Source organism: Dendropsophus ebraccatus, chromosome 14 (assembly GCF_027789765.1).
Source record: "Dendropsophus ebraccatus isolate aDenEbr1 chromosome 14, aDenEbr1.pat, whole genome shotgun sequence".
Classification (NCBI taxonomy): domain Eukaryota; kingdom Metazoa; phylum Chordata; class Amphibia; order Anura; family Hylidae; genus Dendropsophus; species Dendropsophus ebraccatus.
This window is the reverse complement of record NC_091467.1, coordinates 58,438,002-58,510,090: the sequence shown is the minus strand read 5'-3', so window position 1 is coordinate 58,510,090 and position 72,089 is coordinate 58,438,002.

The following is a 72,089-nucleotide window of genomic DNA, read 5'->3' as shown; positions in this document are numbered from 1 at the left end:
TGGCCGCTCCAGAAGAATAATGTCTAAGCGTCATGCAGAATTTGGCTTATAATGTAAAGCAGAGTAAAAAAAATAACATGGAAGGAGAAAACTGGCTATTTATGAGACCTGTTCCATCTGATCTACAGTTCTGGAGAGAGTGCGCTCCATCCAGAATCCCCCGCTCAGTCACTGATTGGCTGATATGGCTGGTGCCTAGCGGATCTGAAGCAGACACTCGCTCCACTGTAATGGTAAAGCCTGTTCAGTCTGACGTCGAAGAGTACAAGTGCATTTACAGATATCACTAATAGCAACCATAGACTATGTGGTCCCCAAGGACCCAGGCCTCACCAGCCAATGAGCTGCTAGAGAGTATTTTGGCAGCACAAACTTCAACTCCCCCTTCCACCACCATTTTTTAAAGGGGCTGTCCTAGGATAGACACTTTTCCCCAGTCCATAGGAAATCGACCGATTACTAGAATGGGGATCCCACTGTGAGAACAAAATCAAGCATACATACTGCTTCCTCCAGTTAGTCTCTAGAGGAGTGATGGGGATAGCTCCACTATGTAGAGTGGAGAGTGCAGCGCTCCACTATGTCCATCCGTTCCATAGGGACTGATCTGAGTGGTGGTAATGTGGAGATAAGTCATGTTCTTTCCAAATGGGGGAAACAACATCCCTGTTCTAAAGATCATGGAGTTCCCAGTGGTGGGACCCCTCCTCTCTTATCCCATAGAAAGGTAATAAGTGTCTATCCTTCAGAAAGAATGTGTGAAGCAAGCCACAAGATGCCTGGTTGATGCCCAAGCTATAGTCTACCATGTCCTTAACCCCCGCTGCATTACTAATATACACCAGAATCTAGTACCAGTTGGTCCATGAATTTTGCTTTATGAAAATGGAGACAGGAGTGGTCATGGTTTAGTGTATATCCCTGATTTACAGACTTGTAATATAACAAATATGTTTGAAAAATGGCATTTTAATCTACAGATCTATTTGGCCTTGTTTAGCCTGTGTGCTGGTTCCTCGCTCAGGTCTTGGTCTCTAATACCCTGATGCAGAATGAGAAATCCCCCGGAAAATTCCTTCTTCTACATGACGCCATGTTCCCTATAGAGATGACACTTATTCCTACTAAAAGGACAGTAAAGCCTTTGTACAGTGAATGGTTCTATATGTTTGGAGTTTTCTCTCCAGTAATATCAAGGCTACTCACTACTCCAGGACTCAGTTATACATCAGGAGACGTCTCTGTTGTATTATATGGACTTTCCTACATTAATAACTAAGTTTATTTTACCTATATGCATCTCTGACCACACCCCCAGGGAATATGGAGGCTGCCCCTTTTTAGTGGCAATAATAGACTGGCGGCCTCAGTATTTAACAGCGGTATGGTATAGGGAGAGAGTGGCAATATCTATATAATAAAAATGAAAGTCTGTCTGTCCGTCTGTCCCAAATAGACTTCCAAACGCCTGAACCGTTTGACCCCAAATTTGGCCCACAGATACATTGGGTGCCCGGGAAGGGACCTCCACCAACTATATACTACAGTTATACAGGACCCCAAACTTTACACTACAGGTATACAGGACCACCAAACTTTACACTACAGGTATACAGGACCCCAAACTTTACACTACAGGTATGCAGCCCCCCAACTACACACTAAAGGTATACAGGACCTCCCCCAACTATACACTATAGGTATACAGCCCCCTCAACTATGAACTACAGATATGCAAGACCCCTAAAAACTATACATTGTTGGTATACAGAACCCCTCCAACTATGCACTACAGGTATACACTAATTCCACTGATTAACTCCAGGACCCCTCAAGAAAGGCTGCAATGTGCGTTAGGGCGGGGGCCAAATCTGGCCTATATACTGCCTATACAGCTACAGGTATACACTATGCACTTACATGCTCTTTATGATATACGTTTCTGTATGTGATGATCATTATGCACTTTGTTATTTATACTGTGAAGCAATCTATTGTATATTATTGCTATGTGTTATGTACCACATGGTAGCAGGGCCGTCTTAACAGCATTATGGGCCCCTGGGCAGAGGTGCGAATTGGGCCCCACCCCCCGCGGCCGCCGTCATCAAAAACCCCCCATCTTTGCAACCCCGCCCCTAGCCAGTACAAATACGTACAATAAAAAATACAAATTATTGTTAACATAAACTTTAATTCACAACACAGTCTCTCAGCAGCGCAAAAACAAAAAATAACCGTGCGTGCCGCACCAGTTCTCTGCAGGGTTTATTGACACACCAGTGCAACATGTCTCATATATACAGAGGGGCAACAACATGACTATTATATATGAGAACCATGTTGTCTCCCTGTACGTATACTGTATAATACAATATACAGGGAAACAACATGGCTTATATATAGAGAAGGGCAAAACAACATGTCTCATATATACAGAGGGGCAACAACATGACTATTATATTATATATGAACCATGTTGTTTCCCTGTATACAGAATACAGGGAAACAACATGGTTCATATATAATATAATAGTCATGTTGTTGCTCCTCTGTCTATATGAGACATGTTGTTTTGCCCTTCTCTATATATATGCCAGATAACAAGCAACAAATATTACCACCGCATACTGACTAACACCACCGCTGCTACTGACTAATCCACTGTACACAAATCACTATCACCTCATCCAGTCATATAGAGGTACCCAGCTCTACACAGGTTCTGTACACCATATACATTACAGTGCAGATACATCAAGTGACTCACATGGGACGTCTTCTCTGATCGGAGTTCTTCCCTTTTCATCTTCTTTTCCATTTGCCCTGTGCCGTTATGAGAGCTTCTCCGAGCCACGAATCCACAGAATCTGTCAGACAGACATATTAGGCTCCACACTCATCTCTCTACACACTGCACATCTGTATTGGCCCCTTATAGATAGCTCCCCCTGTATTACCCCCTTATAGATGGCTCCCCCCTGTATCCCCCCTTATAGATGGCTCCCCCCTGTTTCCCCCCTCTTATAGATGGCTCCCCCTGTATCCCCCCTGTATAGATGGCTCCCCCTGTATTACCCCCTTATAGATGGCTCCCCCTGTATTACCCCCTTATAGATGGCTCCCCCTGTATTATCCTCTTATAGATGGCTCCCCCCTGTATTACCCCCTTGTAGATGGCTCCCCCTGTATTACCCCCTTATAGATGGCTCCCCCCTGTATTACCCCCTTATAGATGGCTCCCACCTGTATCCCCCCGTATAGATGGCTCCCCCCTGTATCCCCCCCGTATAGATGGCTCCCCGTATTCCCCCCTTATAGATGGCTCCCCCCTGTATCCCCCCTATAGATGGCTCCCCCGTATTCCCCCCTTATAGATGGCTCCCCCCTGTATCCCCCCCTCGTATAGATGGCTCCCCCCTGTATCCCCCCTATAGATGGCTCCCCCCTGTATCCCCCCCCTCGTATAGATGGCTCCCCCCTGTATCCCCCCCTATAGATGGCTCCCCCTGTATCCCCCCCATATAGATGGCTCCCACCTTTATTCCCCCCTATAGATGGCTCCCCCCTCGTATAGATGGCTCCCCCCTGTATCCCCCCCTATAGATGGATCCCCCCTGTATCCCCCCCCTCTCGTATAGATGGCTCCCCCCTGTATCCCCCCCTATAGATGGCTCCCCCTGTATCCCCCCCTTGTATAGATGGCTCCCCCCTGTATCCCCCCCTATAGATGGTTCCCCCTGTATCCCCCCCCCATATAGATGGCTCCCACCTTTATCCCCCCCTATAGATGGCTCCCCCCTGTATCTCCCCCCTCGTCTAGATGGCTCCCCCCTGTATCCCCCCCTATAAATGGCTCCCCCCTGTATCCCCCCCTCTCGTAAAGATGGCTCCACCCCTGTATCCCCCCCCTATAGATGGCTCCCCCTGTATCCCCCCCTTGTATAGATGGCTCCCCCCTGTATCCCCCCCTATAGATGGCTCCCCCTGTATCCCCCCCTATAGATGGCTCCCCCTGTATCCCCCCCTATAGATGGCTCCCCTTGTATCCCCCCTATAGATGGCTCCCACCTGTATCCCCCCCTATAGATGGCTCCCCCTGTATCCCCCCTATAGATGGCTCCCCCCTGTATCCCCCCTATAGATGGCTCCCCCTGTATCTCCCCCCTCGTATAGATGGCTCCCCCCTGTATCCCCCCCTATAGATGGCTCCCCCCTGTATCCCCCCCCTCTCGTATAGATGGCTCCCCCCTGTATCCCCCCCCCCTATAGATGGCTCCCCCTGTATCCCCCCCTTGTATAGATGGCTCCCCCCTGTATCCCCCCCTATAGATGGCTCCCCCTGTATCCCCCCCATATAGATGGCTCCCACCTTTATCCCCCCCCTATAGATGGCTCCCCCCTGTATCTCCCCCCTCGTATAGATGGCTCCCCCCTGTATCCCCCCCTATAGATGGCTCCCCCCTGTATCCCCCCCTCTCGTAAAGATGGCTCCCCCTGTATCCCCCCCCTATAGATGGCTCCCCCTGTATCCCCCCCCTTGTATAGATGGCTCCCCCCTGTATCCGCCCCTATAGATGGCTCCCCCTGTATCCCCCCCTATAGATGGCTCCCCCTGTATCCCCCCTATAGATGGCTCCCCCTGTATCCCCCCTATAGATGGCTCCCACCTGTATCCCCCCTATAGATGGCTCCCCCTGTATCCCCCCCTATAGATGGCTCCCCCTGTATCCCCCCCATATAGATGGCTCCCACCTTTATCCCCCCCCTATAGATGGCTCCCCCCTGTATCTCCCCCCTCGTATAGATGGCTCCCCCCTGTATCCCCCCCTATAGATGGCTCCCCCCTGTATCCCCCCCTCTCGTAAAGATCTCTCCCCCCTGTATCCCCCCCCTATATATGGCTCCCCCTGTATCCCCCCCTTGTATAGATGGCTCCCCCCTGTATCCCCCCCTATAGATGGCTCCCCCTGTATCCCCCCCTATAGATGGCTCCCCCTGTATCCCCCCTATAGATGGCTCCCCCTGTATCCCCCCTATAGATGGCTCCCACCTGTATCCCCCCTATAGATGGCTCCCCCTGTATCCCCCCTATAGATGGCTCCCCCCTGTATCCCCCCTATAGATGGCTCCCCCCTGTATCCCCCCTATAGATGGCTCCCCCTGTATCCCCCCTATAGATGGCTCCCCCCTGTATCCCCCCTATAGATGGCTCCCCCCTGTATCCCCCCCCTATAGATGGCTCCCCCCTGTATCCCCCTATAGATGGCTCCCCCTGGATCCCCCCTATAGATGGCTCCCCCCTGTATCCCCCCCTATAGATGGCTCCTCCCTGTATCCCCCCTATAGATGGCTCCCCCCTGTATCCCCCTTATAGAGGGCTCCCCCTGTATCCCCCCTATAGATGGCTCCCCCTGTATCCCCCCTATAGATGGCTCCCCCCTGTATCCCCCCTATAGATGGCTCCCCCCTTATAGATGGCTCCCCCGTATTCCCCCCTTATAGATGGCTCCCCCCTGCACAGCAGATAAAAAAAACAAACACCCAACTCGCCTACCAGCGCTCCCCCGTCGCTGCTTCCTCTCCTCTTCTGCCCCCAGCTGATGCGTCGCTCCCTGGGGGATTATCCGGGAGCGCACACATCCGGAAGCTCAGTGTGCGCCCAGGCCGGGACTTCCAGTACAGGAAGCCCCAGCGACGCGCACTGAGGTTCCTGATGCGTGCGCTCCCGGAGAATCCCCCAGGGAGCGACGCATCAGCTGGGGCCGGATTTCCTCTTGCGACCGCAAGCAAGAAAGTGCTTGTGGTCGCAAGAGAAGGGGAAGGGGGGGCGCGCAGGGCCGTCTTACCAATTGGGCATGGGAGGCGGCTGCCCGGGGACCCTTGCGTCCTAGGGGGCCCCTGCCCGCTGTGACAGCGGGCAGGGGCCCCCTAGGACGCAAGGGCCCCCGGGCAGCCGCCTACCATGCCCAATGGGTAAGACGGCCCTGCATGGTAGTAGCCCCAGATTTCTTAGCCCCCATTGTGGTTTGTTTATAAGTTGTGGATCATGTTTTGGCATTTATTAATGTTGATGTGTTTTATTATGTTTTCATCAATAAAATCCATTTGTGTATAACTTGTTGGTGGTGTGGCGTTTTTCTGATTGGTGGTGTGGAATTATAATGGAGCCTATGGAACTTCTGGTAGATGCAACTGGAAGTTACTTAGACTCCATTAAGCCCTTTAACATTTAGCTTACTATGGGTGGTGTTTGGGGTGTGGCTTATTGTGGATGGGATTTTCCAGAATATTTTTCTGAATATTCCCTGTAAATTGCTCTTACTGTAATTCAGAAATCACATAATGTCCAGCGGTTTTTGTATTGTTCCACAGAACATATTGCTCTTCATGACGGCCACACCCAGGGTGATCATGCCCCAGCGGAGGAACGACATACATTATATAAGATCCTCTCACATCTGACCCTGACCCTGATGTTATGTACTATAATACTGGGGCAGTTATCATGTACCCTTGTAATCCTGGACTATTTTTGATTCAAGGGTGTTATTTTGGGGTATTTTGAGGGCATGACATGAGGGTGTCGTTATAAAAGAGGGCGGAGTGTATGTCTATATATATTTTGGTCTGTCAATAACTTTTGCTTCAATTCTAAAAAAAAAAAAATAAGACCTGGAGCTGAGTTTGGCCACACTGGAGGGATTTTTATTTTTTTTCGAAATAGCGCAGCATATGTGCAGAGTCTGGTATTGCAACTCAGCCTCACTTATTCATACAGGGCTGAGCTGAAATACCAGACTCATCCAATAGACAACTGCAGCCACTTATAGTACAGCTGGTAAATCTACAGTAAGTGAATGTAAACCTGCCTGGGATGAGCATCTTTCTATGCTGAGATAATAATAATAATAATAATAATAATAATAATAATAATAATAATAATAATAATAATAATGCTGACACTCTTCTATGTTTCTATGCTACAATTAGGGATGGTCCGAACCGAGGTCGGTTTGGGTTCGTACGAACCCGAACTCTCGGTAATGATTCCCGCTGTCTACCCGCTCCGTGTATGTCCTCACACAGGTCAAAAGGTATTGATCACGCCGAGTCTTAATACTGAAACCTGCTGCAATACGGCAGTTCCCGTCTCTCCCCAGCTGTCAATCAAATCTGACTATTCTGTCATTACATGTCTGACACATCTGATGACAAAAACATAAAAGTAACAAGGAAGAAAATCCTATCAGGATGAATGTGTTAGCGGCTTATATGTTGCCTTTTGTATAATTGTTCCTGATATGAAGTGAGTTTTAATGTGTGCAAGGCTGCTTCAGTGTGATCAGCCCTGCACACATAAGTGTCCCAGGAGCCGGGGTAGTGACAGGCATATCACACAGCTGCCTAACATTAACCCCTTAAAGGGAACCAATCAGCCCAACTGAGCTGATTTGGTTCCCTGAAGCACAGCATAAAGCTCCTGTGCAGCTGGTGGCATTTACCGGCCGCAGCTGCAGCTTTATACTGGAGAAAATGAAATTTAACCCCCCTGCACGCGGTAGGGAGAGCCGGAAAGGTACAGTAGTCATCAAGGCGGCTTCCCGCCCATATCTAGTCATGAGTAGGAGACTCATAAAGTCTAAAAAAAAAGTGAAAAAAAACAAACAAAAACCTTCCTAATAAAAAAAATAAATAAACATATTATAGAATTATAGATGGGTGAACCTGTAGCATGCTCAGGTTCATCCGAACCCAAACACTCTGCAGTGTTTGGAGGTTAATAAAAATGCTATAGACTTTCATGGGTGTCATAATATGGCTCTCTGTGACTTGTATGGACCATAGTTTGGCCGGGTATATGAGGCCTATTACTATAGATGCCATCTCTTCTATCACAGTTCAGCATCAGCCACCGAGGAGCCAGACACCAAGAAGATGAAGATGGAGGAGGACATCCCACAGCCAGGACAGCGGGCCTGCCCGGGTGATCGCTAGATCGTCCAGGCGGCCCATAGAGGATATTGGCGGTCCTATTCCACGGAATGATTGCTGCTATGAGTTGTTTGTCTTTCAACAAATTTAAAGACAAACAACTGCATCGATCAGCTGACATCATTCATGTCGGCTGATCATTGCCTTCTATTACACGGGACGATTATCGGCCGTAACGGACGATATCGGTCGAACACGGACGATAATCGTTCCATGCAATAAGGCCTTAAGGATGTACTTACCAGTCAGAGCTGCGACCCCTAGCCGTGGCATCCAGGACATGTCATGTAGGTTTCAGGTGCTAGCGATTGCCTGCAGTTTTGCCCCCTGGGTCAGGATGAAAGTGGCGCCCCATAGCAGATGCCTAAAGAATGAGAATAAGGATGAATATCATCATAGCCCACAGAAAGAAGTGATTGTTCTTCAGGAAAGCTACTGTTCCCTCTACAGCACTGCGCTCTCTCCCTGCTCTGCCTGTTACTACACACCTCCATACAACGTAGAGTAGAAAGTATAGTATATCATGTGTCAGTAAACTGTTCTTCTACTAAAGTCAACTGTAAAATGTTTATAAATCTTTGGGAAAGTATTCAGTGAATGGAGTAAAATAATCCTATTTCTGTGACTTTTGTAGATGATGACTACATCCAGCGATTTCTGGCCAGTGACAGCTGCTATAGGATCTCCCACCAGGTAGTATATTGAGGGAAAGAACAGATGCTGGTGTAACCCTATAAATGCTGGGGTAGGATTGTGGACAGACATTAGTAGTCACAGGGATATACTGGACAGATACCTATGTAGAGTATAATGTAATGTAATATAATGTATCACCAGCTTCTAACTCTCCGTCTCATCCCTCTAGTATCTCCTGGCCATGGTCCTCACGTACCTACGAAGAGCAAACCTGCATACTGAGGAATACAGCCAATATATCTTCCCAGCTCTGTGAGTTTCTTTTACTGTTAATGCTCATACATATACACACATGTTGCTGCCAGACACCTTGCTGCATCACAAAACCATGGCTACAATACAAACATGTACCTGAATGCGATGCATAGACTATAATATGTGCATTGGTTCCCACTACACTCACCTGGCTGGGTTCTCTTATCACATCTCCTCTATCTGAGCCTGGAAGTTGTGTGTATGGACATACATACATTTAAAGTTAGTTAAAATTGTACTTTTTTTTTCCTCCAGATTTTTGGCGAACCAGTTTGAAGAGGACGGAGAGATTCACCTGGACATCTTCCCCTGGGCCCTCGAACAGATGTGCGACGTGACAGAGGACGACGTGAAGAACCTGCGCAACCAGTTGCTCCTCCAGATGGGATTTAAGGCTTGGGTGGACCGGACCACCTGTGATCTGGATAGTAACAAAAAAAACAGAGGAACTATAAACTGTGAATAAAAGTCTATGTTGACTATATTAATTTATATGATGTTTGATTTTTAGGTTATGGCACAAGACCCCGAGCACTGGGCATGGAAGAGAGAGCGGAAGGAACATCACAGCTGGGCCATATGCTGGTTCAGGAGGGATGAAGAAAATGACATCCTGGCAGGCCCATTGGACATCCCTCTACCCTGCTCTCTCTGTAACATCATTCGCCTGTGCATGGAGGAAGAGAACATCTAGTGCCAGTTGGAACCCGGAATATCAGATAGATGAAGAGCTGCGGAGATGACGTATACTTTGTAAGTATACACACAAAACATAAACACATCCACAACATACACATTCATTCTCTACAATCACTACATACCCTACAAACCCCCCTTAGTATGCCCAGAGGAAGGGCCATACAGCAGCCATGGATTCCCTACCGGTTTCCTCCACAGGGGTTTTTTCCTGTCCTAAGTGTTGCTGTATATTCTTACTATACATTACACGTTACAATACAATACACATTACAATAAACGTCAGATTATTTTACACACATTTGCCGTGTCTGACTCCTTTATTTTTATGTTAGAAAGAAACACATTATTTCCAAAGTGTGGATGATGTGAGATATGTGTGACTGTGTGAATTCACTGCACGTAGGGTCATTTTCCTTATTGAAGCAAACAAGGAAAAATTGTGGGGGAGGGGGAGGCAGGGGAAGGAGTTAGCATTCACACAAAAACACTGGTGCCTGAAGTGGGCCAAAGATCTCTGTATCTGTATATTCTTATATACAGTAAAAAGGGGATCGGCTGCCTGAATTGATTGCACTGTCCACCAGCCTCTACAGAGGAAATGGTGATTGCTACCACTGCTGACTGTGCTAGAAGCAAAGTAAGTGATAATAGCAATAGCTTACAGGGCGGCTTACATACACTGGTATCACACAGGGCAGCTTACATACACAGTTATCACACAGGGTGACTTACATACACAGGTATCACACAGAGAGGCTTACATACACTAGTATCATACAGGGAGGCTTACATACACTGGTATCACACAGGGAGGCTTACATACACTGGTATCATACAGGGAGGCTTACATACACTGGTATCACACAGGGCGGCTTACATACACTGGTATCACACAGGGCGGCTTACATACACTTGTATTACACAGGGCGGCTTACATACACTGGTATCACACAGGATGGCTTACATACACTTGTATTACACAGGGCGGCTTACATACACTGGTATCACACAGAGCGGCTTACATACCCTGGTATCACACAGAGCGGCTTACATACACTGGTATTACACCAGGGGCTTACATACACTGGTATCACACGGGGCGGCTTACATACACTGGTATAACACAGGGCGGCTTACATACACTGGTATCACACAGGGCGGCTTACATACACTGGTATTACACCAGTGGCTTACATACACTGGTATCACACAGGGCGGCTTACATACACTGGTATCACACAGGGTGGCTTACATACACTGGTATCACGCAGGGCGGCTTACATACACTGGTATCAGACACGGCGGCTTACATACACTAGTATCACACAGGGCGGCTTACATACACTGGTATCACGCAGGGCGGCTTACATACACTGATATCACACAGGGTGGCTTACATACACTGGTATCACACGGGGCGGCTTACATACACTGGTATCACACAGGGCGGCTTACATACACTGGTATCACACAGGGCGGCTTACATACACTGGTATCACACAGGGCGGCTTACATACACTGGTATAACACAGGGCGGCTTACATACACTAGTATCACACAGGGCGGCTTACATACACTGGTATCAGACACGGCGGCTTACATACACTGGTATCACACAGGGCGGCTTACATACACTGGTATCACACAGGGCGGCTTACATACACTGGTATCACACAGAGCGGCTTACATACACTGGTATCACACAGAGCGGCTTACATACACTGGTATCACACAGAGCGGCTTACATACACTAGTATCACACGGGGCGGCTTACATACACTGGTATCACACAGGGCGGCTTACATACACTGGTATCACACAGGGCGGCTTGCATGGGAACAGCGCAGAGGTTGAAAGTAAGAGACATACCATCATCCTCAGGGCCCTTTGCGCAGTAGGTAGCTATCAGCAGGTTAGATGCTGATACTTCCCCTTTAAGACCTTGTCAGCCATTATGTTTACATCTATGTCTCTTTTCATTCGTACAAAATGTGTTACTCTATTACAGAACCTCCTCTCATTTACTTTTGCTTTAACAGCATTAAACAACCTAACGCAATGAACGTCACTGCGAACCACTATGGTATATGTTCTCTACATTGTGTTGTCCCTGTAAAATAAGTACGCCTTATACGACAGAATCAGTTGTTTTTTTTTTTGCTATTTTTCCCCCCAAAAGCCTTCTGCAAACAAAGAAATCTAATATTAAAATGGCTATTTTGCTGCTATAATAAAGCATAACCATATATTTTACTGATTTTCTAAAGAGAAAAATGTCTGACTTCTGAGTAGGTGCCAAGGGTAGTCATGCTAATGACTGAATATGACTGAACGCAATTATTTTTTTGTGATTTACCTCCTTCTACCAGACTTGTCTTTATTATACCTGCTGAATATTCTTTCATCAAAAATGGGTTCCTGTAAAGTTAATAATAGTTATATACCTGATTGCTTTTTATTCTTCCCGTGCAGCGTTGAACAATGCCCTGTGCGGATCTATTCAGATTATTCCGGGGCTCCTGATGGAATCATGATCTGGACTGGATCTCTAGGCAGAAATGTCACTGCCAAAGTGAAGTATTTAGAGGGAAGTTACAAACCGATCTTTAAGGTCTTAACAAGCTGTATATACCGGGCTTGTCAAGGGTCAGGACTCCGGAGCTTCCTTTTAAATCAACTGAGCAGCTGTAAATGCTGCGAAATGAAACTTTGAAGTGAAGGTGTAATAAAGACTTGAATGACTTCTTATAACATGAAATACATTTTAGACTTCGGGAGTTTATTTGAGGTTTAAGGACCTGTAACTGTTCCCGTTTCATCCAATAACTTTCTATATATTTCCTACTGACTTCTTAATTTCATCTAAGAAGGTTGTGATAACTGTGATACTGCGAAATTAATAGAAAATGAAGTTAAAGATTATGTAAGGTGCTATGTATATATTGGGGATGTTGTATTCTAAGTGATTGAAGGGGAAATGATTCCCTGTATAGCAGTACATTAGAGGGGTGTCTGGATACTCGGGGTCATAATTATCACCAGGCACCTGTGGGCTGTTACCCAGCATTGGATAGGGTGTACTAGGAGTATTAGTACAATGCTGGGTAACAGCACACAGGTGCCTAATCAAAATACAATGCAGTAGTATTAGGCTAAGTTCACACAACGTAAATTTTCAATAAATATTTTATTGGAAATTAAAATGACATTCTGTCCTATGGAATCGGCCGCATAGAAAACTGACATGTCAGTTGTGTGTGGCCAATTGATTTAATAGCGGCCACACAAAACTGACAGTGCAGACAATGTAAAGAGTGGCTCCAGCTGTACTTTACATTGTCTGCCTTGGTGATTTGGAATGCGGGCACACCGGAATGCACCTGCGTTCCAAATCAAAAGAAGTACCATATCAGCCACTGTCATACCTTGTGTGAACCTGGCCTTACAGTGTATTGCCCAGGGCAGTAACTATTGGCATGAGAAGGAAAGAGAAGCAGGTAAAGGTGTCAAAATCCTCTGTAGGTGATCTATGTGGATGGTATTTTTAAGAACTTGTGTCTTGTGTGGGATTCCCAGTGGTAGATTTCTTCTAACTTGTATATTTGGTCTACATTTCCTATTCAGTTCCCGACTATTGCAATGTCTTGATCGGGATCAACAATCTCGCTACCGGCTAGCAGGTGTTTTAGTAAAAGAATTTGTGTCACTTGGGTCTTCTTTGGCAAATGAAATAGTAGGATTGATTCTGGTGAAGAGGAAATACAAGTTTGGAATATTTTGTTACAGTATTGTGTGATTGACGACCACCACTTCCTTAGTGTAGGGCAAGACCACCAAACGTAGAATCTCCACAGGTTTATGCACTAACATAATGCAAGTTGACACTTGGTAAGACTCATAACAGTTTTGAATACTTAGTATGCACATAACTGTTTGTACCATTACAGATTGTGGAATTATATTAATTGTTTACAGTCTTGCAAAACCACATTTCAGTTTTTGCTTCAGGTAGTAGAAAAGCTAGAATCAGCCCTGACCATTGGTATCTGTTTTTCTACACCCAGACCCTGCCTATTTACTGTGATAGCCAAACTGCCCTGACCTCAGCCTTCTCAGACCTCAGCTATATCAGCCTTGAGAAGTGTAACAGCATATTTACTCCACTTGCTTCTACTATGGCTAGAGGATAGATATCGATGTCTGTGCAGCCCTTTCCCTACACTGTTATACATTACCTGTCCTGGTTTTCTCCTGCCCTCTGCTTCGTCCCTGGCGCCACGGCTGCAGCTTGACAGCGGCCTGTCTGAACTGACAGGCTGCTCAGCCAATCAATGGCCGCAGCAGTCCTTGCCAGTGATTGGCTGAGTGGCCTGTCTGCTCAGACAGGCTGCTCTGAAGCTTCAGCCGCGGCACTGGGAGTGAAAGCAGAGGGCAGGAGAAAACCGGGAGCGTGGACAGGTAATGTACAATAGTTTATTTAATTGTTAGCCATCAACAGCGCATCGCTATTACACCTAGCAATATGCGGTCAGTGGCCGATCATTTTATGTTCGGCCATAAAGACACAATGTTTGCTTTCATCCGCTGACCATTGTCTCTATTCGTCTGAATCAACCTGATTTGGCTGATAATTGCTTCGTATAATAGGGCCCTTACTTCGACTGTGTTCCCAAAATTAATCTTGACTTGTCAGTTAATTCATAGCCATCTGTATCCCTCCTATATCCAGCTGTGTCTGGGTACCAACATCATGGGTATTCCACACCTGCACCCAGAGTCTTCATATACAGGGGGGTCATAGACTGTTTTTAGAAAAGTGCCCCCCCCCAAAAAAAAAAAAAATCATTACTAGGATCTATCCAATACCTAACATCTGTACCAAGCTGGCCCCACCATAATTTTTGTTGCCCTCCCTTATGGCCACATCAATAGCATGTGATTGAGCCACCAAGCTGAGATGTTTTGCAGCAATACGGAGGTGGATGAACCTAATCAACTGGAACCTGAGTTTACGCTATATATACATAGGAAAATACAGTATGCATACTTAGCAATTCAAGTGGTGAGATAGAAGATACTCGGAAAAAATTAACTAATCAATGCTGACAACTCCGTTGATCTACTGTGGATTCACACTTCAGGATCACTGACTCCGGCTACTGATAAAGACATCAATTTTTCACTAGGAACAATTAGGCTGAATTACAGTACGTTTAATCTCTCCCTCTCAAATGAAGACGTTTTATGTGTTTCGGATTTGTATACATCTTAATTATAGAAGAACATTCACATCTTATTTTGTCTTTCTCATAAACAGCTCCCTAGTTTATGATAGTAGGGAGGATGGATGAAGATCGGAGTAGTTCTTGGCCTTCTTTGTTCCGGGTCATTAAATACAAATAGATGACGTGAATCTCATTTGCATCATATTGGATCTTTTTTTTTTTTATAAGGATACAGCATAGATATGAGTGCCGGATATTCATTTACATTTAGCAGCATTTTTGCACCCTATAAAAAGCAGAGGTATGGAGCTTTGATGTGTTTTTCTCTCACATTTACTATCACTGTAGGTATTATAAGTCAATTATTCTCCAACTTGCTTTTAAAGGCAATGGGGGAGATTTATCAAACATGGTGTAAAGTGAAACTGGCTCAGTTGCCCCTAGCAACCAATCAGATTCCACCTTTCATTCCTCACAGACTCTTTGGAAAATGAAAGGTGGAATCTGATTGGTTGCTAGGGGCAACTGAGCCAACATAAGACACCATTGTCACACTGTAATTGATGCTCAAGGGCACATAAGAAATTATTGAGGTATTCACATTTTATGTTGGGGTATACCCACCACTAGTGTTGACCTTTTTTTAATAAATTGTATGAGATGAGGAAATCACCATTACATGCTTCTACTTAAATGCCATATGATATAATATCCCTGTAGCGTGAACTACACCTTAAGGCTATGTGCACACACTGTAACACAACCTACACTGACTGCAGAACACATCAAATGAAACTCTAATCCAACATTTAAAGGCATATTACAATACAAAACCATATACAGAATGAGACCACCCCAATCAAATCCCCCCCCCTCAAAAAATTAAAGATACCGTATTTTCCAGTGTATAAGGTGACTGGGTGTATAAGACGACCCCTGAAGAAGAGTTCAAGATTTTAAGAAGATTGTCAGGGGTTCGCCTTACACGCCGGAAAATGTTAACCCCTGCCTGACAGCAGGGTTTACTAACTGGAGCCCTGCTGTGGTCAGGCAGGGGTTAACTGCAGTTAAGGAAAAACCAACAAACAGTTAACTCACCTATAACCCGTTCCTGGCAGACACGCGTCTCTAGTCCCATACCCGATGCAGGCAGTGTGACGAACACTGCCTGCGCAAGAGATCCCCGAAGCTCTTCCTGCCAGCCGAGCGTCTCATCGGAGAAGCTCGGAGAGAAAAGACGCTCTTTGTATGACCCTTCAACCATGTTAAAGTAATAGCATGTAAAACAAACCATAAAATAATGGGGGCACTCCTAGGGCAGTAATGTAATAACTGAAATGTTGAGAATTGATAGACTGGATAGTAACCTGTCATTGCTTGGCACATCAGATGAAGCTTACCGCGACTGGAGAATTCCCAGGTATGGAATGCCATCTTGCAAAGAACACTAAAAAAAAAAAAAGAAGAAGCCTGTCTTTCTGCTCTGTGTGACACAGCTGAACTGGAGCGGGTGCAGAGGAGGGCAACAAAGGTCATTAAGGGAATGGGTGGGTTACAGTACCAGGACAGGTTATTAAGCTTGGGGTTACTTACGCTAGAAAAAAGACATCTTAGGGGCGATCTGATCACAATGTACAAATATATGAATGGACAGTACAGAGATCTTTGTAGTGATCTTTTTACTCCTAGGTCTGTAACCATGACAAGGGGGCATCCTCTACGTCTAGAGGAAAGAAGATTTCATCATCAGCATCGACGCGGGTTCTTTACTGTACGGGCGGTAAGACTGTGGAACTCTCTGCCACATGATGTTGTCATGGCCGATTCATTAAATAAGTTCAAGGGAAGCCTGGATGCTTTTCTTGAACAATATAATATTACAAGTTATGAGCATTAGATTTCCGGTGATAGGTTGATCCAGGGATTGTTTTGTTTGCCATTGGAGTCGGGAGGGAGTTTACTCCCTGTGATGGGGCAATTGTCGTCTGCCTCATAGGGGTTTTTTGCCTTCCCTGGATCAACACAGTAGGATTTCCCTAGGTTGAACTATTAACTATGTTACTGGCAGAAAGCGTCCATAGCCTTTTTGGACAAATCCACAGTCAGGGCCTGTTCACACTACGGAATCGGCGTGGGGATTCTGTTAGGAACCACTCTGAATCCTGCCTTCTCTCTTTCAAAGAGAGGCCTTGTGCGCCACCGATCTCCGTGCCTTTCCGCTCAAAGAATTGACATATCAAGTGAATCAAGGCTACCTGTTGTGACACTTTTGATACTTTGGCTTCTGAACCTAGATAAGTTGTCTGGTTAAAACCTTGACTGGTGATGTATGGTTTATCCAAGATTTCTGACTGTGTACTGTTTACTGGTTAACCTTTTCGTTGATCTTCTCATGCTTCTGACTTTGGCAAGTCCACTATTCTTTTTCTCTTTTTGGGTCCTATGGGTTTTTTTATGCCCTTTTTTACTTCACCACCATCTGACACCACTGACGCAACCAGGAGCCCCAGGGGCTCCATCCTGCCTTACAGCGAGCTGTTATCAACACCTAGGAAGTGCTCTGGATTTTGTCAACCAGAGTGGTGTTACTGCTAGTTTATGGGCTAATAATCATTCTGAGACCTTAAAGGGGTTATCCAGTGCTACAAAAACATGGCCACTTTCTTTCAGAGACAACTCGACTCTTGTCTACAGTTCAGGTGTGGTTTGCAATTAAGCTCCATTCACTTCAATAGAACTAAGCAGCAAACTCCGCCCAAGCTGGAGAGAAGAGTGGGGCCATCTCTAGAAGAAAGTGGCCATGTTTTTGTAGTGCTGGATAACCCCTTTAAGGTGTCATTACGTCTTCTCCTTCTCTTGCTTGCAACAATTATCTTTCTTATTTCTTTCTATGTTTTTATTTCCCAGAATTTGCACTTTATGGCAAGGTTCACACAGAAAAATAAAAGCTTAATACGACCATAATCTTTAGTGAAAATAAAAAATGCGGGAAAAAAATTGCCGCATTTTGCAAAAGCAGATAATAAATAATGAGCATGGGCTACGACCACAGAACATTTTATTTGGCCAATAGGCGGCAATTTTTTGAGACATCCATCACTTCATGGCTTAATAACAGTCATTGGTTACCTGAAAATTACATTTGTCCCCAAAAATGACCATCAAACAGCTAAAAAAGATGTTGTGGGCTGTGATGGTTGTACATGTGCACTACCAATTGCCCATTGACTTTAATGGAACTCATTAGTGTGTACTTAGCCTATATTGTACTTTTCTTTTAAATAAAGCGTTTATAAAATTAAATAGATTTTAAAATTAAGCGAGATTTTAGCTCCAAACTTTCAGAATATTAATGGTTATATATAGTTTTTAAGTGTTCAAGTGTTACAAGACATCAGACTAAATAGCACTTCAATCATTTGAAAGTAACAATGTGGAGATCCATGTTTTACTCATTTAGGGAAATCTATATGTATAGCGGTGAAGTTATGTGTGTGATTATTCATAATAACTGCTATAAATTTATCACAGTACTCCAAAGAAATCTTTGCTCCCAAGAGATATTTCTTACGGTAAGCCTCCTGGATTGATGTCAATTACAGACCTGCCAAAAATCTTAGTTTGCTCCCCATTCCCCAACTAAAAATAGCAATATTATATAGTGAAGAGGTAAAGCATGTTTTTTTTTCATAGCATTGTATTTTTACTAAAATAAATAATATAAAAATTTAAAAAAACATAACCTAGATTCAGGCATTAATATCATTAAAAATTTAAATTTATATAAAAATTAAATAAAATTTTCTGTTATTCCTCCTTGAGACTGACAACTCGGTATTGCCATCACCCTTGTCAATGGTGCTATTTAGTTGGTGCACACAGTGTGGGGGGTACTCCCTATTAACAAGGTTAGGTTAATGTTAGGTTAGGTTAAAGGGAACAAATTGGCAAAAATATGCCATACAACCTAACAAACATTACTAATAATTAGAGATGAGCGAACCGGGTTCAGGTTCGAGTCGATCCGAACCCGAACGTTCGGTATTTGATTAGCGGTGGCTGCAGAACTTGGATAAAGCTCTAAGGTTGTCTGGAAAACATGGATACAGCCAATGACTATATCCATGTTTTCCACATAGCCTTAGGGCTTTATCCAAGTTCAGCAGCCACCGCTAATCAAATGCTGAACGTTCAGGTTCGGATCGACTCGAGCATGCTCGAGATTCGCTCATCTCTACTAATAATGCCAATAATGTCCTATCATATATCTATTCCCTTTGAGCATGCCCACTATCATCCACAAATACATTTTTATAAACTGCACAGCACGCTAATGAAGTCTAACAAGACATCGGGACGGTTCTTCTTCTTCACCTAGTCTCGCGTCCTGGGGCCATACTGCACTTCTATTGTCACAGAGAAGCGTCATTACAGCACAGTACAGCCCAGGAGCCCTAACTAGTTGGAGAAGAAGGGTTACCCTGATGCCTAGTAAGATTTCATCAGTGTTAAGGACGGGGGCGCAACCTGCACCTGCACAGGTCCACCTGCACCTTGACCTTCTCTTTCTCGACCACCCCGTTGCTCTCCATTCCCGATGCACCCTAGGAGGCGGGGACACATGTGCCGGCTTAGTGAAATTTAAATAAGCAGCCTGACCCCCCCTGTTGGAGCCTCTTCATGCTTCCCATAGTGTGTGGTCCCAGCTCGACCGTGATTTCTTCCCGAGGCTACTGTCTGTGACTCCTGCTTGTGGTTTCTGTTTCTGACTACTCTCTGGGTTCCAGCCGTGAGTCTTTCTGTGTTCCAGCCTGCCTTCCTGTCTACGTGTCTACAGCTGCACCTTGTCCACCGCTGCTAGCAAACCAAGCCAGGGGTAGCAACCTGGGGGTCACCTGCGGCAGCAAGTCCAACCCACCTTGCAGCGGGAGCTGTTGAATCCCAGCGGCCCCTTGGACTCCGCTTCCTGGTGCGGCTTTGTCATTGCTAGTGGTGGTACAGCGGATCCAAGACTCCTGTCATTGCAATTAGTGTAGTGTAGCGATAGCAGATACAACTCAGAGGCAATACATATTTGATAGGTGTATAATTACCTTTATTTAATTAGCAATATTTGTTAGTTTACATGGCATATTTTTGCTGAGTAGTTCCCTCTAAAACATCCTTTTATTTATCCTTTAGAATTTGTACGTGAATTTGTATTTTTTAACTGATCCTTATTTGTATTACCTTTTTTTATTGATGTTCTTGTCAATTTTTATAAATCTTATTTCTGATTTATGTTTAAAAAAAAGTCTACATTTATTTTTCCCGTTAAAGGTTACCCCCCCCTAAATCACTATCTGACAACAAAAGGCAACCCTGTTGTTTGGATGTTCACTGTCCACGCTAAACAGTGAATGGGATGAGCTGTTGGTTTCTTCACTGTGTAGTGGTTGCAATGTGTAACTGCAGCTCAGCTCCCGTTCAAGTGAATAGCAGCTAACTACTACACAGTGAACAGAGAAAACCACTTCTGGCCCTATTAACTGTGTAGTGCCAGCAGGGCCGCATCCAAGTTTTTGCAGGCTCTCCGGCAACAGAGCCTCAGCAGGCACCTCATGCATCCACTATGCACCCATCGTCCACACACTATGCACAATCACTTGAGACACAACTAACATACACAAACACACATTACTGACACAGACACTGACTGACAATGACTGACTGACACTTATATACAGCACTTACACTACCGTTCAAAAGTTTGGGGTCACATTGAAATGTCCTTATTTTTGAAGGAAAAGCACTGTACTTTTCAATGAAGATAGCTTTAAATTAGTCCTAACTTTAAAGAAATACACTCTATACATTGCTAATGTGGTAAATGACTATTCTAGCTGCAAATGTCTGGTTTTTGGTGCAATATCTACATAGGTGTATAGAGGCCCATTTCCAGCAACTATCACTCCAATGTTCTAATGGTACAATGTGTTTGCTCATTGGATCAGAAGGCTAATTGATGATTAGAAAACCCTTGTGCAATCATGTTCACACATCTGAAAACAGTCTAGCTCGTTACAGAAGCTACAAAACTGACCTTCCTTTGAGCACATTGTGTTTCTGGAGCATCAAATTTGTGGGGTCAATTAAACGCTCAAAATGGCCCGAAAAAGAGAACTTTCATCTGAAACTCGACAGTCTATTCTTGTTCTTAGAAATAAAGGCTATTCCATGCGAGAAATTGATAAGAAATTGAAGATTTCCTACAACGGTGTGTACTACTCCCTTCAGAGGACAGCACAAACAGGCTCTAACCAGAGTAGAAAAAGAAGTGGGAGGCCGCGTTGCACAACTAAGCAAGAAGATAAGCACATTAGAGTCTCTAGTTTGAGAAACAGACGCCTCACAGGTCCCCAACTGGCATCTTCATTAAATAGTACCCGTAAAACACCAGTGTCAACATCTACAGTGAAGAGGCGGCTGCGGGATTTTGGGCTTTAGGGCAGAGTGGCAAAGAAAAAGCCATATCTGAGATTGGCCAATAAAAGAAAAAGATTAAGATGGGCAAAAGAACACAGACATTGGACAGAGGAAGACTGGAAAAAAGTGGACGGATGAATCCAAGTTTGAGGTGTTTGGATCACAAAGAAGAACGTTTGTGAGACGCAGAACAAATGAAAAGATGCCAGAAGAATGCCTGACGCCATCTGTTAAGCATGGTGGAGGTAATGTGATGGTCTGGGGTTGTTTTGGTGCTGGTAAGGTGGGAGATTTGTACAGGGTAAAAGGGATTCTGAATAAGGAAGGCTATCACTCTGCAACGCCATGCCATACCCAGTGGACAGCGCTTGGTTGGAGCCAATTTCATCCTACAACAGGACAATGACGCTAAACACACCTCCAAATTGTGCAAGAAATATTTACAGCAGAAGCAGCAGCTGGTATTCTATCGGTAATGGAGTGGCCAGCGCAGTCACCAGATCTGAACCCCATTGAGCTGTTGTGGGAGCAGCTTGACCGTATGGTACGCCAGAACGCCAATCCAACTTGTGGGAGCTGCTTCTAGAAGCATGGGGTGCAATTTCTCCAGCTTACCTCAACAGATTAATAGCTAGAATGCCAAAGGTGTGCAATGCTGGAATTGCTGCAAAAGGAGGATTCTTTGACAAAAGCAAAGTTTGATGTAAAAACAATGTTATTTCAAATACAAATCATTATTTCTAACCTTGTCAATGTCTTGACTCTATTTTCTATTCATTTCACAACGTATGGTGGTGAAGAAGTGTGACTTTTAATGGAAAACACAAAATTGTTTGGGTGACCCCCAAACTTTTGAACGGTAGTGTACATACAGCTCAGTCTTCTCCCTCTTCCTCTCTGTCGGGCTGATCTCCACACTGTAAGGTTGAGGACCTTTGGGTCATGTGATCAGGTCCTTCACTCTTTTCTCACGAGTGCAGCCCCTGAACACCTGATTGGCAGGGTTGTCAGGTATTGGCACCCCACCGATCAGTGACTGATACTCTATGCTGTAGATAGAGCACCAATCTGTTTTGCCTAAAAAACATCCCTTAAAAAAGAAAACAGATTCTAATAGAGACTTGTAAGACTCGGACACTTTTGACCATGATGGAAAAGAGATCTTATTGAATGGACCAATGGATCTGAATCTGGATTGAAAATATATAGCAGATATTTTAACATGATGTGAACAGAGCCTTACAGAGGAATAGCACAATGCCTAGTACTAAAGAAAGGTGTTTTGGACTCCTTACTTCATGGGGGAATAGAAGTAATTACTAAGACAGAAGAGCTGACAGCTTTTCTCTTACCATAATGAAAGTGAAACAAAGCAAAAAATGAAAAATCTTCTTAGAGCTCCCAGAGCTGCACATCCCTCTGAAGATTTATATACCTGAAGCCTGTGCCGGCTATGACAACATGACAACCGTGCAGCAATGGCATGACATACCAAGCAAGCGGCAGAGCAAGTTCTGCAACAGCGAACCAGTCTGTTCAGGTAAGTAAAAACTTTGGAAATATGTAGTCAGACTTTAATTTTGGCTTATACCTATAGTCCAGGGGTAGGGAACCTTGGCTCTCCAACTGTTGCAAAACTACAACTCCCATCAAGCCTCGACAGAGAAAGCTAGACAGTTAAAGGTAAAACACATGGCTTGTGCTGAAGGCACAGAAAACTGTGTGTGAGCTGTTCACTCTTTCTCCCCCTCCCTTCCGACATGGCTCATGTAAACAGTGTCCCTGGCTGTCTGTCTCTGCACTCTGTAATGCCAGGAAGGTTCATCTGAGGTCAAGTTGCTGCTGACCTCACAGCCAGAGACACTGTATACATGAGCCATGCCGGATGGGAGGGTGGGGAGGGGGGTAGAACAGCGGAGACGGAGTGTACAGCTCACACATAGTTTTCTGTGTCTTCAGACTGAAAATGACAAGTATAGAACAAATTGTTAGGGTCCTACTACACGGATCAATTTTTAACGATTAATGACAAACGATAAACGATCGCAAACGAGATTGTTTATTGTTAACCTGAAATTGTTCACCATATTACACAGAACGATAATCGTTAGATACGATCGTTACTATGATCGTTTATTCCTTCTGATCCCAGCAAAAAAACGATAGTTTTAGTATCAGATCTAAATAAACGATCAAGGACATATGAGCGATTTTTCAATCGTTGCCTGCAATTACACAGAACGATTATCGTTTATATTTGAACGATAAAACTATTTTTCGCACAATAATCGACCCGTGTTATAGGGCCCTTATTCTGCAGGAGGGGGGGTGATCCAGCATGTATTTTACCTGCGGAAAATACCTTTTTAACCATCTTAGTTTAAAGTCCCACTGACCACATATGGCCATGTTTGTATGTGGAACGCCACATATATGACTATATACTATTAGTGCTAAATTACCAGAACAGCCATAGGAGCTGATACCGGACCCGACATTTGAGGGAAATAAGTTTTATGGAATAGTTTATAGTGAAATTCAAAGCAATGAAAGAGAGGAAAAGCCCTTTCAATTTCTTGAATACACTTACAGCCAACAGTGATATGATGCTGAATTTGTGAAATATATTTTAAGAAAAATAAAATCCTATTTAAAATGAGAAAGTACAGATTGGTCAGCAATTTAATTGAACTGCTGTTTATGGCACCCGGAGATATTATGGGATTTTCAATGCTTCCAACAAGATAAATAATGTGTCTGTCTTTAGGTTTAAAGTTTTATAAAGTGGTATAGATTGCAGCTCTCACTAGTTGTCAAAGATTCTTCAGTTACTGTAAGCAGCTGAGGTTAGAAAAGCTCCTTCTATATTCCTGTAAAAGACCATGGACTAGTATAGCCACCAAGCAAACATAGACAGGAGGCCAGAGCAACTTTGGATTTATTTTTTTTTAGCGTACACAAAAACATGGTCAACCACGCTTTTGTGTACGCTAAAAAAAAAAAGTCTTTTGATAATTTTTTTTTAAATAATGGAAGTCAATGTTTAAACGGATGCATTCCTTTTTTCCACAATTTTTCCTATTAAATGGATCTGTTAAACGGATCAGCAGAAACGCAGTGTGAACCCTATTACACAAAGTGAAGGCCCTATTAAACAGAGCGATTGTCAGCCATATTTGGCCAAATTTTGGCCATTGCTGCCGATAACAGCTTTGTGTAATAGAAGGCGACGATGAGCCGATATAAATGATGTTGGCTGATTGTTGTCTGTCATTGTCTTTCAACATGTTGAAAGATAAACAACTAAGATAGCAACGATCTGCTGCCATTGCTCCGTGGAACAGGAGCGGCGGCAGCAGACCACTACTATCTCCTATGGGCTCCACAGACGATGTAAAGATTGTCCAGGGACCCCCACCCCCGTAGCTCTCTTCGCCCCCGCACTAACCGGCTTCACGTATGTAATAGTGCCAACTGCGAGCAGGGAACAAGGAGCGAGTAAACGCTGACCCGACAGGTTGGCGCTCGCTTGCTCCCTGAGATTGCCCTGCATAATAGGAGCTTCTAGTTCTAGTTGGGCAGACATAATGTTACTTTTTTCCAAATTGCACTGATTTTTCAGTGTTGTGTAAACATTTTCTATTGAAGTCAATGGGAAATGGATACTCATGTCAAAACACACTAATTTAGTCAAAACATGATAATTTGGAAATCTAGGCACGGATTCCACATTCAAATTACTGTCAATTTTAGCCACTTGAACATTTCCTTAGTACCTTTAAGCAAAGCATACTGTAACAGAACTGTAACCTTCAAGCTCTTGTGCCTCTTTGTAAGTTCAAGCTCCTGTGCCTCTATGTAATCTCCTGTGCCTCTGTGTAAGCTCCTGGGCCTCTGTAAAAGCTTAAGCTCCTGTGCCTCTGTGTAAGCTCAAGTTCCTGTGCCCCTATGTAATCTTCTGTGCCTCTGTGTAAGTTCATGCTCCTGGGCCTCTATGTGAGCTCCTGGGCCTCTGTGTAAGCTCCTGTGCCTCTGTGTAAGTTCATGCTCCTGGGCCTCTATGTGAGCTCCTGGGTCTCTGTGTAAGTTCATGCTCCTGGGCCTCTATGTAAGCTCCTGGGCCTCTATGTAAGCTCCTGGGCCTCTGTGTAAGTCCATGCTCCTGGGCCTCTATGTAAGCTTTTGTGCCTCTGTGTAAGCTCCTGTGCCTCTGTGTAATCTCCTGGGCCTCTGTGTAAGCTCATGTGCCTCTGTGTAAGCTCCTGTGCCTCTGAGTAAGCTCCTGGGCCTCTGTGTAAGCTCCTGGGCCTCTGTGTAAGTTCATGCTCCTGGGCCTCTATGTAATCTCCTGTGCCTCTGTGTATGCTCCTGTGCCCCTGTGTAAGCTCCTGGTCCTCTGTGTAAGCTCCTCTGCCTCTTTGTAAGCTCCTCTGCCTCTATGTAATCTCCTGTGCCTCTGTGTAAGCTCATGGGCCTCTGTGTAAGTAATGTAAATATTACTTGCTTGCACATAAAATGTCTATGACCAAGGAGGTGCCACCCCTTACAGGCAGGTACACAGTGACAGACACATTTAGGTTATTAGAGACAAAGCAGACAATAAAAATGACAGCTTAAAGTGATGTACAGTATCAGGATATAACATCGGCTCCTCTCCATAGACCAACATTTGTCATATTGAACTGAATCCAAACTTGAAAAAACAAATATGAAAGCGGGGATGCTATTTTATCATTACCAGTGTCTCACTCGCTCATTGGGACCACTTTCTCTATTGTGTTGTTGGGTAACGTTCATTTTCTTAGGCATTGGTGATGACATTTGTGCTCCACTGCCATAAATTGGTGGTGACATTTTCTGTTATAACGTCTTTATATTGCCTTAAGCTGTTGTTGTCAGGCTTGACATTGAGCTTTCAACTAGATCATACATAACATTAAAGAGGACCTGTCAGCTCTCCTGACAACTTTGTGTTAGTAAATTCTCTATAAAATAACAATGAGGGAGAACTCTGGATTGAGCCATTCCCCTATATTTTCTCGTGAAAAGTGGCATATAAATTGACAACTACTGTAGGTGTTCCATTTCTTCAAGCCTATAAGACCCCTACACTGTGTGATACTGTTGTCACTGGCAGGAGGAATGGTAACTCCCGGCAGTCACACAATTCATGGCTCTGAAGCACGCTCAAGCCTGAAGATGGGTGCCGGCAGCTGGGACAGTTTGCAGGATTTGTTCCCTGCAGGGGTGAAGAAGCAGCGGCAGCCCTTGGAAACCACCAGCCAGCGGTTGCAGGATCAACTGTGGGGAGGGTGGCTGGAGGAAGGGTGCTGGCAGCCCTGAGAAGGGTCCACAGAGCTGGGGAAGGTTGGAGGAGCTGTTTCCTGTGGTGGGGTAAAGAATAGAGATATTCGAACATCGGGAATTGTTAGGTTCGATCGAACTCAAAGCTTCTCGAACTGTCGTCATTTGATTCCCGATGCCTTCCCGTTCCGTGGGGGAAGGTAGAGCCAGCCCAAGTACCACCAGGAAAACAGGGATACAGCCTATTACCTAGGCTCTATCCCTGTTTTACAGGTGGTACTCGGGTAGGGCTGGGCGGTATACCGCAAAAATACCGATACCGTCACTGGCGTCGGTTAACCGACCTCAACTCTGCCAGGACGGTATCTGCGGTATTCCCCCCATCCACCCGGCGGCCGCATGCTCTGGTGCAGGGAGAGAGAGGGGTCCCGGGTGGAGAGGTGGAGGCGAGACAGCTGATGCTCCGTTTTACCTCCCGAGCCAGGACGCACATATACTGCTGCAGGGCAGGGGATGGAAGATCCTGCTGTGTGGGCTGGAGAGGAAGGCTGGAGATGTGACAGGCTGCGCACAGGCGGCAGCGTCCCCTCCAGTGTGTGCTCAGCGCTGCTGCTGCCGGGCGGCTCACTTCTCCTAGCTTCTCTGGAAGCTGCACGGTGAGCCCTGACCCCCTCTCCCGCATATATAGTTGGGGTCAGGTATGGGTCGGCACCTCCGTGCTTCACTGGCCACCGCACTCTGTCCTCGCACAGGAATTCTCGGAGCCCCGTTATGTTTTGTCAGTGCTGGAAGCGGCCGTGTGTGACGCTCAGTCTGGGACATAGATATATGTGCTACAGCACCGAGTGACAGGGGCCGAAGATTCCTGTGCGGGAGAGAGAGAGTGGTGCCTGGGGGAGGAAGGAGGTGTCCACCCCATACCTGACCTCTGCAGCCACTGAGTGACTGGGGGTAGATATGAGAGATAGAGAGAGAGAGAGAGAGAGAGAGAGAGAGAGAGATAGAAGATAGATAGATAGATAGATAGATAGGAGATCTTCTATCTATCTCCTATCTATCTCCTATCTATCTTCTTTCTATCTCTCCTATCTATCTATCTATCTATCTATCTATCTATCTATCTATCTCCTATCTATCTATCTCCTATCTATCTATCTCCTATCTATCTCTCTCCTATCTATCTATCTATCTCCTATCTATCTATCTCCTATCTATCTATCTCCTATCTATCTATCTATCTCCTATCTATCTATCTCCTATCTATCTATCTATCTATCTATCTATCTATCTATCTATCTAAATCACGGGAAAATAGTAGCAGCACTTCAAGAGAGGTAGAAGTCAAGACCTGGGACCGTATTTAAATAGTATAGGAAAATCCACAGCACTCCTAATGCAATTCAAGGTGCGATTTATTGAAAAAGCAAGTGCAGCATACAGACGCAACGTTTTAGCAGCTATTCGCCACCATTTTCAAGCTTGAAAATGGCGGCGAATAGCTGCTGAAACGTTGCGTCTGTATGCTGCACTTGCTTTTTCAATAAATCGCACCTTGAATTGCATTAGGAGTGCTGTGGATTTTCCTATACTATCTGTCTCCTATCTGTCTATACATACACACACACACACACACATTAATATATATATATATATATATATATATACATATACACTGTATATATAGATAGATACATAGATAGATAAAGCAAATAATATAGGCAGCACACTAAACGAACTGTGGAGGCCAGCAGTCGAATACCAAGTCAGCTAGTAAAAAATACTCTGCAGCACTCTGATGGTAATACAAACGTGAATTTATTCCATATAACAATATGCAGCAAACTTCACAAGTAATATACGATGTTTCGGCGTCTCCTACACCATTTTCAAGTGGCATTTGAAAATGGTGTAGGAGACGCCAAAACATATATTACTTGTGAAGTTTGCTGCACATTGTTATATGGAATAAATTCACGTTTGTATTACCATCGGAAAATAGGGTTTTCAAAGCGGGTGTGGCTCAATTTATCGTTACCGCGGCTACATGTACGATAAACCGCGATATTGATTTAGGCCATTATCGCCCAGCCCTATACTCGGGCTTGCTCCAATTTCCCCACAGAATGGGAAGACATTGGGAATCAAATAAAGAAGGTTCGAGAAGGTTCGAGTTTGATCGAACCGAAGATTTCCCGATGTTCAATCATCTCTAGTAAAGAAGTGGCGATTTGGAGAAAGCACCAGCCAGTGGCTGCAGGATCACACGCAGTCTAGAAGGGTCAATGGAGCTGGAAAAGGCTGAAGGAGCTGTTCCAGACAGTGGAGACAAGCAAGGACGGGCAAGTTCAAACAGTTTCCCGCTCCTGCTTTCTCTTTCTGCCTCTGCTGCAGGAACACCCGTTTAGAGCAGGGATTCCCTCCATTATGATGGAAATCCCCACTCCTGTAACCTTGATGTTCCTGAATACCTCAATAACTGTCAGCTAAACAATACAGTTATCTCCCCTGATTTTGTTCGGATACTAAACAAAGTTGGAGCACCAGGCAAAGCCGAGGTGTTTGGGAATTAAGGTATTACTGTACAGGCAAAGTCCGACAGCAGCCATGTAAGTTTTCAAGGTTTTATTGACATATTCAGGTACAGATAGTAAGCAATGTTTTCACCGGTCTGGTCAAGTATACTGGTCGGAACATTGCTTGTTACCTGTACCAGGATACCTCAATAAAGCCTTGAAAACTTACTTGGATGCTGTCGGACTTTGCTTGTATATGATGTGACTGTGTCAGCTCCTGGGATTGATGACCTTCTGGAGTGCATCTATTTTTTGGACCTTCTTGATCCAGTGGTGTATGTGGACACTTTTTTCTGTTATGTGACAGAGAAATGTCATGAGTTTTGACTGGTCGAGTCCGAATGTTAGGACTCACAAGAGTCCTAACACGAGATACAGCTTGAAGAAGCACGTAGCAAGTGCTCGCTCCTGCTGCCTTTCCTTTTCACCGTAACCATAGACTTAAAATGAATCCTGTCTCCTGCGGTGAGACAGGAAGCTCAACAAGCTGGGCAGTGAAGTGCTTAGCTGTGCACGTCTTCCATCTCTATTTAGTAATCAATGGGGGTGGGGGTGAAGATTCAGGCTTGACCGGTGAAAACTTTTGACACGTAACAAGTAACACATCTAAAACTGATAAAAGCTGATGGGTTACCTTTATCCTTTAGTGACCAAGATAATTTGGGCCTTAGAGCCCTTTGTGAAAAGAACCCTGCAGTAACAGAGACCCGCAGTAACAGAAACCTGCTGTAGGACCCCGGCCAATGTCAACGGGACACGGGAGTGTTGCTACAGAGGCCCGGGGATGGGTGAGTTCAGTTGTTTGTTATTTTCTTACCAAGCCCCGCCTGTCTGATATGTTTACAGTTCATGGGACTTCTCCTTTAAGACCAAGAATGTACGCGGGGGTAAGGGAAAAACAGTAGTGTAAACAAAAATGTACTTATTTTTTATATTGCATGTGTATTGTATAATAGATCTTTTTTTTCTTCTTTAAATAGCCAACCCCTTTCGAGCTTCCTCAGTATATCTAGTTGATATTAATGGTTTGTTCATCAAGAGGCTACAATACCTTTAAAGAAGCTATAAGGGGGTCTGTTCAGTCAAGCTTTGGAACCCGACAGTATGTAAAAAAAAGAAACCGCGATATACAAAACAAATATTTAAACATGACTTCATGCTAAACACTACAAACCTTGCAAGGTTCGCCTAACAAGATAAACACTAACCAATGAAATGAACCACTGAAACCCATGGGAAATGTTAAAGGAAATGGATTGAGCCGGAGCTTGATAGTTACCGTCAATAGACCTGCGTAAAGGGGGTATAAGGCTGGAGGAAAGCCAATTTCTTCCTAACGAAAAGGACATTGTCTGAATACCTAAATAAATCATGGATCCAACATTAGATGTTACAGCAGAGGATACACCGATAGATAGGTCAAGTAGAAGTGAACCTGAACAGATCACATTACCGCTCGAATGGAAACCGGCGTGAAAACGGGAAGCAGTGGAACAGAAGAATTTATTAAGACGGAATGATTTAAAGGGAGTTTAAAGAGCAAATTTTTTATTTATACTATTAAAATAAGCTATTAAAAAATAATGACAGTAATTGGGGCTGAATATGGCATATCGCCAATCATGTAAATGATTCCTTAATCAGACGCACCCACATAGGGTAATAATAGATGTGTCAGGTGTGAATTCAATTACTGTGACCTTAAATACACTTCACTGGGTAATGATGTATCTGTCTATAACGTTACCTGCTTAGCATCCCTACATATGGCTTGTTGTAAAGTCACACATTCACTCATTGTTAAGTCTTGATAGAAAAGGTCATATTCTGTGGGTAACACATGGGCTTCAGATACTCTACATGCCTGCTTGTACGTGATGTTTTATTCTTGATTTAATTGGCATGTGTGTGAAGTGATTAGAAAGTGTAATGAAATATATTGTCTGAGGTATACGGCTCCATTCACAACATCTCACTAAATCTATGAAAATGTTAAACCGCATTGAAAATACTTCACGTTTTTCTCTGTGTCTTTTGAGTTGTTTTATGTCATTATTGTGTGATATGTTAGCAATGTCATGCGTGTTAAGTTTGAGTTCTGAGGGTTTTACTGTGCACATTTTTAGCTCAGTCCTCCCCCTGTGCTACTGAACTAAACTTGGGGTTCTATTGTGAGTTAAAGGGGTGTTTCAGCATTAAAAAATATTTTAAAAGTTAGGATGTATGAAAAAAGAACAAAAAACATACTCTCCTGTATGAAAAGAAAAAAACATACTCACCTGTCCTGATGCCCCACCGCTGACATTTTAATGGCATTCAGTCCAAACTGTTCTTCGCTGTTTTCTGCTTCTATTGACGGGGCCTGTGACTGTCTGTGTTGGCAGTTCCTTAAGGGTTAAATCCTTTGGAGGAAGCAAGGAACACTGGGGACTGGAGGCTGTTGGAACAGCATTGGAGGGGGATCAGGGCAGGTGAGTATGCTCTAATTTTTATTTTGAATGCATCCCAGGCTCACTTTTGAAAAAAAAAAGAAAAAAAATCAGTATTGGAACATCCCTTTGAGATAAACTGCATTAAGTGTGTGTTATCACTTGTAACACAGATACTACAATATGTGGCTAGAACATGCCACCAGTATCTAATCAGTGTCTGACCACTTTGACCTCCTACTTTGCATTTGTGCTAAAAAAAAGAAATCCTAAGCAATATGCTCCCAATGTCTTTGATAAGGCAACAAAACATCAGTTCTCAGGACACCCTGTGGTATATAAATAATATATAAATGTATCTCTCTTTCTCCTATCTATCTATCTATCTATCTATCTATCTATCTATCTATCTATCTATCTATCTTCTTTAACAATATATGGGCTAGGAGGAATATATATGTCCAGCATGCCGACTCTATCGGGTAAGGTGGATTTTTTGTGTTATTTACTACTTTGGTGCACCCTGGTTGGTAAATCACTGTATATTAGACTAACAGGCTGATGCAATCTGATTGAAACAATTTTTACATTTTCTACTTTGCATTGCATGTACATTGCTGCAAGATCTCTGTGATATTTGTTTGTGTTCTATAACCAGGGCCGCCAATAGGGCAGTACAACTAGTACTGCCGTATGGGGCCCGGACCCTAAGAGACACGGGGGGGGGGCCCGGCGGGCCCGGCGGCCGCCGCCCCCCACCGCTGCGCTAGGGGGGCCCGCACGGCCCCCCTTGCCACCTGTTTCTGAGCATCCTGAGAAGCTGCGGCCGCGCAGCTTCTCGGGATGCACTGATCGCTTTGATGTTCCGCCCGCACAGTGAGCACAGTGAGCGGGCGGAACATTGAAGCGATCAGAATACAGGAGCAGGACCTGTCAGCGTCCTCCTCCTGTATTCTCTCCCATAGGCTGCCGGCACTTCATACCAGCAGCCTATGGGAGGCCGGGACGTGACCTCTCCGGCAGGCGTGATGATGTGACGTCATCACGTCTGCCGGAAGTCCCGTCCCTGCGGCTCGCAAGATGGAGCCCGAAGACGAGGAGGAAGAGCTGCTGCCTGCAGCCACAGCCCGGATTAGGTGAGTATGATGTTTGTTTTTTTAGGGGCACCTCTGGGGGCATTATTAGTATATGGGGGGCACCTCTGGGGGCATTATTAGTGTATGGGGGCATTATTAGTATATGGGGGCACCTCTGGGGGCATTATTAGTATATGGGGGCACCTCTGGGGGCATTATTAGTATATGGGGGCACCTCTGGGGGCATTATTAGTATATGGGGGGCACCTCTGGGGGCATTATTAGTGTATGGGGGCATTATTAGTATATGGGGGCACCTCTGGGGGCATTATTAGTATATGGGGGCACCTCTGGGGGCATTATTAGCTCATGGGCGCACCTCTGGGGGCATTATTAGTTCATGGGGGGCACCTCTGGGGGCATTATTAGTGTATGGGGGCACCTCTGGGGGCATTATTAGTATATGGGGGCACCTCTGGGGGCATTATTAGTATATGGGGGCACCTCTGGGGGCAGTATTAGTATATGGGGGCACCTCTGGGGGCATTATTGGTATATGGGGGCACCTCTGAGGGCATTATTAGTGTATGGGGGCATTATTAGTGTATGGGGGCACCTCTGGGGGCATTATTAGTATATGGGGGCACCTCTGGGGGCATTATTAGTGTATGGGGGGCACCTCCTGGGGGCATTATTAGTGTATGGGGGCACCTCTGGGGGCATTATTAGTATATGGGGCACCTCTGGGGGCATTATTAGTATATGGGGGCACCTCTGGGGGCAGTATTAGTATATGGGGGCACCTCTGGGGGCATTATTAGTGTATAGGGGCACCTCTGGGGGCATTATTAGTGTATGGGGGCACCTCTGGGGGCATTATTAGTGTATGGGGGCACCTCTGGGGGCATTAGTAGTGTATGGGGGCACCTCTGGGGGCATTATTAGCTCATGGGGCACCTCTGGGGGCATTATTAGTATATGGGGGTACCTCTGGGGGCATTATTAGTTCATGGGGGGCACCTCTGGGGGCATTATTAACTCATGGGGGCATCTCTGGGGGCATTATTAGTATATGGGGGCACCTCTGGGGGCATTATTAGTATATGGGGGCACCTCTGGGGGCATTATTAGTATATGGGGGCACCTCTGGGGGCATTATTAGTTCATGGGGGCACCTCTGGGGTCATTATTAACTCATGGGGGCACCTCTGGGGGCATTATTAGTTCATGGGGGCCACCTCTAGGGGCATTATTAGCTCATGGGGCACCTCTAGGGGCATTATTAGTTCATGGGGGTACCTCTAGGGGCATTATTAGCTCATGGGGGCACAGCAGGGAATCCTACATACAGGGGGCATCCCACACAGCGCAGTTACTATGGGAGCCTACAGGGGGGAGAAAGGAAAGGAAGTTGCTAGAAATGTGCGGAGCCTAAATTGTATGTCTCGCAGGTTCTAAGGGGATGAAACGTATCTGGAAGGAATCATCATGGAGGTCTGGGCCGGATGGAGAGGAAAAGGGAAAGTGACGCCTCAGATCAAAGAAGACATCACCGGTGAGTCCCTGTATGACACTTTTCTTATTTTGTAGAACATCATTTAGTAGGGGCGCCCCGAGGTGACAGCTACTACATTATCTGTACTCAGAGATATCACTGTGTTATCTGTGGTGTTACATAGGACTGCAGGTGACAGCTACTACATTATCTGTACTCAGAGATATCACTGTGTTATCTGTGGTGTTACATAGGACTGCAGGTGACTACTACATTATCTGTACTCAGAGATATCACTGTGTTATCTGTGGTGTTACATAGGACTGCAGGTGACTACTACATTATCTGTACTCAGAGATATCACTGTGTTATCTGTGGTGTTACATAGGACTGCAGGTGACTACTACATTATCTGTACTCAGAGATATCACTGTGTTATCTGTGGTGTTACATAGGACTGCAGGTGACATCTACATTATCTGTACTTAGAGGGATATCACTGTGTTATCTGTGCTGTTACATAGGACTGCAGGTGACATCTACTACATGATCTATACTCAGAGATATCACTGTGTTATCTGTGCTGTTACATAGGACTGCAGGTGAAATCTACTACATTATCTGTACTCAGAGATACCACTGTGTTATGTGGTGTTACATAGGACTGCAGGTGATATCAGGTGATTTCTCCAGGTTGCAGAAGTTCAAACTTCATCGTGCCCTGGTGTGCTGGTGTCTGTATGTCTGTATACATGTGTGCTGGTGTCTGTATACATGTGTGCTGGTGTCTGTATACATGTGTGCTGGTGTCTGTGTGTGACATCAATTCTAGAGAACTGGCTCATATATCCCATTTTCCCCAGTGGCTTAAAATGTAACCTCTGTTATACAGTTATAAAATTGTAGAACCTAAATGTGAACAAGGTGCAATTCAAATAGACACTTGCTTGTATAGCTGTCTCTTGTGCTCTGTATGCAGTGCATTATACTCACCCTTGCAACGTACAATTTATAGCGTGTCTAGAAGCCCAGCGGGGCTCATTATGATGGAGACTAAAACTTATACAAGAGTGGGGTAGGGGTTCCCCTGTATTCAGAATGCTGTTGAGTACTAGGCAATGCCCCGTCTGGGATTATTGAATTTCGAGGGTCTATGCAGAGCAGGATAAAGACACCTCTGCTGCACAAACAGGATCTCCTAGAAAGCGTTCTCACCGCCATGTATTCGCTATCACTGGCTTGGTTGAGCTAAACCAGTCTGCCTGGGGGGTGTGTGATTTGTATATGCTCACTAACATGGAACAGCCTCATTATATTAGCCTTATCAACATATTCTATGTTAGTGAGCATACCGGGGGGGGGGGGGGGGGGGGGGGATATTGGTGAACATATACAAATCAAACAGCCCCCCAGACCCTCGAAATTCAATAACCCCAAACGGGGCATTGCCTAGTACTCAACAGCATTCTGAATACAGGGGAACCCCTACCCCACTCTTGTATAAGTTTTAGTCTCCATCATAATGAGCCCCGCTGGGCTTGTAGACACGCTATAAATTGTACGTTGTAGGGGTGAATATAATGCACTGCATAGAGAGCACAAGAGACAGCTATACAAGTAAGTGTCTATTTGAATTGCACCTTGTTCACATTTAATTTCTACAATTTTATAACTGTATAACAGAGGTTACATTTTAAGCCACTGGGGAAAATGGGGTATATGAGCCAGTTCTCTAGAATTGATCTGAACCAAATTATACCTCCCAGCAAGGCGTGGGGCCAACACACTATTTTTTTTTTTTTTTTATTAGTGTGGGGGGGCCAGACACTTTGGTTGTATGGGGCCCCGAAATTTCTGATGGCGGCCCTGTCTATAACATTCTAAGTCCATACATTCATTTTTATGTGTGTAATAAATTTGATGGGTTTTTTTTTTACCAAGACAATGGTAAATGGATGTGATTTATGTACCAGAGGGTGAGTACTGATACTTTGTGTTTTTCTGTCATTTAGCTTTATTGGCCATTGAGGGTGCCGGCTATAATTGTCCTCCATTCCCTGGTTATAATAGGCTCCAGCTCCCCGGTTATAATAGGCTTCAGCTCCCTGGTTATAATAGGCTCCAGCTCCCTGGTGAGCTGCAGATTTGTTCTTTATTCCTTCAACTTTGTAACTGTCATTTGAACTCCCATAATGCACTGTTCGAGAGCCAACTAGCGGAATTTAGAAGACACATTGGAAAACAAATAAATGGTTATTGGAAAATAGTTGTTTTTGCACTGATTTTAATTTAGGTATATCTCTAAAGGTTTAAGGAAATAACATTACTTTGATTCCTTATAGAAACATTTCATTAAAATGATCTTGTCCTATCTGTCAGGAACCGGGCGACACGCTCGGCTCCCCGCACTGCCGGGGTGCGTGTCCGGCTCTCTGACAGCGCCCAGTCGTTCGGCTGAAGTATCTTAAAGGGATACTTTGGCGAAAATCTTTTTTGTTCATATCTACTGGGTTCAGAAAGTTATATAGATTTGTATTTTACTTCTATTTAAAAATCTCAAGTCTTCCATTACTTATCAGCTGCTATATGTCCTGCAGGAAGTTGTGTATTCTTTTCAGTTTGACCCAGTGCTCTCTGCTGCCACCTCTGGCCGAGACAGGAACTGTCCAGACCAGGAGAGGTTTTCTATGGATATTTGCTACTGCTCTGGACAGTTCCTGTCTCGGCCGGAGATGTCAGCACAGAGCACTGTGTCAGACTGGAAAGAATACACCACTTCCTGCAGGGCATACAGCAGCTGATAAGTATGGGAAGACTCGAGATTTTTAAATAGAAGTAAATTACACATTTATACAACTTTCTGAATCCAGTAGATATGAACAAAAAAGATTTTCGCCAAAGTATCCCTTTAAGACAAACTGCAAAATAATAAATCTCATTGACACCTCCTCTTCAGTACATAATACTTTAGATGATAATGATGACACGTAACACTTTATTACTTTATTATCTCTCATTCATTTACATTTTTATGTTGTACTGTACTTTATCTACTATAATTGAATCAGAACAAACAGAAACAATAACACCTCTTTTTAATGCTTTTAGTCTGAACACGTCCTTTCCCCCCCTCTAGGTGATTCTTAACACTCCTCCAGAACTACAGATTCAACATTTGTCATGAAAATATTTTTCCTATGTGGAAAATCTAATCTATTAAATTTTAAAGGCGCACTTGGTGGCGCTCGCTGTAAATTCCCAAGCATTGCCAGATTTTGTAGCGTAAACTTAACAGTATTAATTTATTGCATTCTGTCTTTAACAAACATCATTATCATATCGCTTGCTTGGATTATGCAAATCGGAGGTAACTGAAGAAATTCCTCTTTACGAAAGTCACCTTGATTTATATATACATTTTGGAACAACATAAACAAAAGTCATTTCATTGTTACCATAAAAAAAAAAAACGCCCGAGGAAAGAAAGTAACATTCTGTGCAGCAAGTAGGAAAGGGATCGAAAAGAAGACAGAGTAAGAGATAGCAAGAGGGAAGGAAAAGACAGCAATCTCTATAGTAGTCATATAAACAATGTACTATGTAAGCTTCGATATGCTACATGTCTTGTATTATTTTCAGCTGACAAACAATGACAAGAACACAAAGCGCACCAAATTCACCATGACATTTCTTCACGATAGGTTTCTAGGATAAGACTTATACAACATTTGTTAAGGGCTACTGTTTTTTAAGAAGCAGTTCTAGGAATTGCTCTTTGAATTGCAGCTATAATAAATTCCATTGAAGTCAAAGGCGTAACATAAAACTTCTGGACCCTAATGCGAAATGGATGTAAATGCAGTTGAAATACTAAAGACATCATAGAGATATAAATGTTTCTGGGAAAAAAAAAAAAAGATTCTATTTCCTAATCCTAGACAGTGGCATAGCTATCATAGAGGCAGGGTAGGCAGTTGCTATGGGGCCTGTGCAGGAGGGGGGCCCGGGGGAGAAGGTAAGAGCATGTGTGATTCTGCTTAACCCCTTATGTACTGCAGTGTGTAAGTGACCCAATGTTTTCTAACATGCTGCAACACAAAAAAGGGTTAACAAGCAGAAGACAGATCTCTGCTTCACTGCACTGATAACCTCTGACCTCCGTTCTCCAGCTGTGCAATATATATATGCAGTGCTTTGTGTTGTGCGTAGGGGAGGGGGCCCCTTAGAAATTTTTGCTATGGGGCCCCTTGAATCCTAGCTACGACCCTGATCCTAGACAAGGCCTTAGGTCATTAAGTTGAAATAGTTTTCCCATCTTATACCTTTTCACACTATATTCCATCAATTACTGATAGATAAGGGTTCTAGGAGAACAGGGGTCTCATGGCATTGTTGGCCAATTCCTAGTAGCTGGTCTTACCAAAGAATTTATTTGAAAGTTGACGAGACCTATACCTGCATCCAGTCTATAGGAGTGAGTCAAGTGCTGCCTTTAAGCATGACCACCCATACCTGGATTCTATGGGGATAGCTGCTGCTGCAAATTAGAGACTGGGCCCCTATTAGTCAGAGGTGTTTCTATATCTATCAGGCATTCATGCTTCCCTGCTTTGACCAGTGAAAGTGCATGGTTTAGTGCTAGAATACAAGCTCTGTATGTCAATCAATAAAGGCAGGGAGGGAAGAAGTATGCCTCTTGAGGCTCAACACAGCTTTCTTGATCTTTCAACTCACAGTTATTGAAGGTGTATGGGCACCACCAGTTACAGTGACTCGCTGCATTATGACAAAAATCCTTGCTCTGAACGGGGTTTCCCAATGAAGAGCAGAAAGCGGACCAGTATCTGTGCTGCCACTGAACCGGAGGCATACAATGTATACCTCCTACTTAGTTTGCCATGCAGGGGTTAAGTGGGGATGCACATAATCCCCACTTAATTCTCTAGAAAAACCGAAGAACACCTGTCAAAATCAAAGGTGCTCTACTCCTCTTTGGGGAGATGTCACTTCTGGCTCCTGGCTGTGTTTTCATCTATACTGCATGACCATTAGAGGCTGCAGACAGTTAGGGGTGGTAAGTGACATATCCCCAAGGAGGAGCAGAACAGCCATCATTTTGACAGGTGTTCTGCTACTTCTATGGGATTAAGTGGGATTGCTGTGCCTCCCCACTTAACATCTTCCTCGCTGTGCTGAGTGGGGATGCACAGCATGTACACGGTTTGTGGCCATTACCTAGATTTCAAAATAAACATTAACATTCACTGCCAGTAACTGAGAAATATCTTTAAACGGTTATTAACTGAAATGAAAAAAATGTGTAAAAACTTGACAGTATATAATGATTAAGCTTTAATTGCCTCAAACTGGAAAGTCACCCTGAGATATTGTAAAGAATCTACAGTCATTTTTGTGATTACCAATCAAAACATTATGTTATTATTGTCATTTTATCACAAGATGAATTTTCATATGGTATATTTTTATATTTGTCTCTTGCTTTTTGACATGCTTTTTGATTTTATTTTTTTTTTTACGCAAAATTCACAGTTAACAGTAGGCAGTAGTAGGAGATAAAAGCCCTTTAGACATCTCCAATATATTTGTCAGTACTTATTAAAGTACAATGATGGGTTCCCTACAGTGGTTCGGCAATAAGGGGTGCTAAAAATGCAGCCACATCTATATTCTATTGCCTAGGGAGACACAAATGTTCTTCTGCAAAACAAGAGAATATCGGAATTGTAAAGGAGCAGTGAACAGGTGTAATGGGTGTGATAGTGACACATAGTATACAATAGTTACCTACAAAGCTATTTTTCTAAAACAATATAGTAAATTTTGATATTCATATAATTACATATAAAAATAGTATAAAATAGATTCTACTTAGCAAACAAAGGCATATAATAATAGGCAGTCCATAAAAATTTTGGCTGACCACAAGGTGTCAGTAATAAATTTCTCCTAGAGCAGTAGCCTTTTCTGGGTCGCAACAGTAGCTCCCCAGTACACAGACTTAAGCTGGTCATACACCTTCAAAAACTAATGGCCGAACAATCACGAGGCCGTCAGTTATGTGTCCCGCAAGCCACCCGTCCTCCCTATACACAGGGATGTTCAGCATGGAAGAGCATTCCAGGGTTCTGTAAGCTGCAGCAAGAGTGTTCTCTCTGCAGCTTATCTCTCTCTGAACAAAGGTGATGGATGGTATTTTCCATCTAGGTCGACCCCTATCACCATCATTATCTGTTGGTGGTTGTTTGAGGTGACCCCGTGCACCTTAGACTGACGGCCAAATCTGCTGCGAGTGGCAGGTTTGGCACTGGAGGGACTCTGAGCATCCCTCTGCCATCATCCTCTAAAGCAGCCACAGCTCACACAGCTCTGGGAGTCGGGTCGTGACATCACCATTTTATCCAGGAAGTGACATCACCATTTTATCCAGAAAGTGAAGCCTTGATGCAATAGTAAGTGCAGGGAAAAAAGCACTTTATAAGCATTTCCCGTAATAAGTGTATATTGGTAATTTGTATACTTTTAGGGGGGCAATACAATGCTTTAATAAAAATTTTCACTGGACTTCTCCTTTATTGATGGCACGCTAAAGAGAAGCAAACAACAAAAATTGACCCTAACTAGCTTTCCCTGATTTCCCCCCCCTAGATGTATCCCTAAAGACCAACAGCAGACACCACTGACCATTGCTATCCCTGAAAATATCCCTAATGATAACCCTAAACAATATTAGCAATACTTTGTTAAAACACTGAGCATCCACTGTAATCCGCACTCCATTGCAAAGGTCAGGACTAGTAAAAAAGATGCTAAGTAATTGGAAATTCCAACTGCAAACAAGTCCTGAGCTCACCTCACTGGCATGGTGAAGATGAATGCTGATTGGCCAGCAGCCATACACACCCCTTTGCACTGCTGCTGATAAATGTTATTTATAAATGGGGACCACCCACCAGCTCAGTGTGATGTGCAGAAGCATGAGGAGCACAATGGGGCACTAAATGGGCTGCTGGACCTACAAAATAAACCAACAGCATAAATAAGTCAAGCATTAACAGTACACAGAATTTCTTGTTTTGTTTTTATTCAAAAGAATGATGGTTGACCTCAGGGAGATCAACCAAAACACAGCAGAGACACCATGGCATGTTTCTCAGCATAAGTGAATGTAGGAATATTGCCCCCTGGAAAATCAAATATGCAAAAATACTGCAGAGACACCGTCACGTGTTTCTCAAACTCAGTGTGTAAGCCAGACCTTCTACCAGGAAGGAACAACCAAGCCAAGTGGGGTCTCCAGTAGAGATGAACAAATCCAGCCAATGGATGTATCCCAGTTTTCCAGGCGTTCCTTACGATGTATCCACCCGCTGCACGGAGGGAGCAGGCTGCAGGAGTCAGCCGCCGAGATTTCTGATTCATACGAACCAGAAATCCGACTGATTTGCTCATCTCTAGTCTCCAGTCAAGGAAATCACCTTCCAGCACGCCACAATCAAAAGATGACAGGACTTGCGAAATAAACCAGCAAGGTATCCATCCATAGACAGCTGTTTTGGGGTATTTGCCCCTCATCAGCGTGGAGTAGGATTCTGGTCAGTGGGAACAAAGCCTAGAAAGAGAATGATGGCTGACCTCAGAAGGATCAACCAAAACACAATGGAGACGCCATCATGTGTTTCTTAATGCCAGTAAATCTAGGAACATTGCCTCTTGGGCCATTGTATATGTCATGACAGGTACACTTTAATGCTAAATTCACACAAAGTAAATTTTCTATTAATCATGGCCGTTGTTGCCAATTTGCAATAACAGCCATGATTAAATAGAAAATTTATGATGCACTGCAGTCAATGGAATCCTGTCCACAGTGTATACAATGAATAGCAGCCGCACAAGACTGACAGCTCACGCAATGGAAAGTGCGGCTTCGGCTGCACTTTCAATTGTGTGCTATGGTGAATTGGGATGTGGACACACACGGATGCGCCCACATCCCAATTCAGCACAAAAGAAGTTCATCTACAGTACCGGCCAAGATGATCTTCACTGACACAGGCTGTTCTGTGACATGGCTGTGTCACAGAACGGCCGCCGTCTTACAGCGTGTGAACCTAGACTAAGGCTGTGGTCACATTGGTTACAGTACTGCAGTGAAAATGCTGCAGTACCGTGACAGTACTGCAAAGAAACCACAATGTGTGTGAACACTGCCTACCCCTAACAGATCATCTGTGTGTCAGTTGCCTCAAACAAACTAATAAGAGGACACAAACCAGCAAAACAATCCAGTTATTTATCTGTTCATAACAGCTGATTTATTTCTTAGTATAAACCTATCGGGCCCGGAGTGCTATTTATATGTAGAGCTTCAAATGCCATGCATTAACATAGTGTTAAATAGACAATTGTGACTGCCTGCAGCCAAGACTAGAGGGAGCTTAGGAGCTTACCGCCGACTATTAATAAAAAAAAACACAAAACCAAAAAAGGTTAAGATTCAATTTAACCTAAGTCTCTGCTTTTAATTGCCATTTGATCCCAGGTTATCATCCCTTTGTTCCTTTATTAAAGAGACTTTTGGAAATTCTTCTGTTCTAGACAAAAAAATATGATTATTTATTGACAATAAAGTTCATACCTTTCTGTTAGCGAGGGCTCCTCTTTAATTCTTAGTTGTCTACTAACACATGTTTCCATCAGCTTTGGGACATAGCAAGAAATGGAAATCAGCTTAGTGGTTAGAGTCTTTAGAATGTTTTAGAATGGCTTGAACTCTCTTTAGCTCAACAGCTATAAGCCCGAATTGAACTCATTAGTAAACTGAAGACGGCACGTCCCATCAGTCCAGAGCAGCCGAGCTAAATTTAAATGAGCAGCCATTTGTATATTCCCCCCCCCCCTCTTTTAGTGTACATAATTGTAGGGAAATAAACATTACGTTGAGATTCCCTGGTGGACGTCAACACAATGCCGAGGTGCGGACGGCTTCACGCGTCTAGAAAATAGTGTTAATTTATGGAATGTAGATTCAGCAGAATGTGATTAAAGACATTATGCCTATAAAATCCTATGCGTGATTAACGTGACACCATCACTTACCATAACGTTAATATTACTCGGTAAGTAATTGAAAGTTTATTTATCGCATATTTACTTCTTAACACAGAAAAAAACATTGACTTTGCTCAGTAAATTTCGAGCCATGGCTACTGCAAGAATTAGGGTCACGTGACAGCTGTTATGTCTTTAAAGAGACGATTATTTTTTTGCCAACAGCGGAAAATAAAATATTAACGGGGAGTCTATTGTAAAATGCAAATAACATTAATGCTTCCTGCTCATTAATACTCATGCTAGAATCTGTCTTTCATATCTCCGAGCTATTCCTCAAATAGAAATAAACCAGTTGTGTAGGGTTATCAAGCCTCAAGGTAAGGGAGGGATATGGCTTTATGCTATATACATAAGGGAAAAAAGTATAATGATTATGAACACTGTGGCATATGTTCAAAACTAAGTTCGTCCATCTTTGGAAGTATATCATTTTTTCTTTAAAAAAAAAGTTTTTCTAGGAAAACAAATTGAAATTCAACTGATGCTAGACAGTTATAAAGATTTGCAAATTCCCTTTATATAAATAATGGAAGCGCCAGAAGAAGTAAGCTTAAGCGAAATGTCTTTACACAAGAGAAAGGGTGACCAGTAACAAGGGTTGGAAGGGGTATGTATGGGGACAGATGGGCCGTACCAAGCTGGACTCTTCTGGCCTGGAGAGTGCCTTCCTTGGCATTTCAACCTCATTTGCATATAAATTAAAATGTCTATATTTTGGCACTGGAGCGAACTGTCAATAAAAAAAGGTATGCAGGGTATCTTGGTTGCATGACCAGTCTGCACATAGGCTTACTTTAGTTGGCAAATCTGTGCAAACAGGCCATCTTTAAAGGGTTTATCCACCCCACAGGATAGTAGACAAATAAGAGGTCACGGGGGTCTGACCTCTGTGCCCCCGAGCGATATCATTCTGTTTGGAGTGCTGTACTTGGCTCTCTCCGGTGGCTCCCCAAAGAATGAATAGATCCGTGGGTCATGTGCTGATCTGCAGCTCTATTGAAAATTAAGGTGCTGGGGGCCAATCTGGAGATCACTGGGGGCATGGAAGTTAGACCCCTCATGATCTCTTACTTGTGCAGCTCTATCCAAAACAAAGGAGGGGCCAATCCAGAGATTGATGGAGGGCATGGAATTTGGACCCCCTCCTCGCAATCTCTTGTCCCTTCTCTTGTCCCCTTTCTTGTCCCCTCTTCTTTGGATAGGGGACAAGTAAGTTTTAATTGGAAAACCCATTTAAAAGTTTTTAAGGGAGCTTTTTTTTTTTAATTATGCTCAGGGAGATGGTAAGAGGGGGTTAAAAACCCTATATTTACTCTTCACCCTCTATTCTCACAGAGCACTTCTGGGATAAGGGTGGGCACAAGAAACTGCCCGCTCAACCAGTCACCAACAGTGGATTTCCACTACAAGTAAGTGGGAAGTCATGTGGCCCCCGATCCCAGAAGGGCTGACCAGGGCATTTGAGAACAGTAGAAGTGAGAAGAACAGTGGGAGTGAGATGAATTCAAAGAAAAAATGTTGGTTGATGTCTGTTGTAAATATCCGTTGACTAATATTTCAACTAGGTGCTGTTTTACTGTTATGGTAGAAAGCTCTTCAATATAAAGACCTCTCAAAAGACAAGGGGCACTTCCTTCATCTGGAGATATAAGGGTTAAATTGTCAGAGACATCAAGGTGTCTTTACTGTAAGTGCAGTGTCTGAAAGCTGTTGTTGGCTCCAAAAAGTTTTAGATGATTTAAAAAAAAAAAAAAAAAAATAAGACTAAAGCTTATTTGTAGGTATTAAACGTAATACCTCTGTGCACCATTTGGAATCTGGAAAGAAAATTTTCCCATTTAATGCAGATGCATGTGCGTCTTCTTAGTACATTACATGAGAGCAGAATATCACGATGGATACATTTTTCAATTTAATGATTGAAAAACTTATTAACAAAAAGGTGAAGTCTACCCATTTCCTTGTTCGGAAAAATGGCCCCTATCCTTTGTTATTTAGATGAAAATTCTTTTCAAAATTCAAGACACAGCCACAATTGCTGACAATGTGTCACCTACTTTCTAGCAACAAGATGCCTCTAATCCTTTAAAAGAACCAATAGTTTCTCAAGTTTCTCAAAGATTGATTATTTATAACTGTATATATAGATAGTTTTATTTTTATTTTTTATTTATTTATTTTTTTTTTTAAAGGCTAAAAAGTCCAAACATAATAGTATAACCAACACACAGTTTAATCCACTAGTCCAAAGGAGTCATGTAAAAATTCTCCCCCTAATCCCTATGAAAACTGAGCAAAAAGACTTGTCCCTTAATGACCATTCCCACAATATGGATTTACAATCCAGTGTGGGGCTAGATGCTAAAGACTTAAAAGAAAAAAAAAATATACACCTCTAGTGCTTCCACCCTTTACTGTAGAGGACAAATTAGACAACTGGTACCATATACAATGAGTCTCGAATACAATGAACCTGAGTTTACTACGATTTGTCCAACAGTAACATGAATTTGCAGACCCTTAACAAAAAAAAACTAAAAAATTCCAAATTAAGAAGGCATGGAGGTGATACAAAAAATAAGAAAAACTCCAAACAGGTAAAAAAAAAGCAGTTTTGACTTTAAAAAACATATAAAGATTTTTTGTTCTGCCCAACCAATGAACCGAAGTAGTATTTGTAAGGTGTAAATAGAGATAAACAGAGGTTTCCCCCATAATCTAAATAGGAAACAGATGATAGCTTTGAAGGGTTGTACAAGGAACAAGAGACTACTTATAGAAATGCCGATTTATACCGCTAACCATGACACCAATTTTTATTTTAATTTTTTACCCATGTTTAATGGAAACCTGTCACCATGAAATTTATTATAATGTGTAATTTATTGATTTTAATCTCTAATGTTTCCAAACAAAAGAGTCCAGTCTATTGAGTGACACCGCCCACTGGACTCTATACACAGAATGAGCGGGAATTTCAATCAAGTTATACTGAATCTTTTCTCACAAAGATATATATCAATCTGCTCAGTTCTTCATGCGCTATAATATGATAGTGATAGATTGGATAGCATTTTCTTAATGAAAAATTCCCTTTAAGAAAAGTTAAACCACCTTCACAAGTAGACCAATTTACTAGTATAGGATTGATTACAGGTAACCTCTCAGAATAAAGATGTGTCTACTTTCATTTTATTTCTAAGATGGATATATCTAATGATCCATGTCATTAAATTAGCAGCTTTTCAAAGCATCTTAAGGTCATGACCTTCTCTCAAGAAGTGTAAACACTTTATAGACTACAAGTCTATGAAATGAGACACAGAGCTTGTTATCGAAATGAGGCCTTTTGAGTACTATCATGTTTCAAGTTATGGTGGTGAAAAGCTGTCATGAAAAATTCCTTTCCTTAACTTATCTAAGTGAAAACTAAGACTGGACACATCTGTGCAATGATGAACAATTACAATGGCTTGTCACAAACTATATTTAGGCACCTTTAGATATTACTTGTTATACAGCAATAACCTGCATGACAAAGGAATCAAACAATATCTACTTATGCCTGTAAGGCAACAGGAATTTATATTATAATCCAAACTCAAATATCTTAAAAATTTTATGGAATTTTTTTTTTTGCAAATATGCGGCACTGCGATGGGGACACAACATGCCCCAACTGCAAATTTTTATATGGGGGCCTTTCAAATGATATATATAGGGATGGTCCGAACCTGCTGAACGCTTGGCAGCAGATTCCCACGGATACAGCGGGAGTAACACCTGGAAAACTGGGATACAGCCTATGGCTGTGTCTGTATCCCAGTCTTCCAGGCGGTCCTCCCAGCGGGAATCATTACCGAGGGTTCGGGTTCATACGAACCCAAACTCTGTTCGGACCATCCCTAGATATATACGAAACTCGAACGTAAGATACCGTATTTTACGGTGTATAAGACGACTTCTAACTTTTAAGAAGATTATCAGGGGTTCGTCTTATACGCTGGAAAATGTTAACCCCAGCCTGAACGCAGCCGCGCTTCTCCTGTCCCATTCCCGGCGCAGGCAGTGTGACATACACTACCTATGCCGGAGATCCCTGAAGCTCTCCCGGGCAGTTGAGCGTCTCATCGGAAAAGCTCGGAGATGCTCAGCTGCCGGGAGAGCTTCGGTATAATGACAGAGTCTTCGGGAACCTCCGGCGCCTCTATCTCTCGGCAGCCGAGTGTCTCCGAGCTTCTCTGATGAGACGTTCGGTTGCCCAGGAGAGCTTCAGGGATTTCTGGTGCAAGCATTGTACGTCACACTGCCTGCACCAGGAACAGGACAGGAGATGCACGACTGCAGGGAATGGGTCACAGGTGAGTTAACTTAGTTTTTTTTTATAGTGGTCGCCCCCTACAGTGGAGATGCGGCCATTTTTTAGCTCACCCACTGTATGGAGCAACTGTACCCGGCGTATAAGAGGACCCCTGACTTCTATGAAGTTTTTATGGGGTAAAAAGTCATCTTATACGCTGGAAAATACGGTACTATAAGCTATTTTTTTTAGATATCGTATTAATTTGGGGTGGCACTGAAGTGGAACAAGTGACAAATATAGATAACCTTAACTCAAATGATCATAGCCAAGAATTTATAAGCCATTTTAACAACAATGAAGTGGTATTCCTAGATCTAAGGATTCTAATTGAAAATCTGAGTAAAAATAATGTTCTACACTTTAAGGTGGTTGATTCTAATGGCTATTTGCATTTTAATAGCTTTCAATTAAAACATTGGAAATGTAACATTCCTTTTGGACAAATGAAAGATGTCTGGAGGAATTCTAATCCAGATAGTAGATTCTTGGCTCTGAGTGACAGAATGGAGCCTAGCAAATACTTCTCATAAGAAGCTTTCAAATCTAAATCAGGAAATGTGTTTAGCCCCAAGAAAACAAATAAAAACTTGTATTGATTCGAATCTCTCCTTTCCTATCCTCTAAAATACATTGCATTCTTCTATTAGGAATACTTTAGCCCAACACTGGAATATTTTAAGCATTGATCTTAAATATATTCCAATTAAACTAGGTATATTTCCCAAGAAGGTGAAACCTTAAAAAACATTCTGGCCCCCTTTGTGTATGAGATAAGAGCAGAAGACAGGTAACGTGTCTATAGATAGAAGTATTCTATGCTCACCCCAGCTCTGCTCCCCGTTCCGCTCATTTCCCCTGCTACACGCCTCCTGCTCCCCCACCTTGTCCGCTCTGCTCCCTGTCCGCTCTCGTCACCATATGCCTGCCGGGAGGTGTGCCACTCTGCTCCCTATCCGCCTCCGGTCCCGTCCGCCTCGCCCTGCGACATGCCTCCTGCTCTCCCTGCCTATCCGCTCTCCTTCCCATCCGCCCCAATGCCGTATGCCTGCCAGGAGGTGTGCTGCTCTGCTCCCCATCTGCCCCCGGTCCCGTCCGCCCCGCCGCCATATGCCTGCTGGGGAGGTGTGACGCTCTGCTTCCCCGTCCACCAAACATAGAGCTGGGCGACTCCTCGATCGTTCATTCCATCAATTCCCTGAAAGGGGTTAGTGATTTAATCAAATCGATAGGGAAATGATGGAATGGCGTGTTCATTCCATCATTTCCCAGGATTCGATCAAATCCCTATTGATTTGACCAAATCCCTGGATTCTATCATTTCACTGCAACATATACATGTGCTAAAAAAGGTACAATGCTGCATTCACCCACAGTAAAAGATATGTTTGCATAGGAAGAACATTATTTAAACAAGCACTTGAATTATGGTGCATCCAGTATATTATATATGTTTGAAAGCTTTTTTGGTAGAATACTCTCAATTGTCGTAGAACGGAGGAGAGAAATTTTGGCCTTGAGAAGGCGTAGACAGTTTCGGCTCTTGGATTCACAGCAAGCCTTCAGGAATCCTGAAGAAGGTTCTTTTCTTTTATTTAATAAAAAACATATCTAATGGTATATTTTGCCCCTGAGGTTACTCTACGGATGTGCTTGTCTTTACAAGACAAATATTTCTCATCTCTATCCTCTCAAGGAAGAAATTTTTCTCCTTCGTTCTACTAACCTGGCCCAGGTGAGTCTGGACTTCCAGTTATATAGTGGTGCCTATTTATTAGCGCAACCCAACACAACCCTGATTTGACCTAACGCACACAGGATTGTGAACCAAACACCTAAAGTTACAACGCTAGGAATCGCACCATGCTTCTTTTTTCTAGATCTTGATGGTAAAGTAAATAGACCTTGTGGTCATCTTTTTACCTCAATAGTGGAGTAAGTTCGATATCTTAAAAGATTTAAAGAGAACCTGTTATTAAGACAATGTTATCTAATCTATAGACATGTTATAGAGCAGGAATAAATACGAAGACTGATGTATAACTTTGTGGGAAAAGATTCTGTCTAACTTGCAACTTGTTGATTGAAATCTCTGCTCATCTGTGTTAAGGAGTCCAGTGGGCGGTGTCATTCAATGGACGGGACTTTTTAGCATAGAAACTTAAGCAATTTCAATCAATAAATTACAATTTGTACTGAATTTTCTCATAAAGATATAGATCAATCCTCTTAGCTCCTTCTACTCTATAACATGATGCAGTCAGCTTAGGTAGTATTTTTACAGTGACGGGTTCCCTTTAAGAGTGTATTGTGAGGACATGTAGCCCACTGATCACTGGTTTTTAATGTAGTGTTGTTCTGGATTCTTGTTCCATGACATCTGTTTTTTAAGAACTTAAATGATGTCCCTTGGAACAAGAAGGTCAATGTGAATATTTTGTGAGTTAGATTTCATCATCTACAAATACTTTTTGATTCATTTGTGCTGCTAGTGCCTTTCACATCCTTCTTTATAACATTCTAAGATTTTATTTACACCACCTTTATTCATTTCCCCCTTACTTTCCTTAAAGGGGTTATCCAGCGCTACAAAAACATGGCCACTTTCCCCCTACTGTTGTCTCCAGTTTGGGTGGGGTTTTAAAACTCAGTTCCATTGAAGTAAATGGAGCTTAATTGCAAACCACACCTGAACTGGAGACAACAGTAGGGGGAAAAGTGGCCATGTTTTTTTAGCGCTGGATAACCCCTTTAACCTCCTCTTCCTCTGTTATCAAAACACCCCCTTTTTCCCTATCCCCCTTCACATCCCCCCTCTTTAAATGGAAATGGATTTTTTTCAAGCACATTAATTATATAAATGAACATGCAGTAAACAGTCAATACATATGTCTGCACTGTGACCTCATCTGTCTCCTTCCTGATAATAACTACATTAAGGTTGGAACACTATGTCTCGATTGGAAACATAACTGTATTATGCCGCATTTATTTCAGAGATTGCAAAAACAATGTACTTTATCTGTTATTATTGGCTGTTATTTAGTCTAACAGGTGACAGGAAAAGCATTGTTAGATATATCCTACCAGATATACAAGAGTTTTCTTTAGAATAAACATGACTATGAGGAAGTTGATCAACTACACATGCCCGTCATGTACAAGAGACAAAACCCAAACCTGTATCACAAATCTACTGATATACAACATGGGGAGGTGTTATGACTGCAATACATATGACTACACAATATATATTACGAATCATTTCGAAGAGTATTACTGCAAACAAAAAAAAAACGAAGCTTATATTATATGATTAGAAAGTGTGGACCATCCCATCACGATAAGAGGACCTCATAAGGGGACCTTATACTATATATGTATATATATATATATACACACACACCTCTTCCAGGCTAGTCAGCATACATAAAATTACTGATATACATGGCTGCGATGACACGAAAAGATTACAGCATCAATATATGACTTGTAGGTATAGGCTAAGTACTAGCCCAGGAGAGGCGTATATATAATATATTTATTGCATGGGGGGGACCACATCTGCACGCAATATTCAATAGTTGCCCGATGTTATTAATGTTGTAGCGACATTGTATGTTTGCAAAATGCACCCACTTCCCTCTGGTCTCAGAAGGTACTGTATACTTCTGAGACGGCAAAAGGGAGAAGGTGGAGCACCGGAGAGCAGACTGGGTAGCACCTTTTTCTGTTCTCAGGATAACCCCTTTAATTTTCTATTGAAACAGGCAAACCCTGTAGTGGGCTTTTTCTGCAGCATGTGACATCCACCCCCTCCCCTTCAGTCAGTTATTTCCAATACTGTACAAAGGAGATAACATTGTCAACAGAGCCGTCCTTCCCATTGGGCAGGGTAGCTGGCTGTCCGGGGGACCAGCACTTATTAGAAGTTGCTCTTCACAGATTGCTGTGATGGGGGGCTGACGGACTCACACATCCCATGATTACATCATAATCATCATGTGTGCGTGCAGGGCCTTCAAAGCAGGGAAAGAGTAAGTTATTGTATTGGCTATAGGCGGAAGGGGATGAAAGGTTGGGGGCGCTGGTCAGCGGGGGGGGGGGGGGGGTTCCAGTTCATAGCTCTGTGGGGGGCCCCTGTTCACACTATGGAATCGGCGCTGAGATTCTGTACAGAAACCCCCTGCATGGACTCAGTACCGAATCCTACCTTTAATCTCTTTAAATGGGAGGGCTCGTGCACCTTCGCTCTCCGCACCTCTCGGTTCAAAGAATTGACATGTCAATTCTTTAAGCAGAGAGGTGTGAAAAGGCGCAAGAGTGGAGGCGCACAAGCCCTTCCATTCTACACATTGAAGGCATGGAATTTCGGTGCCGATTCCATAGTGTAAACAGGGCCTTAAGATGGCCCTGATTGCCAGATGGGAAAACCCATTTAATTTTTCCTAATAGAGCTCATACACAGACACTTAGGACATTTCTGCAGCAACCAGAACTTCCATCAGCTCCATCTGGACGCGGACGACAGATATGATTTAAAGTTAGCAATATACAGTAGCTATGTAATTCTGCCCATAAATTCAAAAGACATTGCTCCTTATGCAATTCTAATGCAAGCGCAAAAGAATATTTAATGCGAATGGGAAAGCAGATCTTGCCGGTCAGCCCCATTTATAGGTCAGTAGGCAATACTGCTGAGAAAGTAGTAGAACAATGTATCAGGCCACGAGGCAAGCTCTAACAGTGTTGGTGATGGCAGCTCTCCGTAATGCATCATGTAATATTAATACGTAATATCTGATCTATAACACGGAGTATAATTCTCCCTGCTCAGTCTGATTTCCAGATTTATAATGCTTTATAGCACGTCCCAACCTCAAGAAAGCAGTCACATATCTATAAATACGCTATAAACAAATCGCATTACGACTGCCAGCATTTCTGTAAGGCTTTATTGACTCGGAAAGCTGCAGTTTAAAAGAAGCCTTAGATGAAACGTTACAGAGCTCGCTCGGCCGGCGCTCTCCGTGCTCTGATATTATTCCAAAGTCTTTTCGCTTTAGGAGCCGCACTGTGTAAAGTTTATTTTCCTATTCCTCTTCTACTTTGAATGATAAACTGACTTTAATTGTCAGCCGCCGAAGGTGTCGGATGTGTTTTCCGGTGCCCCGGTAAGGGGTGACTTGGAGGTGGTCCCTTTCAACGATTTCAATAGTCTATTTGCTTAGTAAAAAAAAAACAAAGCTCGTAAGAGTATAATGTACGGCGCAAAGTCAATAACGGAATTATTTTCAAGTGGGAAGAGCGACTGCTGTTGCTTTGTGTGAACCTCGCAGTGTGAGGATGACATATAACTAGCATCGTCTCGCATATATATGTATTTTAGAGCCGCTAAAATCTTCCTAATTAACAGGAAATTGCAACGCTACTCTAAGTTACAGTCGCTGTGATAGTACATCAAATGGTCGTTTCCTATGTCTGGCCTGTCAAAAAGCAGCGGGAGCTAATATTTCACTGATATCTCTTCGCCTGTGTTCTTACTTGCGTTATAGGGAAGAAAGAACCCCCTACAGAACATAATTATGGCAAAGACGACTGAAAATTTTTGTCCTTCCATAAATCTGTGTGGTCACCAGAGCTCGGGGTCTTGGAATATCTTCGGCAGGTACAATGCAGGCCATTTTTATCCGACGTATAATCTGAGCGGCATAATGCAATATATTGTAGCTGCTATTTTACTGTATGGGCGACATGAAGAAGAATGATTCATGTCTGAAGAAAAGCATTCTTTGTTCGCGTAAAACTCTTCTGCTGGAAATTGATACTGAAATGTAAAGCTTGCGAGAATCAAAGCTTAAAGTGGAACGGCGGCTTTTATGTAATAGACAAGTCATTTACAGATTACGCTCTGTAATTAAACATGTTGGTCGACGGGTGTTACTGTATAGATAATAGGGACGGCTATGCCAGAATGCTCGCATTGCTTGCAGGAAGTTGTTAACCAATTATTAACAAGTTCATTGAATCTGGAAAAAATAATTTTCTTACTATAGACATCAAGATCTATGGTACAACCAGTCGGTAGCTGTCATAGGAGTTGGGTATCTTGATATATGTCTAAATATACCCATTGGCGGTAAAAGGTTTTATATTGTGGCAGTAAGACAATGCCCCAGATCTGCTGTTAGTAGAGATAAGAGCAGCTTGAGCATGCTCCAGTCCGTCCAAAGTTGGATGCAGCCCTAAGGGTGCTACTAGACAAAGCAATTTTTAACTAATAATGATAAACGATCGCAAACAAGATTGTTTATTCTTAACATAAAATCGTTCACCATATTAAGCAGAATGATAGTGTCAGGAGCCAGCCGTCATGCTCGGCTCCCAGCACCGCTGGAGCATGCGATTAGCCCCCTGGTAAACCTGACGGCATCCCTGGTATCCAGCCTGGCTGGTTGCTAGGGGCGCGAAGGCAGCTTATTTTGATCTTGCCGCGGCTGGGGCTTCAAACCCCCCCCCCCCCCCCAGCCGAGTGGCACAGGTGCCCACTACTGTAATCAACTGACTCCGGCGGCCGCTTTGTATGTGCAGTTGGAGCTGGGGTCTCAACCCCAATGACTCTCCTGGGACTGCTTGCCAGCGATAGAGCCTCCTTCTGAGAATGACTAAGCTAGCGTTTATCCTGATTATATTCCTTGGTTTCCTGGTTCTGGCTTCCCAACTTTCCCCTTGACTTCTGATTTTGTACCTCACCGACTGTTTGATACCGACCCTGCTAGCTGACCTTAAGATATTGTGTTTGTTTGTCTTGTTTGCGTTTTGTGTTTCCACCTGCTCAGGCTAGGGACTGTCGCCCAGTTATCCGCTGCCACTTAGGGAAGTTGCGGTAGGTAGGCAGAGACAGCGGGGCAAGTGCAAGTGCGAGGGCCTCACCTGTCCATTGTCTCTTAGTCCTGTGTCAACAAATAGTCGTTAGTTAACATCGTTATAACAATCGTTATTCTGATCATTTACTCCTTCAAATCCCAGCAACAGATAGAACGTGCAATGTGCAATTACACTGAAGGATTAGTGAACGAATGTGGAATTACAGCAAACGATTAACAATGATATTAGGGTCAGATCTAAATCAATGATCAACGACACATGAACGATTTTTCAATCATTGTCTGCAATTACACAGCGTGATTATTGTTTAAATTCGAACAATATAACGATGTTCTGCACAATAATCGTCCTGTGTAATAGGGCCCTAAGGCTGCATGGAAAACATGGCTAAAGCCATAGGCTGTATCCATCTTTTGCATGACCTAGGGCTGCATCCAACTTCTGCAGCCTTAGGTAATCATATGCCGCACACTTGGGTTCAGACGTACCTGGGCATGCTCGAGTTGCGCTTATCTCTAGCTGTTAGTAACTGCAGGATGTTCTTAATTCCCTTTAATACAAGTAGGAACACAGGTGTGAAATATTAGCTCCTGCTGCTCTCGTAATTGAATATGGGGTTGGCAGTCTGAAATATATATAAAAAAATCTTCGTGAAATTTTTTCCATAACAGATCCATGCAGTTTCCATTCTGACCAATTGACCTAAAATAAAGGTGAGACTTCCTGTTCTGTACAGACCATTTCCCAGCAGTGTACTTTTTATCACAGGATTTGATGCCAGTATATGCAGTGATAACAAAGGTACCTTCAATTCAGCCTCTCCCTCCATGTAGAATGACCTCTATAAAGGTCACTGGGCATGCCCAGAAGCCGTTCTTGTTCATCTAAACGAGGTCCTGTATATTGTTGTCTATGATCTTTGTGGCTTGCTGTAAAGTATATCTTTAAATTCTGTTAAAATAGCTAAAACAAGATAGCAGGCCCCATGATAGTGAAATTTACAATAAGAAAATAGAAAGGTTATAATAAAGGACATTCAGGATTGATAAGTAACTCTAACAATTAAAAGTTAAAAAAAAAAAAAGAGAGAATAATTAGCTGATCGGTGACGGTCCAACTGCTGGGGACCCTGCCAATCCTGCGAATAAAGGAGAAAAATTTGAGTGAATGAGAGGGGTGCACTACATGCAAACCGCTGGTGCTTTACTGATTTTCTATGAGGCTTCCAAACATTGCCTAGCTCAGTGCTTGGCAATATTCAGAAGCCCTATGAAAAATTAAAGGGGTTATCGAAAATCTTTTTCTTTCAAATCAACTGGTTTCAGAAAGTTATATAGATTTGTAATTTCCTACAATTTAAAACTTCTAAGTCTTCCCATACTTATCAGCTGCTGTATGTCCTGCAGGAATTGGTGTTTTCTTTTCAGTCTGATACAGTGCTCTCTGCTGACATCTCTGTTCGAGTCAGGAACTGTCCAGAGCAATAGAAAATCTACTTAGAAAACCTTTCGTGCTCTGGACAGTTCCTGACATAGACAGAGGTGGCAGCAGACAGCACTGTGTCAGACTGGAAAGAAAACCCCACTTCCTGCAGGACATACAGCAGCTGATAGATATGGGAAGACATGAAATTTTTAAATATATAGATTTGTAATTTACTTCTAACTTTCTGAAACCAGTTGATTTGAAAGAAAAAGACTTTCGCTGGATTACCCCTTTAATGGTGTTCTGGCTTCACATGCGCAGTACCGTTCCCTTCATTTAAGGGCCCAGAGATTGGACTGCACACTCAAATACATGGTATTGAGTGAGGCTATGTTCACACACTGTCAAAATGATGTCCATTTTTATTGGACGGCTGTCATTTATTAGCAAACAGCGGCCGTCTAATAATTTGATACAATAGGTATAAAATGCGGCTGTATTTTGAATCTACATGAAAGTCTATATAAAATTAGCATTCTGCGCACTCACATTGTAAAAAATATTACAGTCTAACATTTTTAACATTATTCAAAATACAGCTGCAATTTATACCTATTTTACTGACGTATTTTATTTTTATATTACTGTGTGTAAACATTATATTACCATGATGCACAATGTGTTTTGGGCTGTTTTTTTATGCACAATTCTACTGACTTGTTCCCACTGACATTACGGTTAACTAGTAGTCAAAACTTTTTTTGCACTTATATGAGAGTTTACCCACTTTTATACAGTAATGAAGAATTTTTCCAAAGTTTCCCTCAATAAAAGCCAATGGGCATTCAAAGTGATGTCCCACACTGCAACATTGAAAGGGGTCCTCAAGCGGAAAATAAAAATCTTTCCAATCATCTGGTTTCAGGAAGTTACATAGATTTTTAATTTCCTTCTATTTAAAGAGGATGTACATCCTCTTCAATCTGACCCAGGAATAGAACGGCGCCGTCACGCCGTTTTTTAAACCACGGCCTGGTTCCCGTGTATGCCGCTGTTCTATCCACGGGTCCCGGGCCGGAGTTGAAGCACAGGAGGCGGGCCAGCACGCCCTCAGTGGGAGGAATCCTCCGCCCCTGTATGACGCGGCTCCATTGATTCTTATAAAGCCGCGTCATAGAGGGGATGGAATTCCCTCCCACTGGAGACGGGCCGGCCCACCTCCTGTGCTTCAGCTCCAGCCTGGGACCCGTGGATAGAACGGCGCCGTACACGGGAACTGGGCTGCGGTTTAAAAAAATTGACCGCGGCACCAGCTTCCCCATGACGGCGCCGTTCTATCCCTGGGTCAGATTAAAGAGGATGTACCTGATGGTACATCCTCTTTAAAAATCTACAGTCTTCCCATACTTATCAGCTGCTGCATGTCCTGCATGAAGTGGTGTTTTCTTTTCATTCTGATACAGTGCTTTCTGCTGCCATCTCTGTCCAAGTCAGGAACTGTCCTGAGCAGTAACAAATCCCCATAGAAAACCTCTCCTGCTCTGGGCAGTTCCTGTTTCGAACAGAGGTGGCAGCAGAGAGCACTGTGTCAGACTGAATAGAAAACAACATTTCCTGCGGGACATAGAGCAGCCAATAAGTAAGAGAAGAATTGAGATTTTTAAATAGAAGTAAATTACAAATCCATATAACTTTCTAAAACCGGTTGATTTGAAAGAAAAAGATTTTCGCTGGATAATCCCTTTAAGCACAACATGTGACTGTACGTCTGACCATTCAAGTGCTGAACCTGTACTGTTTTAGTGCTATTGGCTGCTGAGGTCATATGATTGCTTTGCTGTGTGTGACCTCAATTTGCACAGCACGTTACTTGCAGTCACCCCATTAACATGTGGCTGCTGGATATTACCAGGGGATTCCACGAAGAGGGACTTCTTAATTAAACTATATATTGGTAAGATTTTCCTTTTAATTAATGTTATAGTTATTATTATAATTTTGGCCTTTTCAAGTAGACAGTGCATGGCGATATGAGCAGCGGGAAACATTTTTGTCCTGCTTGTCCTTTATCCTGATCGAATTTCTCTGTATCAAGTAAAAGATTAAAGACATCGGAGCTATAAAATATCATCCTAAAAATTATCCTGAGAAGTATAAAAAATAAAAAGTATATATCAAAAACACACTTAACTGCCTTGAGCTTATATATTGATCTATCATTGTAGACAAAAGCAACAGCCCATATAATAATGATATTTCAGACTCATAAGTACAGATAAGCGAACTGATTCAGAACATGGATTGCAATTGTACAGGAGCAGGGACTCCTGTCAATGATAGGAGTCCTTACTAATGTACTTGTTGAAGAAAAGGCATATATTGGATGGTCCAGTGGATGATTGTATTCATCACTGCTTAGGGTTTTATTAGACAAAGTGACCTTTCTTCGTTTTTGTCGATTACTGATAAATGACTGCAAAGGAGCGTTTTTGGGAATGACCTGAAACTGTTCACCATAACACACAGAACAATAGTTGTTAGTTGCATTCCCAATTATGATCGTAATTATGATGGTTTTTATGCACTAGTATAGGAATGATCGCAATATGGATTATATAATTATGGTCAGCTTAAAAGATCAATGACCACTGATTTTTCATTCGTTGCCTTCATACGCACGGGAAGATTATTATTTAAATTTGAATGCTATAACTATTTTTTGCATGATAATTAGAGATGAGCGAACCGGCCGAGGACCGCCTAAGTACCGCCTAGAAAACTGGGATACAGCCATAGCCATAGGCTGTATCGCAGTTTTCCAGGCGGTCTTCCGGCTGTATCCACCCTCTCCACGGAGCGGGCAGACAGCGGGAATCAGAAGCCGAGAGTTCAGGTTCATACGAACCCGAACCTCGGCAGGTTCGCTCATCTCTACTGATAATCCTCCTGTGAATAGGGCCTATACACTCTGCTCTCACAGAGCTAGACGCTGTGCACCCAGCCCAGCAAATGTTCACCGAGCAGCAAAGTATACATTCAAGAAAATTTTAATCAACAACGCAAAAAACCACCAGGAAAAAAAACACACACACACAAGAAAAAAAAAAACCCTCTAAATAGCTCACTCAGAGCATATAGAATATAGCCATGGGCTAGTATAATTTGATATATACACAAACCATTCAATAATAATTGGTAAAGCCACTCTGGTAACCAAGGTTTGAATGAAGAATCATGATTAACAACATGTTTCCAGAGTGAAACACTCTCTTCCTTAGGTCAACTGATGGAGAGTGTTTTACTCTGAAAATGCATTGTTAATCTTCATTCAAACCTTGGTTACCAGGGTAGCTTTGCCTGCTAACATCACTGACGCGAGGGTTGCAGCTTTCATTGTCTCCTTAATTCCATTGTCTCAGTCTTTTGAGATAATGACACATGCAGCACCTTTGCCTTTTTTTTTTTAATTTATTCTTCTGTGTAGTCTCTGTGTAGTAAATTCCCCCCTGTGTAGGTCCTCCTATAATAGTAACCACCCTGTGTAGGTGCCTCTAAAGTAGATGTAGCTCCACTTATATAGTAGATGGCCCCCTGTGTAGTCTCCCTTTTGTAGATGGCTCCCTGTGTAGTCCCCCTATAGTAGATGGCCCCCTTGTAGGTCCCCTATAGTAGATGACCCCCTTGTAGGTCCCCCTATAGTAGATGACCCCCTGTGTAGTTTTTCTTTTGTAGATGCTTCCCTATGTAGTCTCCCTATAGTAGATAGCTCTCTGTGTAGGTCCACCTTTAGTTGATGGTCCCCCGTGTAGTTCCCCCTATTGTAGATGACGATCTCCTGTTTAGTCCCCCTGTTAAATCTGTCCCCATTTTTTGTAATCCCCCTATTGTAGATTGCCCACCTATAGATCTTTTTAAGTAGCTAAATATAAAGAGGAGAAAAACAAACAAAAAAACTTCTACATGCTCTCCCGTTGCTGCAGCTCTCCTGACGTGCGCTCTCTTCTTCTAGTCTTCTGGCACGGGCAGTGTGTGTTACAGATACTGCCTGCAACAGAAGTCCCACCCACCTGTCAGTGCCATGTCACTTGTGCATGCGCCCAGATTTCCTGGGTTTCCGGGACAGCCCAGCAGCTGCACATCACCGAGTTATGTGCAACCAAAGTAACACTTACAGTTAAATATCAGATGTTGGCGGTTTGAGCTCCAGGTAGCCGCCTGAACTACCCAAACTATGATCTGTTCCCGGCCAAAAATTTTAGGGGTTATGCTTAATTCCTTCCCAAGCCCTGGCTGTTTATGCCAAGCGACACCCCTGTGTAAGGAGCTCATTACATTAAAGTATTCCAAAATGGGAGTACGTACAACAATAACTAGAGTGACACCGGAAAAATCTTATCAAAAAATTTTTTCTATGCCAATATGGCACCGAAAAACTATTGATCATGGCACAAAAAAATGACCTACAGGTGGAAAAATAAAAGTGCTATGGCTCTTAGAAGGTGAGGAGGTGACCTGGACATCCAGGCATCAATGACCTTTGGTCATAAGGGGTTAAAATTGTAAACTTTTTGAAAGCTTTCCTTCTTGACACGGTAATACCCCTTTAATGCATATTTTTAATGGGAAAAATTTAATTGGGATAAAATAAACAATTAGCCCATAGCTGTTTGGTTGACATAACACATGCTGATACAAGAGAAAGCGAGGGAGCTTTGTCAACTTTAGTCTTTTTACTATCATAACAAAAGCCGACACAGATTTCTAATCAGAAGATTCAGAACTTTGATGCAGACATGCGCTGTCTGGCAGCGTCTATTAAAAGACAAACCTGGCCTCTTTGTCACATTCAAACATCTGCATCATTTTTCTTTTGTCATTACCACAAATAAGGATAAATACAGGGTGAGGGGAAAGCGCCATTTGTGCAGCTGATACTGTCTGTGTCCGTATAAATGACTTTCCGGGCAGAGATTCTCGGGATGAAAACGTTTTATATAAAGAGCCAACAAAGTAAAAATCTCTCCGCTCAGCGGAAAAGGAGACAAAAAAAGGAAGTTGTACAAAGCAACAGAACAAAAGGCAAAGTTGTATCAGGGTTTAGAAGAATCAAAACAAAACCATATTCAGCTTCTGTTTTACGGCTGCAAAGGAAATCTTGTTATGGAAAAGACATAATCAGATGTTATGCATGATGCTAAATGCTCCCTCTCTGTGGCACCATATTATGGAGATGCAGAGTGTAGAAAAACCTTAAGGCTGCGTTCACACGTCCAGGATCCGCAGCAGATTTGATGCTGTGTTCATTTATTTAGATCAAATCTGCTGCGGATCTGCTGACATGGACAGAGGTGGCAGCAGAGAGCAAAATAAAAAGAATACACCACTTCCTGCCCAACATCAGCAGCTGATTTTAACTGTGATATTCTTCTCTATGGGCTTTGAACTTCACTTAAATTTTTTTCAGTTGGGTTTTTCACAGTACTTGGTATATAATGTTATCTTAGGCTATGTTTACACTACGTATATTTTTGTTAAACTATGGCCGTTGTTGGAATCCCGGCCTGAGCATATACACATAGTATACGTCAGTTTTCTGCGGCTGCTATTCATTGAATAGTGACCCTGTCAGTGCACACTATGGAGCGAGCGGCTGCGGCCGCCTGCTCCATTGTGTGCAGTGGAGAGTTCTGATGCAGGCGCACATGGATGCGCCTGCATCAGAACTTAGCGGTACTGCAGCTATCATCCAGGATGATCTTTTCTGAGACTGGGCGATCTCTTACAAGGTCTGAACATGGCCTTATACTGCATTGGTCTTTCTGACTGAAACTAGAAAAGAGCAAAGTGAAGCACTTCGTTACATTCGGCTTCGGCTTGTCAGATTTCTCTTCTTGAACTCTGCTCTGGGTGACTGGAAAAGCTGGATGCAGTCCTGGGAAATTTCTCCCAGGACTGCATCCAGCTTTTCCGGGCACCCGGAGCGGACTGGAGTCCAAGAGCAGCAGCCTGATAATCCGATGGCCGAGAGTAACGAGGCCCTTTACTTTGTAATAGTGTAAATTCGCTCATCTCTAACTGAAACTAAATCAGCTCCAGTAATATCTGATGTATACAGCACCACTGTCTGCAGTACAGAATCGTCGCTTGTATACCTGTAACACAACATACTGACAGGATAAGCTTTTTTTTCCAAGGCAATTAGGTCTCCTTTATTTCCATGAGCATATTTCCCCATTAAGCATCTTAATAACACAATTAATATGCATGCAGGTGAGCAGCTCATCGGAATAAATGTTTATTTAATTTTGCTCATTATGTATATTCAGAACTTAGGAGATGTGATCACTTCCAAACGTCACGTCAGTAGTTGATCAGTAGAGCCCATTCACAGTGACCTTGGGCAGCAACCAAAATGTAATCCTACCTACACTAAACATTAGGAAATGGCTCAATCTGAAGACGAGAACAGGTGAGATTCAATTCAGAACATTTTGGATTAAATATTAATTCAGATTTGGAAGTACTGTGATTGCCCTTGTATTTGCCATAGAAGTATGTACAGAAGCAGGGACTATGACTATCAAAAATAGAAGTCCCTGCTCTTATACAGTACACTGAGCAGTAGGATATCGGTAGGAAGCAAGACAGTACACAGCTAACAGTTTCTTCTTAAGTAATGCTACACAACACTATGCAGCGTTAAGCCCTTCCAGGAGAGGACAAGTCAGAGACAACCTCAACCCACGCTGTGGAAAAGGAGAAGTAACAGAGCAGGACAGTATCCACAAAAGCAACAGAAGCTAGGAAGTGATCCAGATAGAGCAAAGTTGCAGTAAGCCTAGGAACTCTATCTCACAGCACGGGTGTCAGCAGGGAATCCTCAGCATTCCGCTAATCCCAGGTAACAAGATCTGGGGCCTGTGTTACCCTCTAGAAAGGTTCAGCCGAATCTAGTGGGCATAAGGTGGTGTGAAGACTAAGGAAAGGACAATACACGGACACAGGTGGTGTTCTTCTTCTTCTAAGTATTCTACCTCATCCTCCAACATTCTGGCAGAGCACAGTACTACTTGGGTTGAGACTCTCACAACATCCTCCTCTCTGCTACTGCTTCTCTGCATCACTCTACAAGTTACTCAGTCGGCACGACTATATCTCACACTCTATTCCTGTCGCAGATTTGGTTGCTGTATTACCAAGTATCTGTCTACCAAGTGCTATCAAGTGTATTATCTGGTGCTTTATCAAGAGAAACGTTATAACCTTGTAACCTATTGCAAGCAAGCACTTTCCAGTAAAGAACAGCTTTATTTATGATAAAGAGACTCTGTGATCTTTCGCCTTACACCGACACAGTACACATCACAACCCTGGGACACTTCCCCTTTCTGTGGGTGGCAGATCCGATCGGGTCATCAAGGAAGGGTCATCATACCACTTAGGTCAAGTGACCCCGTAGCAACCTGGCAGGACACTGACCACAGAGGACAAAGGTACAACTGGCCATGTAAAATAAAAGCAGGTGTTCTATCACACTTGTGTGCCTACCTGTCACTGGCGTCACGCATTAACACCACAAGGTCCGGCTGTATCTCGGCCAACCACCAGTGGAGTCACACCTCACCACCTAGCAAGTGACTGGCTGATCCTTCGACATAATAACATCATCACTGGGGGTATACCAGTACACCACAAATACACGCTGCAGTACACTGAGCAGCAGTACTCGGGGCAGTACACTTAGCAGCAGTACACAGAGCAGTAGTACACTGAGCAGCAGTACACTAGGAAGTACACTGAGCAGCAGTACACTGGACAGTACACTGAGCAGCAGTACACTAAGAAGTACACAGAGCAGCAGTACACTGGACAGTACACTGAGCAGCAGTACACTGGGAAGTACACTAAGCAGCAGTACACTGGACAGTACACTGAGCAGCAGTAAGCAGTACACTGGACAGTACACTGAGCAGCAGTACTCGGGGCAGTACACTTAGCAGCAGTACACAGAGCAGTAGTACACTGAGCAGCAGTACACTAGGAAGTACACTGAGCAGCAGTACACTGGACAGTACACTGAGCAGCAGTACACTAAGAAGTACACAGAGCAGCAGTACACTGGACTGTACACTGAGCAGCAGCACAGTAGAAAGTACACTGAGCAGCAGTACACTGGACAGTACACTGAGCAGCAGTACACTGGACAGTACACTGAGCAGCAGTACACTAAGAAGTACACAGAGCAGCAGTACACTGGACTGTACACTGAGCAGCAGCACACTAGAAAGTACACTGAGCAGCAGTACACTAGGAAGTACACTGAGCAGCAGTACACTGGACAGTACACTGAGCAGCAGTACACTGGACAGTACACTGAGCAGCAGTACACTAGGAAGTACACAGAGCAGCAGTACACTGGACTGTACACTGAGCAGCAGCACACTAGACTACACTGAGCAGCAGTAAGCAGTACACTGGACAGTACACTGAGCAGCAGTACTCGGGGCAGTACACTTAGCAGCAGTACACTGAGCAGCAGTACCCTGGACTGTACACTGAGCAGCAGTACACTAGGAAGTACACTGAGCAGCAGTAAGCAGTACACTGGACAGTACACTGAGCAGCAGTACTCGGGGCAGTACACTTAGCAGCAGTACACTGAGCAGCAGTACCCTGGACTGTACACTGAGCAGCAGTACACTAGGAAGTACACTGAGCAGCAGTACCCTGGACTGTACACTGAGCAGCAGTACACTAGGAAGTACACTGAGCAGCAGTACCCTGGACTGTACACTGAGCAGCAGTACACTTGGCAGCAAACAGAGCAGCAGTACCCTGGACTGTAAACTGAGCAGCAGTACACTGGGCAGTACACTGAGCAGCAGCACATTGGGCAGTACACTGAGCAGCAGTACACTGGGAAGTACACTGAGCGGCAGTACACTAGGAAGTACACTGAGCGGCAGTACACTAGGAAGTACACTGAGCGGCAGTACACTAGGAAGTACACTGAGCAGCAGTACACTTGGCAGCAAACAGAGCAGCAGAACACTGGACTGTACACTGAGCAGCAGTACACATTTACTGAGCATGGTGCGGAGCATCCAATACAGCAAATGTAGTTAGTATAAGCGGAGATGAATTCAACATTGCCACTTATCTCTGAGCTGCTCAGTATACAGGACTCCCATTTTCCGTAAGAGTGAATCATCCAAATGAATCATAAAAAGCTAAGATTCTTTTCATTTTTTTCCCCAGACTGAATTAGATTTGTATCAAATTGATTCCCTCACCTCTAGCTAGCAGCAAACATGTTAAGCCATTCCAAGACAACATCTGTCAACTCCAAGGTGGCAACAGTGACACCATAAGGAGACCTTATATACACAGGCTTGGAGCTTTACAGTATTTTAATGACTACACTGCTGTTATATTACTATACCAAAGACAGGGCAATTTCACATGAGTACTATATGGCTGACTTCTCTGTTGTTATATTACTATACCATAGACAGGGCAGGGAGTGTAATATGGCTGCATTTTTAAGTCCGTAATACGGTCATAAGTCGTGGCCCAACCGTGGGTCTAATGACCCAAACTAATAGCATTATTGATCACAGGGATGCTGTCAGTAAGGGTCATTAGACCCATGTCCAGGCCAGCGCTAGCAGTACAGACAGAAAAATTCATCTGTATTATAAAACTAGCCTAAGTCTACTCTGGACACTGGGAGAAGGCGTTATAGGAAACTTATAAAAGGCTTTATAGGAAATTCTATGTGCTTATAGCAGTGCAGTGGATGCATGTTGCATTATTGTCTATATATAGTAGTTTCAAATTATAAGAATAAAAAAACCTGGAGTTAACATGTTATAAATTCGCTGCGAGGCTCTTCCGTTTCCTAAAACTTTTCGGATTAAGTCTTCTCTGTTTATAAACAGCGCTGACAGCAATGATCAATGCAGTAATGTCAGCTTAAAGGGGCTGAAAAGGTCAATGAGTCTCGAGGGGACATGGCAACCCCTCCCCTGACGTGACTTGTATGGCCTCCCATTTCAATTATATTTATTCACATGCTATTACATGAGTTCCCATTCGTAATTTATGTATTTTACACCATGTTGCATCTTGTAGCATGCTTATAAAGTCGATCCTCCACTGCTTGTAAAACCTTCATATATATATATATATATATATATATATATATATATATAATTTTTTTTAATATAAGTTACAGTGCCTACTATGCTGACTACAGGTCTTCTTTGGCTTTATTGATAATCCAGACTTAACCCTTTAGTGGCCACCAATATATCCTATGACTTTGGTCACTAATGGGCCCCATTCCGACCAATACTGCTGCTGTGGCTAATATACAGAAAAAAAAACGGGAAAGTGTAACAGCAACCTGCAAATGCAAGGACTTACCGTATATACTCCTTCCATTGTACACATGATAAAAAAAGCTCCTCTAAAGATTTTTTTTTTTAATGGAGTTCTTAGCAAACCATTTGGTTATATAGAGTGTACCATCTTACCATGTTAAGGTGAACTTAGAGACATGGTTCCTGACACTGGTCTCTCTTGGGATAACACTAAACGCCCTATTACATGGGCTGGTTAGCAGGAGCAAGCGAGCGCTGACCTCTCAGATCCACGCTCGCCTGCTCCTCTTTCACTGCTTACTGTCGGCACAATTACATGCGCCAACAGCGATCTGGTAAGAACCGGGGGGGCTGCATAATGGCTGATAATCACTTGGTGTAAAAGGGCCTTAAGCCTACAAAACTAGGCATGAAGGATCCAAATACACTCTGTTTAAAACACCCACAGGAGATGGGGGGGAGTGCAAGCCAGAAGAAGGCATCCGCACACCCCACATACAACACAATAAAAAACAAAAAGGCCAACATTCCAATACCACTGTTCACACTATGCACATTGCACACTACTGTGACTCATATATAGACAAAAAGAGGAAAGTGTAACAGCAACCTGCAAGTGCTAGGACTTACCCCCCGTCGTACATGCTCTCCTCTAAAGATTTTTTTTTAATGAGGTTTTAATCAAACCATTTGATGAAATAGAGTGTACAACCTCAACATGTTAAGGTGACCTCAAAGAGATGGTCCCACGCTAACAATGGCCTCTGTTGGGCTAACACTAAGGCTAGAAAACTGGGCATGAAGGATCCAAATAAACTCTGTTTAAAACATCCACAGAAGATTAGAAAAGTGTAAACCCGAAGAAGGCATCCAGGACCCCACGTATAACACAATAAAAAAAAAAAAAAAAAAAAAAAAAAGGCAGGCACTCCAATACCACTATTCACACTATGTAGGTTGCACACTGCTGTTGCTAATATACAGACAAAAAATGGAAAATGCAACAGCAACCTGCAAGTGCTAGGATTTACCATATTATTGCCCCCTGTCGTACACACAATAAATAAAAAACTTCTTTGAAGATTTTTTTTTTTTTTGCAGGCGGTGGCCCTCTGAAGGCCACCAGGCTTGCCATGTGTATGCGGATTTGCAATGAATCAGAGTTTGTACACTACAAGAGACATGAACATTGTTTCACAGGGCACAATCTGCAGCCTCTTCTATGTATTTTTATTTGCTTTAGACTGCAGTTATGGTTCTCTAGCATTCTCCAGACAATATGATATCTGGTCAATTTATTTTGGGGATTTGTAGTAAGAGCTGGAGCTTTTAATAAAGATATAGGACAGAGGCATGATTATTCTTCTCTAAAAAGCAAGTTAAAGGGAAAAATGATGAGCACTGTTAAAGGGATGCTGGAAATTATTTCATGTATCTTCTGGGACGTCTCCTTGAAACTTTTCACCTCTCCTCTCTTCTCCATTCGTCATCTGTCTTGGATTAAATTTTTTTACTTAACCCTTTATCCGGTAAAAAAAAAAACCTAAGTTAACATATAGTGAAACCTCCTATGCAGACCACTTCTTTGAGAAGACCACCCCCTTTCCAGACCTTTTTTTTGTTACCGATTTTTTAATCATTATTTCCCACCCCCAATCTGGCCAAACACCCCCATAAAAAGACCAGAAGCAGGACTTACATTTTAAAATTGCTACCCAACACTGCTGAAAGCGCCATGATGATGGAGGAGGGAGCATGCAAGAAGGGCAAAGAGAGGGTGAAAGCAGGAGGCTTGGCTGAGCTGACAGTTAACTCTATAAATGCTGCAGTCAGCACAATCACAGCATCTGTAGGGCTGCAGAGAGAGAATTCTCTTTGTACAGAGGGAGAATTCTCCCTCTGTTCACCAACAGGGTCTGCAATGTGATCGCAGAGTCATGATGGTAGCCATGGACACGGTAGGCCTCAGGCCTCTGGTGTCCTGGTTGCCTACGGAGGCCGACGGGGAGAGGGGAGGACAGGGAGAGAGGGGAGGGCTGGGGAGTGCACTGCAACGATTTCTGACCCCTTTTCCCTGCCACTGGCAGCTGATGCCAGTAATGTGCTGTAATAGAATGGTGTATATGCTGATACCAGTGATGGAATAGAATGATGTATATTGCTGATACCAGTGATGGAATAGAATGATGTATACAGCTGATACCAATGATGGAATAGAATGGTGTATATAGCTGATAGCAGAGATGTAACAGAATGGTGTATACAGCTGACACCAATGATGGAATAGAATGGTGTATATAGCTGCAACCAATAATGGAATACAATGGTGTATACAGCTTGTACCAGTGATGTAATAGAATGATGTAAAACAGCTGTTACAAGTGATGGAATAGAATGATGTATAGAGCTGATACCAGTGATGCAATAGAATGGTGTATATTGCTGAAACCAGTAATGGAATAGAATGGTGTATATTGCTGATACCAGTGATGGAATAGAATGATGTATAGAGCTGATACCAGTGATGCAATAGAATGGTGTATATTGCTGAAACCAGTAATGGAATAGAATGGTGTATATAGCTGAAACCAGTAATGGAATAGAATGATGTATACAGCTTATACCAGTGGTGTAATAGAATGATGTATACAGCTGTTACAAGGGATGGAATAGAATGATGTATACAGCTTATTCCAATGATGTAATAGAATTGTGTTCACAGCTAATAGTGTACTTATGTTAGGCTATGTTCACAAAGCGTAACAGTACGGCCGTTGTTGCCATCCTCAACAATGGCCAAACTTTTTACAGTGTGAAACACTACCTATTCTTCTATGGGATCCTGGCCAGAGCGTATACACATAGTATATGCTTTGGCCGGGATCCCATGCGGCGCCGCAAAGAACTGACATGTCAGTTTTCTGCGGCCGCAATTCACTGAAAGACCTGTCAGTTCACACAATGAAGCGAGCGGCTCATTGCGTGCTAAGAGAGTTCTGATGCGGGCACGCGCTGATACGCTCGCATCAGAAAACTGCGGCCAGAAAGATCATCCGGCCGGTACTGCAGTAACGGTCGGGATGATCTTTGCAGAGACTGGCCGTTCCGTGACCCAGCTGGCTGGTTTCATACGCGGTGTGAACTTAGCCTTATACTGTATTTAGTTTCAAGAATAGTTTTAGGGCTGGGCAAGTAGGGCTGTAGGGAAGTATGAAAAAAGTTAATAATCCAGCTCTTTCATCATTATATATGTATATATGTACGCTATACATGTTCCGGCTTCAATTAGACTCTTAATTCTACATTTTCTATACTTTGTTCTTTGACCAGACCACCCTCATAAAAGACCCATTTTTTGTGCAAAATTGGGTGGTCGGCTCATAGGGGTTTCATTGTATACTTTATGTAGGTTTTTCTTTATTGCCTTACACAATAAATATGTTATTGGTGCAGTTCTCCTTTTATTTATTTTTTTCATTGTTATTCTCACAGAGGATTTTTCTCTTTCTGCATACCTCTGACCATGTCAACCCAGCATGTGACATTTCCATAAATAGAATGTACGATAATGTGATTCGGGATGTCCCTTTAATATAATTTCAAGATTAATTTTGAGCAATGTCAATTTAATACAATTTACATGGCATTGAGGTAATTTTACATTATCTGACACAATTGCTGGCCGGAAAAAAGAAATGTATGCCATGTAGAAAGCATTACTGGATGCTACTGTACACGTGTGGAAAATTTCCAGCCATTACAAATAACAAGAAGCACAAAGCCTCTACAGTGTGACGGTAACAAATACATGCAGTATGCAACCAATTTGCTGGATGATTGATTTTGCATTTTTTGAATGGAATGTTCCTTTAAATATGACCTTGAAGTAAGTTTCCATCTTTCGTTTACCAACCTTATCTCTGGTGTATCCTCTTCCAATGATTTTCTATCAAAACAACATATTGTAGATTGAAATATTCATATAAAATTCATGACAAAGCTGTCGCTTATTGTCCCGTCCTAATTATACTCGCTTTTTTTTCTATCTCTCATAATATATATCTCGTAATTCCTGGAAAATATATTTTTCTTTCACTCCAGAGAACGATACAGGCAACAGTGGACCCCTGTGCAAGAACAGTATCTGAGCCCATTGCAGTGCACAAGCTCATTTTACCCCCCTCCCCAAGTCTCTGTAATAATCCAGCAATTGTTAAATTCATTAGCTCAGTCCATTACAAGCAATATAATAGATAGTGGAAAGCTACTAGCTGCTCTAATGATGACTAGGGGTATGATCAGAATACAAAGTCATTTAATTAAATAAGCCAATTTCACACTCCAATATGGTCAGCATAGACCCCTCTGCTAGGTTGGACGGACTTGGAAGCCAGGGACCCAGGTGGCATCCGCTGTGTTAAGGGGAATTAAGGAAGCCTGCAAACTACCACAAAGACAGGAGGGTATAATATGGTTGTCAGTACCAGAAGAGCTTGACAGGACCGAATCAGTGAGCAACGGAATAGAAAGTAATAACCTAAGCATCAGAAGTCAGGAGAGCACTCATGTACAGTATCAGCGGACAAGGCTGAATTGGATGCTCAGTCCAATAGTCAAAAGACCTTCTAAAGACAAAAATCAGCAAGCAAAAGGGTTTACCAGTTATAAAGCCAGAAGCCAGAACATCAGAATTCAGTATATTAAGCCAGGAGATAACTAAAATTACAGACACATACTCTGACACTGACTAGTTTGGTCTGCAGGTAAAGTCCCTATTCCACAGGGCGACTATGGGGAGCAAACGAGCTCTATCAGCGCTCGTTTGCTTCTTGTTTCCCCCACCAATACTTGGTGCAGTCACGCATAGTATTGAGTGATAGGGCTGACAAGTAGAGATAAGGCTGGGTTCACACTGCGTTTTTGCAATCCGTTTTTTATCATCCCGTTTTTTTTTTAAACTGATGGAAAAAACGGATGCATTTGTGTGCATCCGTTTTGATCCGTTCTCTATTGACTTCCATTGTAAAAAAAAAACGGATCAAAATGGATCCTTTTTTTTTTGACGGACACAAAAACGTAGCTAACACTACTTTTGTGTCCTTAAAAAAAAACGGATCCGCTTTGATCCGTTTTTTTTTTACAATGGAAGTCAATGAAAAAACGGATGAAAACGGATGCACACAAATGCATCTGTTTTTTTCATCCGTTTTTCATCCGTTTTTTGAAAAAAAACTGATAAAAAAAACGGATTGCAAAAACGCAGTGTGAACCCAGCCTAAGCAAAGCGAATCTGATTCTTAGTGAATCCGGCATTAAAGAAGAACCAATCATGCAGGAAAATAAAAAAAAAATTCCCCTAATTATATGTAAATTATTATTTTAATAATATTTGTAAATACGTTTAATTATTTTTATGGCCGCGTTTTTGAATTATCCACTTTTTCCTTTCCTGTCTCACGCCGGCTCTTTTTAAAAGAGCCGGCGCGAGACAGGAAGCTCCCGTCATGCATTGCGGCAGCAGGGCCGGGCGCCGCCATCTTGATTACGTCACTTGCGTTCCAACGCAGGTGCTGCACCGAACAAGAGGATTAGGTAAAGTATAAGATACAAACTGCAAAGGCAGTCTGTATCTTCATTTTGTGTATTTATGAAGATACAGACTGCCTTTGCAGTCTGTATCTTAT